Raw genomic sequence first — 72,089 nt, 5'->3', positions numbered from 1 at the left:
TTTATTTACTTTGTTTCGTTTATCTCCTGTCTTTTCTCTGGCAGCTCAAGATGCTATACATGAGAGTCTTTCCTACTGTGATTTCCCACAGCCACAATCCTCCAAGTTGAGGTTGGGCTGAGGGACAGCAACTGCCTCAAAGTCGCCCAACGAGCTCCATGATTAAAATGGGAATTTGAATCTGGGTTCCACACCATTCCCCATTATTGGAGTGAGAAAATTCCCTACATGAATCCCCCATCTGAACTCAAGCTTTCCTTTTGATTGTTTAGGCTTGCCACCGGCTTCACTGCTTTGCTTTCATAGCTGCATCGTTGGTTAAAAACCAACAGGTCCAGCTTTTCCCCATCCTTGTTACTGCCACGAGAGAGCAATCTTCACTGATCGATTTCTGTGGGTGAGGTAGCTTATAAAGGCCAAACTGCTCATTATATGATTGGATCACCCAATATTTTTCCTTTTTAAATGAATAGCTGCAAGGGACTACCAATTGTATCAAATCTGCAGCAGCGGGGGTGATGGTTCAGAACTATCTCCCCATGTAATATCTCTACTAAGAATTTGCTTCTTCCACCTAGGTCCTTTTTCCCAGTAGGGGGGAAAAGTACTTCCCTACGGGTTAATGAGATTAAAAGCATTTTCTCTCTGTGTGTACGATTCTGATCTGGGAAACTGTAACGAAAAATTGGAACATCCTTTCTCCCTTATTCAACTCTGATCCAATTGGCAATCTGCCTGCACTTCATTTTATTAAAAAATGAAAAAAGCCAGACAATCCATTATGTATCCCCATGTAATGTAAAATAATTTGGTCCCCAGTGTGTACCATACCTATTATTAATACAATATCAGACTTCTGAGCCAAAACTAAAGCACAGGATGGAACTATGTCTGTCCTTTTGAAACAACCATAATGATTTGTCTCTCTCTTTCAGGGGGAAGATTTCATTATCGTTGTGGCTTTTTGATGTCTAGGAGAGTGACTGTTCACATAAAACCAACCCAAATAGCTGCACCCCTTTTTACTGATATAGGTGTTGGTCTTAAACCTTAGAAGAGGGTTTTAACCAGGTATTTTCCTGAATATGGTTTTAAATCTTAACCTTGTTTTATTGTAAACCACCCAGAGTCCCCCATGAGGCAGAGTTGGGCGGTGAATAAATTTATAAATAAATAAATATAGCCTACCAGTTATGAGTTCCAGTCTTTTAGTGGCTTTACAACTCCTTTTTTTCCCTTCACCAGACAAAAAGCAAAGGCAGGAAACCTGTTGAATTGTTTATGGGCACCACATAGGCTGGTAAATTTTACTTGCTTGACAGGTCAACAATTGTCTGTATGTGTACTTCATAACCATGGAGTAACAAGTGTGAGTGATACAGCCCTGTGCTGTAATAATAGCTTTGTGTCACACATCCTTTAGCCCAGCCTTCCCAGTTGGGTGTCTATAGAATTCCCAGTCTATGGTGATAGTGAGAGAACATCATTCTGGAGAAGACTGTTACGCTAGTGTGATTGTCCTCTGAGGTTTGGGCTCTTCCTTCTATTTTGTAGGCATATATAGATTCCAGGTTGAACAGACCACTATTACATAAAGCTCCTACTTCCCAACTCCATTGCTAGCATTGCCAGTACTGTGGCTAAGTTCTGTGCTGCTCCAGTTAAGACACACCATCAGACATTGTATCCCTGATTATATTTTTATATGGTTTTATATGGGATGCTGGTTATAGTAATAATAAAGTTAGAAGCATATATAGGAGATGCAGCCCCTTCTGGAAAGCCACACATCTTCTGTTTAAGAGTGGCATGAAAACACAGTACAAACTATTATATAACCTGCTTGGCTTTGTGCTGGAGAGAAAATACCAAGGAAGGTGTGTTTAGTGTGTGACGGAAAGAAAGTTGGAGCCAAAACTACAGACAATTCACACTGGTATAACATGGCCTTCTCTAGATAAGTCATCTACCAAGAAAGATTGAGAGCCATTTTTGGACTTCAGGGCCACTGCAAATCAAGAGGCACTAGTTTGTTCTGGCAAAACTGGATAGGAAGGCAATAATAATAATAATAATAATAGCACTGATGACATTACCTAGCTGTCAATCCTCCTAAAATCAGGTATATTAATTTTCAGTGGGTAAGGTAGGCTGCCTTCAGCAAAGGATCGTTACCTTCTGTCTGAGAATTCTGGGAGCTAGGATCCTAACATATTTAAAAGGTACAAAATTTAGGAAAATTGGTTTTTGCGCCTATAGAAAAATATTTCTGGAATATAATTTAATGTGGAGTCCTTTGGTGCTGAGCTTGGCTGTCTGCTTGCAGGCATTTCATTACCCGACTAGTGCTACCCACCATCAGTGCTGGTGAGTGTGGGGTTTGCTCCCTGTTTGTATACCATAGCTTGCCCTGCCAGTGTTGGTGGGGTGTGGTTTTCTCCTTGGTAGTTCCTTGATTAGGGTATTGTTTTCTGCTTGATTGCTTGTCTGGTGTTAATCCCTGCTTATCTGGGTTTTGACTGCTGGAGAAGATGTTTCCTTCTTAGTTTTTTTTTATTGTCTCTTTTGAACGGTATGTAAATGTTGTTTACCTCTATGTGTCTGTTGATGGCTGCTTTGTCTGAGTGCCAGGCTTCCAGGAATTCTCTGGTGTTTTTGGATTTGGCTTGGTTTAGGATGTTGTTTCCCAATTGAAACTATGGTTGAATCTGTCCATGTGTTGTGAGATTAAGGAGTTTTCACTGTGTCTTCTGACACAGTGTTCATGGATGCACTCAGCTAGTCTTCTCCCTTTATGTCCTCCATAGTAGCTGTTACAGTCCTTACACTGTATGTTGTAGATGACTCCTGTTTTTTCTTCGTGGCTATCGGGGCTTTTGGTTTACTTAAATGTTTTGGAGGGCTTTAGCTGGTTTGTGTCTTCAGCAAGGGATCGTTACCTTGTCGTGGTGCTGGAGCTTGAGCACCTCAATGACGCCATGAGCTAAACCGTGAAGGGCCACCCAAGACGGGAAGGTCGTGACAGAGAGGTCAGACGAAATGCGATCCCTGGGGAAGGTAATGGCAACCCACCCCAGTATTCTTGCCGTGAAAACTAAATGGATCAGCACAACCAGAGATATGTCGGTATACTATCGGAAGATGAGACCCCCAGGTCGGAAGATGGTCAAAATGCTACTGGGGAGGAACAGAGGATGAGTTCAACTAGCCCCAGACGTGATGACACAGCTAGCTCAAAGCCGAAAGGACGGCTAGCGGCCAACGGTGCTGGTGGTGAACGGCAAATCCGATGTTCTAAGGATCAACACACCATTGGAACCTGGAATGTAAGATCTATGAGCCAGGGCAAATTGGATGTGGTTATTGGTGAGATGTCAAGATTAAAGATAGACATTCTGGGCATCAGTGAACTGAAATGGACTGGAATGGGCCACTTCACATCAAATGACCACCAGATCTACTACTGTGGACAAGAGGACCACAGAAGAAATGGAGTAGCCTTCATAATTAATAGAAAAGTGGCGAAAGCAGTCCTTGGATACAATCCAAAAAACGATAGAATGATCTCAATTCAAATTCAGGGCAAGCCATCTAACATCACAGTGATCCAAATATACACCCCAACCACAGATGCTGAAGAAGCTGAAGTAGAGCAGTTCTATGAGGATCAGCAGCACCTACCGGACAACACGCCTAAAAGAGATGTTATTTTCATCAGAGACTGCAATGCTAAGGTGGGCAGTCAGATGACACCTGAAATTTCAGGTAAGCATGGCCTGGGAGAACAAAACGAAGCAGGACATAGGCTGATAGAATTTTGCCAAGACAACTCACTCTGCATAACAAACACTCTCTTCCAACAACCTAAAAGACGGCTTTATACGTGGACTTCACCAGATGGACAACACCAAAATCAGATTGACTACATCCTTTTGCAGCCAAAGGTGGTGGACATCTATACAGTCGGTAAAAACAAGACCTGGAGCTGACTGTAGTTCAGTTCACGAACTTCTTGTTGCACAATTTAGGATCAGACTAAAGAGATTAGGGAAGACCCACAGATCAGCTAGATATGAGCTCACTAATATTCCTAAGGAATATGCAGTGTAGGTGAAGAATCGATTTAAGGGACTGGACTTAGTAGATAGGGTCCCGGAAGAACTCTGGACAGACGTTCGCAACATTGTTCAGGAGGTGGCAACAACATACATCCCAAAGAAAGAGAAAACCAAGAAGGCAAAATGGCTGTCTCCTGAGACACTAGAAGTAGCCCAAGAAAGAAGGAAAGCAAAAGGCAACAGTGATAGGGGGAGATATGCCCAATTAAATGCAAAATTCCAGAGGTTAGCCAGAAGAGATAAGGAATTATTTTTAAACAAGCAATGCGCGGAAGTGGAAGAAGACAATAGAATAGGAAGGACAAGAGACCTCTTCCAGAAAATTAGAAACATCGGAGGTAAATTCCAGGCAAAAATGGGTATGATCAAAAACAAAGATGGCAAGGACCTAACAGAAGAAGAGGAGATCAAGAAGAGGTGGCAAGAATATACAGAAGACCTGTATAGGAAGGATAACAATATCGGAGATAGCTTTGACAGTGTGGTCAGTGACCTAGAGCCAGTCATCCTGAAGAGTGAGGTTGAATGGGCCTTAAGAAGCATTGCTAATAACAAGGCAGCAGGAGACGACGGCATCCCAGCTGAACTGTTCAAAATCTTGCAAGATGATGCTGTCAAGGTAATGCATGCTATATGCCAGCAAATTTGGAAAACACAAGAATGGCCATCAGACTGGAAAAAATCAACTTATATCCCCATACCAAAAAAGGGAAACAGTAAAGAATGTTCAAACTATCGAACAGTGGCACTCATTTCACATGCCAGTAAGGTAATGCTCAAGATCCTGCAAGGTAGACTTCAGCAATTCATGGAGCGAGAATTGCCAGATGTACAAGCTGGGTTTAGAAAGGCAGAGGAACTAGGGACCAAATTGCCAATATCTGCTGGATAATGGAAAAGGCCAGGGAGTTTCAGAAAAACATCTATTTCTGTTTTATTGACTATTCTAAAGCCTTTGACTGTGTGGACCATAACAAATTGTGGCAAGTTCTTAGCGGTATGGGGATACCAAGTCATCTTGTCTGCCTCCTGAGGAATCTGTATAACGACCAAGTAGCAACGGTAAGAACAGACCACAGAACAATGGACTGGTTTAAGATTGGGAAAGGAGTACGGCAGGGCTGTATCCTCTCACCCTACCTATTCAATTTGTACGCAGAACACATCATGCGACATGCCGGGCTTGAGGAAACCAAGGCTGGAGTTAAAATAGCTGGAAGAAACATTAACAATCTCAGATATGCAGATGAGACCACTTTGATGGCTGAAAGTGAAGTGGAACTGAGGAGCCTTATGATGAAGGTGAAAGAAGAAAGTGCAAAAGCTGGCTTGCAGCTAAACCTCAAAAAACCAAGATTATGGCAACCAGCTTGATTGATAACTGGCAAACAGAGAGAGAAAATGTAGAAGCAGTGAAAGACTTTGTATTTCTAGGTGCGAAGATTACTGCAGATGCTGACTGCAGTCAGGAAATCAGAAGACGCTTAATCCTTGGGAGAAGAGCAATGACAAATCTTGATAAAATAGTTAAGAGCAGAGACATCACACTGACAACAAAGGTCCACATAGTTAAAGCAATGGTGTTCCCTGTAGTAACATATGGCTGCGAGAGCTGGACCATAAGGAAGGCTGAGAGAAGGAAGATCGATGCTTTTGAACTGTGGTGTTGGAGGAAAATTCTGAGAGTGCCTTGGACTGCAAGAAGATCAAACCAGTCCATCCTCCAGGAAATACAGCCAGACTGCTGACTTGAGGGAATGATATTAAAGGCAAAACTGAAATACTTTGGCCACATAATGAGAAGACAGGACACCCTGGAGAAGATGCTGATGCTAGGGAGAGTGGAGGGCAAAAGGAAGAGGGGCCGACCAAGGGCAAGGTGGATGGATGATATTCTAGAGGTGACGGACTCGTCCCTGGGGAAGCTGGGGGTGTTGACGACCGACAGGAAGCTCTGGCGTGGGCTGGTCCATGAAGTCATGAAGAGTCGGAAGCGACTAAACGAATAAACAACAAAGGTAGGCTGCAAGAAGAAACAATGAGAAATAGTCCAGCAGATCTTGCCAGTATCTCTAGTCCCAAAGTATGGTCAACATCTACATGAACACGGTTCACCTGTCTTCTCCTCAGTTTTGTTTTCAGCTGCAAAAGAGGTGTGCTCTCAGATCTTCAGTAATGCACATCAATAGCTCCCTGTGTTTATATATCTAGCAAGCTTCCTATCATCTGTTTGGGCAGCTAGCTTAAAAGCACTTAGCCCCATGCTCTAAGTGAACTACTCCATTACCCAGAACACTTCTCCATTGATCATTGATCTCCTGTATCTGCTGCCACAAAGAGCAAAGACGGAGCTCTTGAACTCTTCATGGAAGAATTAAGGCCATAAATGTGAAACAATATACTGATGTTGAAAAAAAAAAAAGCCAAACCGCATGGTTTGGAGAAAGAATGAATGGTGGAATGCTGACGGGCTCAAATCAGAACATATTTTTTTTCTTGAAGCAAATCAGAATTCTGGTTAAAGTTCGCATTTAAACAGTTCTGGAACCCTACCACCCATTCTCCATACATTAGAAGCCTAGTCATTTCAGTAGGAATTTGGGTTTGTAGTATACAAAGAACAAATGTAGGTACATATTCAAAAAGGAACTGCCAACAGGGTTGCAAAGATCAGGCAGCATTGGCAGCCTGGATAGAACACTGCTTTGAATCATTCTCAGGCAGTTTTCACAGACCTCTGCAAATTTATCTAATCTCTTTTTAAAGCCATCTAAGCCGGAATTTATCACCCTAGAAAGTTTGAAAACAGTGAAATCTAGCAATAAATCCCACCAAACATTTACTTTAAGGCAATCTCTCTTCCCTTTGGAAAAGCAAGAGAAACCTAGCTCTGAAATTGCAAAGCTAGATGAAAGATCTGCTATGAAAATTCTGTCAGTTGCTATCCTTCCCTGCCAGTCTTCCTTTGACTGCCCTTCTCAGCCCCTCCAGCTGAGCTTCAACTCTGTAGGCATCAACAGTGCCTTCTGTTTCCAGAGCCAGATTAATCTCTCAGTCTTGCAAGACTCTGCAGGTGCTTCTGGCTTAGAAAGCACTTCATGAGCTTGTCCCAATAAAGTTTAAAGAAGGTTAAAATGCAAACCTGCCTTTTTATCATACAGGTAGTCCTTGACTTATGATGGAAATTTAGACCAGAATTTCCATTGCTAAGTGATGTGGTCGTAAAGCGCAACTGCATCGCTTAGCAACAGCAATCCCTGCAGTTCCGATTGCTGCTGTTAACTGAATCCCATGGTCATTAGGTGAGGCAACTTCCTGCCAGCTTCCCACAAAGTCAGTAGGCAAGCTGGCAGGAGGTTGCTAGTCCCAGGCCAGCAGGTAAGTGGCTGCTGCTGGGTGAGGGAGGAAGCGAGGTGGTGCGCGGGATGCGGGAGAGGTGCAGTGTGGGTTGGGGAGAGTGCACGGGGGTGCGGCACTTGTCAGGGAGGGTGTGCAAGTGGCCAGCAGGGGTGAGCACAGAGGGGCTGCGAGAGGGTGTGCTGGTGGGGAAGATTTACCCCGGTGACTTGTGACCCTCCCTGCCAGTTCCCCATTGACCTTTTGGGGAAGCTGGCAGGGAAGGTTGCAAATGGCGACCACATGAGCGCTGCAACTGGTCATAAGTGCAGACCAGTTGCCAAATGCTCAGATGACAGTCACGTGACCATGGGGGTGCTGGGACGGCCGGAACTCCGAGAACCAGTTGTAACCACCATTTGTTCAGTGCCGTCGTAACTTCAAACAGCCACTGACCCAATGGTCACAGGCCAAGGACTACCTGTACTTCCATAGCCTCTGAATAATTGAAATCTCAGTTCCACAGCACAGTGTGGCAAAAAAGTTATGGCTTTCACATTTCTTTGTAAAAATGGTTTCCTGCATATTCTCTTCCAAGGCATTCTTCCTTACCTCAGAATCCTCCAGACTTCCCATTTACACTTGGAGGCCACAGGAAGATAACATTACAGAAAAGAAGCATCAATGTTTATTTCCACTGTTGACTATTAGATTTTAGTTCCTTTCCATTATTAACAGATCTGAACTAGATCTTGGACCAGCTTCTACCCTACTGAGACTTGTCATAGCATTTTTATTTTATGGATTATTTTATTCCACTCACCCTCTAAGGAGCTCACTGTGGCAGTTCACAGCTCTAGCTTTTATCCCATTTTATCCGTGCATCAGCCTTATGTGACTGACTTGGCTGAGAGAGTAACTGGGCACAATTGAGCTTCATGGTTGAATTAGGATCTTCCTATATCCATGTAATACAAGAAAAGGCCTGGTAGCTTCTGGCTTTAGTATATTCTGAGTCTTGATCAATCTACCTCATTAATGCGCAGGACGGGAGTACTGTATCTCCACCATAGCATCAAGCACAGTAAACAATAATGAGCAAAATTGTTCTAGCATATTTAGTTGAAATTCCTAGTTCACTCACTGATGTCATTTGTGGCATCTCTAGCAAGCCACTTAATCCTGTACCTTATTCCCCACCCTGTAGCATTCAAGCTAAATTTAAAAGCATTACATCTCATGCTCTCTTCTGTCTCCCCATAGATTTGGGAGGATATTAATTAGCATATATAAAAAAGCTTGCAGGACAGGGTTGAATCCCAGATGAAACTAATTAAATGTTACCTGGAAAGGGGCTTTCCCTGCCACTCCTCCAAAGGGTTAAAAATGTAAGGATCTTCTCTCAGCCCAGGGGAAATGCCTTCATTTAAAAGCTTTAGCCACACTTTGTCCATTACCTTGATTGCCTTCAGAATATGCTGTAGGAGGATCAGGCACTTGGAAGGTCTAATCAAAGTTGCTTTCCTTGAAAGACAGGCAATAAGGCTCCAGCTGTCTCTTCCAGCCTGCACCTTTACCTGCATCTCTGATTTCACAGCATTAGTTAAAGCTCCCAGGTTTGCTAGCTTGATGCTTTTCCTCTTGAACAGCCATGCCAAGAGACAGGCATTGAATTGGACTAGACAGGTTACTTCAGAAAGGGTTATCTATACTGGTTCATGTGATTCCAAATGGATTCCCAGGTGAGAGAGCTAGATATTGGGGAAAACACATCCATCCATTTTTCATCTGAACTGTATTCATGGTACATCAGGACTTAGTGGGCTTGCTCTTCCTCTATCACTCACATTCCAATTTGATCAAAAATCCAATACTGATTAAAGTGATAATGTCTAAAACTCATAACATTGAGCCTTCTCCTGTTAATCCCACCTGTCTTGGAAAGACAGGATAAGAACCCGGTTTTAACAATACTCCCAACAGCTCTTCCGCAAAAGCAGCAAAATCAGTTTCTAATCAAATAAAGGCACTATATAAGGATAACAATATAATTGCAAATAATGAAGGAAGCAAATTAGCAGCAAAAGAGCAAAAGCACCAATATAATTAAGAATCAAAGCAACAAAGGGGATATCAACTGCAGCAAAAAAGAGAAAAAGAAGAGACACCTTCATAAAGCTCTGTATGAAAAGACAGAGGCATTGAAGGTCAGATAAGTATGCCGTATTGGAGCCAGATGGACTTCCCAGGAAAAGACATTGCACAGAGGTAGTGTCACATTCCAAAAGGCCCTGTTCCTTACAGACATGACACTAGAGTTCAAAAAGTGAGTTACCACCTGCATCTGGGTTGCTGTGGTTTAAGATGAATTATACTAACAGTGCCAGAGTCATGTTTCATGGATAAAGAAAAAGGAGGAAAAATTGTTTGGTAAACATTTTTACAGCACTTAAAATTGAAAGCATTTTCAACTAAAGCAGTTACATAAAGGAGTTAACACTAAATCTTAATCATAAGCAAAAGTATGTGATTTCAGCCTACTACCTCCATCCACACCCATTTTAAATGTACTAAGAATGTGTGTGATTATTTAACAATTAAGACATAACTAATTTTTACACATCAAGAAGGTTCTGGGCCAGGTTCAAAGTGTTTGGCCTTATATTTTAAAGCCCTAAGTTTCTTGAGAGCTGATTATTGGGACTTCCTTCACTCATATTGCTCACTGAAGAAAAGCTGAAGTGCAACCTTATTCATCTTTGGTGAATGTGAAGCACATCTAGTGACCAGGTAGGAAAACTGCTAACATTTAGTTTTCCCCTATTTAAGCTCCAGATGACTACTGCCGACCTAACTGGGCAAGGAAATTAGTGATCTGTAGTTGGAAGACAATCTGGCTCAGAAGACATATTTTCAAGCCTAGCTTAGGGGTTTTAATACTTTCTTTTTGGTCCAGTCTAAGAGTTATTACAACCATCTGTACATTTTAAATGCTATTTGAAAGCAAAGAGAGTTTAATATCTTGTTTAAATCACCCTGACAACGTGGAGAAGCGAAGTGTTGGTAGGTAGGCAGGTAGAAAGGGGACCCTCAGCTGATTTTGGAATGTTTCTGAATAGGAGCTTCCTGCTGGCTTGTGTTTACCATAGTATGTTACCCCTTGTTGAAAGATTTCAGCATCATGAACAAGGTTTGTGTTCTCTGTCATGGCTCATTCTAGTAAAGAACAGGTCGGTCAATTCTATATTTATAATGAAAACCTGTTGCCTGTAGGTGCTAAAGGTTTGACTTTTGTCCCCATCCCTATTCTTCCTCATTATCCTTTTCTTCCCCACCCCAGTGCATCTGGTGACGATCATTTCTCCCTCAAAAATACAATGAGAGTTTTGCTATAGAGCATCTTAAAGTAATGATTTTTATGCCTGGAATGTCCTACATAGAATGCAGAATCTGGAAGGGCTGCCCCCAAACCGCAAATACTTCAGTAAACAAGAATTCAGGGCAGATGAGAAAGGGATGAATTAATTTCAGATAAGCATGCATCCACAATAGAAGTGGGGGTGGTTGAAAGTATCTCCCTGAACTAGCAATTTCTTCCATATTTCATCCAAAAATGGCAGACTCAATATAGACAAATTTAAATTGACCTCTTGGATTACATGCAATTATTATATAGCATCAGTGAAGGTCCACAAACCATTAAGAGTAATTCCTCTGTCTCCAAAAAAGATGTCAACCATTCTTCTAGCAGGTTTGCCCTTTCTTGACTCGAAAAAGCTGGAATTGAGACCTATTATGCAATTTAAGTTTTAGTTATTGAAATGTTTATTACATTTCTAAACTGCCCAACAACTAGCTATCCCTGGCTAATACAGCAGGAAACCAAAAATACAAAGCAATAAACAATGATTTGTTTGAAAGTGCATCATTAAACCAAGACAAAGACCAGCTGAATGGGGTAAGAAGATACAGGAGGATCCATGAACATTCAGGATTACATGCTAATGATTGTACATGCAGAGCTTGTGGTTGGTTTCCATTCTTTATTGTGGAGGGGGGAGATAGACAGACAGACAGACAGGCAAAGAAATATAGACATCCTTTATCTACAGGACTAAGGAGAGCCCCAGCAGCATGTGACAGATATCACTGTCAAAGCCAGATTTAAATAAATGTTATTACTTAATTTTGCTTATATACCATTTCAGTCATTGCCAACTGTAAGTTGTTTATTTACCCAATATTTATTAACTAAAAAATACGATCAGAACCAACAAATAAGTATCTACAATGCACCAGGAACAATTAAAATTCTTTATCATAAACATTCCAGTACAAGAAGGAACAGCCACATCGCATATCTACTTCCAAAGCCTACTGAAACAGACAAGTTCTGATGGCTTTCCTAAATCCCAGCAGGATTGGGGCCAGTTGGACAAGGGGGTTGCTGTTCCATAGATGGGGGGGGGGGAAACAACTGAGAAAACCTACCTCCTTAGTTCTTGCTGGTGGTATTCTTTGAGGGAAAAGATCCAAAGGGAGCTGCTAATTTTTTATCTTATTGGACAAGCAAAAACAATTGGGAAAAGGTAATTCTGGAGCTAGCCTGATCCTGAACCATGTAGGGTTTTAAAGGTAACAACCAGCACCTTGAACTGCACCCAGAGCCAACTGCTAACCGATGTAGAAGTAGAGGTGTTGTATGGCTGAATTAAATTATGCCCATGAGTACTCAAGCTGCCACATTCTGGACTAGTTGTGGCTTCCAAGTGGTCTTCAAGGGCAATTCCACATAGAGGAGTCTTGCAGTGGTCCAAACAAGAGGTGACTGAGGCAGGAGGACAGTGTATTTCAGTGTAGAGGAATATGGGCATAATCTTGAAGAATGTATTCAAAGGGCAATTACATCAGCTTAGCCCTGAAAGAGAGGAGTGGGTTAGAAAGAAACTCAAGACTGACTTGCCTTGATTCTCTTTGATACAGGAGGGTGGAAGAGAGAAACTCTGCCAGATTTTCAAGATTGTTGTTATACCTGCAGCAATAGAGTTCTATTGAGAAGTCCGTACCTGTCAGCCCTACAAGGTAGACAGACCAGGAAATTAACTTCACAGGATGACTAGAACTATACTTTATTGAGATAAGCTAGAGTAACAGAATCTTGCAAGTTTGCAAGATAAGATGGCTTCTCCAAGTCATTTCTATGGCTCCCTACACTATCTTGGCCTGGCCTACCGAAAAGGGCTGACATATAGTGTCAGCCAGGAATTCTGGGAATTGTAATCTCACACACCTAGAAAGTATCATGTTGGGGAAGGCTGTTTAGAAATATTGCTTGGGTTCACACATCATACTGAGCCAAAGTGTTTGGCTTTGCGTTATCATGTTAAATTAATCTAGCAAATTGTAGTTTTGTCAAAAACTGTGCTTAAACAAACCACAGCTTAGTGTGATGCACGAACCCAATCATAGGTTCCAATCTAGATCTAGGCATTTTAATTACACATGTGAATGGGTTTCTGGTGGATTGGGCATCAACAATTTTAAGGGAAAGAGGGATTCCATTTCAATGTTCTAATAAAAATGCAATAAAGCAGTGTAGGCTAGTCTTATAATCCAGGAAAAACAGGGTGCTCATGTTATTTAATTATTTACAACTTTTATTGGCCACTTCAATCCCAAGGGATTCTAGGTGCTATATATCTAAAATACAGTAACAAGAGTAAAATATAATACAGAACACTAATAATTTAATTAATAATAATAATATAATAACCATTTTGACACTGATCACAGTCCATTCCCAAAGGCCTTCCAAACTTTTATTAGCCTTCTGAAGGTCCTGAGAAGGGAAACCACCCTTCCCTTGTGGGGGGGCAGGCTGTTACAAAGGAGGGGAGTCCCTCAGAAAATGCTCAGTCACATACTGCCCCACTGCACCTTGATATAGGAGGGAACTTTAAAGAGTCACTCCTTGGTTATCCAGATCGGGTGGGGAGAATCTACCTGGGAAAGGCAGTCTAGGTATGGCTTAGTCTCTGAGCCATATAGGGCTTTATAGACAACAACCAGGACCATGAAGTGCACTTGGAAACATACCTATAAATTGTGTTATTTCCACCTCGGTGTGACATGGCAGTACTGTGAATGATCAATAAGCACATGAGACATTGCATTTTGGACCAGCTGAAGCTTCTGGATGGCCTTCAAAGGCAGCCCCATGTACTGCAAATTAGAGTAACCTAGATGGCTAGAATCTCATTTCAGTACTTACTGTTAAAGTGAAATAACCTACAGGGGTTATAAAATAACATGATTAGGCCAAGCCTGCTGAATAATCAGACTTTCAATGTTTGGTCAATAGTCTTGCAGTATCTAATGGTTTATCTTGAAATGCAGAAAAACAGACATCTCGTCCTCCAGATATGCTGTAATGATCTGCCCCAGTCAACATGGCCAAAGGTCTTCTGTGATGGAAGCCTTAAGCAACATCTGGAGGACCACAGGCTTCCCACTTTTGCCCAGTAACATGCATTATTGTCTACCATCTTCACCTAAGACAACCCTGACTTTCAGGCTCCCTTCCCAAAGATTCCCTTCAAAAGATTCCCTTCCTATCCCTTGGGGAATATATGGTTATTCACTCTAGAAAAAAATTAATCTTGGAGATTCTTTCCCATGCCCAATAAATGCATGTGTGAACCACACATACATAAATGCATAAAACTTGTATGCATTTACATGTATAAAACACACACAGCACATACATACAGTACATATACACACACCCTAAAGAAGGGCAAAGTAAGGACAAAACCCCCCCTAACATTGAATTAATAATTACTAATTCAGATTAATTGACTGTAAAATAAGATACCCTATTCTCATATTCCAACCATTCTTTCATATGCACAAACCATTGTGACACAGGAATACACATGTATACCGACATACATACACATACAGTCCTCTCCCTAAGATTTACACACACATATCAGAAGTCAGGATGTAAGTAGTGGCATCCACCAGGATGCAAGGGGGGTTAGATTGAAAGCAGTGTTGCAGTGTTCTGATGTAAGCCCTGTCCCTTTTCTACATGAGTTGCAATGTTGCTTGTCCACCCAAAAGAGTTGGAGCTTGTAATGAGGCACTGCAATTGTGGTGTGACAGTGTGACACCACAATTCTGATGAAAGCAAGATCCTGTGGATGACACTGGTCACAATACATAGTGGTGACATTTGCATGATTGCATCATGGCACAAATGTGTCATTTTGGCATCAATGTAGTGTGCCTCAGATACTGCTGCCCAAAATTCATAGGAAATTGAGGGGAAAAAATTATGGTAAATCAGGAATCTTGGATCTTATTTAGGGATTCATTTCTCTAGTAGTAGAGTTAATACTGAAAATCACATTTAAGTGACCTTCAGCACTCAGCAGTGTATCTCTGCTGATATGAGCAGTCATTCTGTCTTTACTGACAAAGGGGAACAGGGGAAATCTGATGTTTGACAAAGATCCAGGTCTGATGGCATCCAGTGGGGTAATCTTGCTGCTAAGCAGGTAGGAGATACTTTGAAATATCATATATGCTGTCTTGAATTCAGTAAAAGAAAGGAGAGGAAAACAGTAAATTAAAATTGCTGTCATGCTTTGGCATAGCTTTGCACAACTCATGTACTATATTGTGGAGTATAGCATTACCCAAAGCAATAAACAGCACAGTAGTAGTATTCAGCACAACTTTTTACACAGGTTTTCCTTTCACCTTCTCTTGTCACTTCTTTGTTGTAATTATATAAAAATTCCAGATGCAACCCCAACGTTCAAGAAACCAATTGTGTTTTCTTTGCCAAATTAGTTTATTGGATTTCTATGCAAATCCTGCCCTGTGTGATCTTCTGCCTACAGGACAGAATGTAAATTTCAGATGCCAAGCAAGGAGAGCAAACAAAAGCCAACAAAAGCCAAGCTTTCAGTGAGGGGCAGTTAAGACTAAATATATCCCAAAGTCTGTTCCTGGATTTGCCAAAACGCACGCAGCTTTCAAGGTAAAGGTGGCTTGCCCGCCTGTAGGATGCACCAAGCCTTTCAGCATTAATGCAGGATTGTAGAATGCAGCATGGCATGCATCAGAGGCAACCCCAGGACCAGTTCACATGAGTGCAGGCCACAGAGCCCCAATTTGGTGTGCTGTGAGAAGAGGCACAGAATTTAAAGGATGCTCATCCCTTGCCAAATAATGATGCAGGGACCTGCTCTTAGGAGACACCTCATTCCAGTCAACTTGGAGAAGGAAGAGAGTGCTTATTTCTCTTGTGCTGAGATCTACACATGAACATAATGCCCGAACACGACTATTACTAAATCAATCAATACAGTTATAAAAGAAGAATCCATCCTCATTCATGCACCAAAGTTCATTGGGTGACTCTGGGGCAGCCTCTCTCAGCCAACTACTTCACAAGATTGTTATTTTAAGAATACAGAGAGAGAAAAAAATTGTGCACCTTACGAACTTCCTACAATTTTCCAGTGATTTCCCATTGTCTTTACAGTCGGCCAAAGTTCATCCTTTTACATTCTCTTCTGCTGTCTCTCAATGACCTCATCTTATGACCATTGTTCCTCCAACTCTGTAACCACTGTCCATAGCCAAACTGACTGGCTTACTTACCATCTTTCTCTCTTGCCACCTCCTCTATCTAGGCCTCCTTCCCAAAACACCAATATGGTGCCACCTTGTCCTTTTCCTTCAACCCCCTCCTCAAAACTCACCTGTACTAGAAAGCCTTGTTTTACTCCTTATAATCCTCATTTCCTGGCCTAAGTATATTCAGCAGCATTTGTTCATATCCATTTTTCTGTCTGCAACCTTTCCTTTGTCAAAATTTTGGTTGTAAGATTCTTGGGAAAAGAGAAATTATTTTTATTCCATTCTTCTCTTGCTTTTTGCTTATCTATTAACGTTAACAGCACTTTGGCACTAGCAATAAAGCAATAATTTGGCTTTTCTTTTGTTCACTCTTCTTGTTACTTAATTGTGTGAAATAAGTTCATCTGCTATCAACCCCCCTTTTCTCCTCCACCCCCACCTCTGTGCCTTCTGCCAGACCTGTGACTATGCTGAGAACAGCCTCCCCCAAGATTCACTCCCAGCCTACTTTATCAACCTGTTCCTTAAACCTCTCTTTTCACCCAAAACTCAAGAGATAAGTTAACCTGCTGCCTTTCAGATGTTTTACACTTCAGCTTCTACTAAAATGGTCATGGCAAGGGATTGTGGGAGCTGAAGTCCAAAACATTGGGAGCGGACCAAGTATACAGTATCTATTCCTTCCCTAACCCTTTCCCAGTTGTTTATTTGCTGATCCTCTTTCTCTGTTCCTATTTCTGGCCGGGGGTTGGGGTGGGGGTTGTTCTTGGGCAGGGATAATGTTGATTCTGAATGGAAAGTTGGCTGGGCTTAAGTTCTACTTAACTATTTAGAAAAGGTTGTTATCTATCCATCCATCCATGTAACAAGGTAATATTTCTACTTCAAGGCTTTGAAAGCATAAATGTAACCTAGGAAAAGAACATTTCTTATCTATAAATATGTGGAAAGCACAAACATCTGCCAGTGTTCCTTTGTTCTTCAACACCCTATTTGACCCGGGGCTTCATAGGAACAATAGCACTCCAAAAAGGGAGGTCACCAGACTTCTTCTGGGTCAGGATATAGATATTCTTCCTAATGGAGAGAGAGGTTTAGCTTGCTGAGTTAGGGGATGATTTTCAGAGAAGGGGCGAAACTGTCAATGCTGTTTAGCGAGGATAACGGTCAAATTCTTGCATTTCCCAAATTATGAAATGAATGCGCCTGGCTAGGACTGCGAGGCGATTTAGCAAATCAGTTTTTGCAAAGAGGGCTTTTCCAACCGCCTCCATCTAGGCATCTCTCGAAGGGGGGGATGGAGGGTGTTTCTTAGGGCACTTTTCGCATTTCCCGGGGACTCTTCCCCCTTGCACGTGGTTGAGGTCGACCGACAGTCGAGTGGCGCAGCGGTTACGCATCAGCCCCTCGGTTTTCGTCCGACGCCGGCGCGCCTCTGAGGCCCCACGCAGACCTGCATCCACCCGCTTCGCGCTCTCACTCTCCTCCCGAAATGTTTTATTTAACATGCTGTACCGGAAGGAGAAGCCATCTTCCCTCTCTTCAGCCCTGAGCCGCCGCCACCGCTGCCATTCGGGCTGCCGTGCACCCCAGCCCCCGGACCTCGGGGGCGGTGGGAGGAGAGGCGTGGGGAGTCGGCTGGCAACCCCGTGCAGCGGAGGGCGCCCTGGGACGGAAGCCTAGTGCCAGCCGGTGCCGGCTGCATAAAGAGCCGAGGGGAACCGGGGTCCGCATCCCAGACGGCGTCGGAGCTCCCCTCCCTGCGCACACGCACAGCCCGATCCCGGCAGGAGCGGGTGGAACCGGCCGCCTGCCCGGGTAAGGGAAGAGCAGCTCGAGCGCGCGGGGATGCGGCTCCTCCAGGCCCGGCGGCGTGGCTGCGGTTGGGGCTGCAGCAGGGAGCAGAGCTACCGGTAGCGCTGCAGACAAAAGAACCGCCTGCGCCTGCTGCTGCCCAGCCAGCTCCCGAGGGGAGGAGGAGAGAGGGCCCTGCCGCTGGTGCTGCAGGTCCTGAAGCGGAGGAGCCGCCTCCCCGCCGCTCTGGCGGCCGGCAGAAAGAGAAGCTCGCGAAGAAGAGGAGAGGCGCAGCCCGCCGTTGCAGCGCGTCTGCTGAATCCTCCTCCCCCCTCCTCTCCTCCTGCCTGCCTGCCTGCCTGCCTCCCTCCCTCCCCGGATCCTCCGCGTAGTCGATTGCAGGCCCTGAGCGCCGGAAAGCTCTCCCTTGGCTCGCCTCGCTTTACAATGGCCCGAGGAAATCCGGACGCCGGCCCCCCGCGGGGGGTCCAGGAGGGACTTTCCGAGCGCGCCGAATCCTAGCGGAGAACGAACCACCCGCCTAGAAAAGAGGGGAGCGCGTCTTCTGCCCCAGCCTAGCAGTCCTCCCGCAACACCTGAACCTCGCGCCAGGACGACTGCCCAACCCCCCTCCCCGCCATCCGCCCTGATCGCCCACCCCAGCGGGACCTCGAGTTGTAGAATTCCGACCTCTCGATTAACCCTTCGCTGTCCGCGCCCAAAAGACCTTTCTCTCCGTCTTAGCGGGCTGCAACCTCCCCCTCCCCATTTTCTCCTGCCCTTCATCCATCTCTGCCCCCCGCCCCCGACACCTGTAAACGCGCGGCTTGCCTTTCCCCTGCGCGACGAGATGTGGGCTGCGAGTCTTGCTCCTTGCGTCCCCCCGTCTTACACCTGGCGGGCGCCTTCCCTCTCTTCTCCGTCCCCCGATGCTAGGCAGGGGCGCAGCTAGACGGCGGCGTCCCGCACCCCACCTCTCCGAGGTTCTCCCCCATCCCGAAAGGTACACGCTGCCGCCGCCGCCGAAAAAGGTAAATGATGTTCAAGTACCGGATCCGCATGTTTTTCAACGAGCTGAAGCTGCTGGTGTTGATGCGGCGGGGCCGCCCGGAGCCCGAGCCTGGAGCTGGGGGAAGCCGGGGAGCGCTGGGCGGCAGTGGCTGCGGATGGCCGCCCTTCGCCGATTGCTCGGTCCAGCAGGACGATGAAGCGGAGTATTACGGCGGGGGAGGCGCCGAGACGCGGCCCCGGAGCCTGGCCTTGGAGGAGAAGGACCCTCGGCTTCAGCCCCCGGGGCACCAGCCGGGGCACCAGCCCGCCGCGGGTGGGGCCGGAGGAGCTTTGGACTCAGTGTCGCTCAGCAGCAGCTTGGATAGTGGGATGAGGACCCCGCAGTGCCGGATTTGCTTCCAGGGACCCGAGCAGGTCAGTGGGCAGAAGTGTTAGGGAGGGGGGTCTCCTGGGTTTTGAGGAGTGGCTGAGCACCGGGGAAAAGCCCCTTGTGCCTGTGTCAAGTAGGAGCCTGATGGCAGGATGCCAGTCCAGCTGGGTACCAGGGGAGGATGTGCCAGGAGGATGGGCTGGACCGTTGGCCAACTTCATCCCCAATTATGCCTGGTGCCTGCATCTTGGCTGGGACTTCTGTTTGTCATTTGGTCAGTGCATGGTTTCAGATGTCCTGGGTGCCAGAGGGTAGAAATACTGAGGTCAAGGTAATGGCAGGTGTATCAGACATCAGTGCAGCAAGAGCCATAAAGTTATCAAGATGTCAGTGAACTTAGTCACTTAGAAGATGCTGAGATAGAGGGGTTTGGATGCCTCTGTCACCAGCTATGAAGGTGTAGACTGCATCATCTCCTTGTAACTTGGATTCCAGGGTGCCAAGGGTTTGGGATCTATTTCAGGATATGAACTGAATGATAGCTTACGAGACTTGTTTCAGGTTTGTTTTTCTGTTTTTGTTTCCGGAAAACCTCACATGGTGCCATGGGATAAAACTAATGGCAGTGCATGCAAAAGTGATAATAGTTCTTAAGCCCTGAGAAACTACAATGGCTTCCCTCTTTCCTGCCAGCTCTCCAACCCCAAATGTGGGATGGCTTGCATTTTTTTTTCAAGGAACTCAAAAACCTTTTGGGGGAAGCTGTGTTAGATGGCCTCGCCATGGATATGGGGACAGTCCAAGTATCAACCCAGGTCACATAATCTAGGTAGGAAACAGCAGGAGAAGCATGCTATCTCTTGAGATGGCTTTCATTGGCATTTGGGGAAGTGGAAACTGCTCTGAGACCATAAAGAGGGCCTCTGTGTTTGCCAAAGGTGTATTGTGCTATTTAAGGTGCTTGGAAATGCTACATTCCTGAGCTGCCAGGACTGGAATGCCAGCCCCTGAGAGCAAATGTGGTACTCCTTGTGAATTCCTTTTCCTTGCCTGGAGCAGAGCCTTTTATTGTGCCCCTTTGCATATGCTGACTGGGTGTCTTCAGGATTTTCTCATCCCCCAGCCAACTACCTTTAAGAGTGCAGAGTGATAGGGTTTATGTCTAAGACAAAGAAGGAGACTTTGAAGAGTGCCTATGCAGCGACAGCAGTTATAGTGGCTCCCTGCAGTGATGGGAAAGGCTATTCTAAGAAGACTGGGCGGTAATTAGCTGCTGAAAGGAGCCTGGATGGAGAATTTGGGGGTTCCAGTGGATAAAAAGCAGCAGGAGGCTTAAAAGCTGAACCTGGCAAAAGGCCTCTGAGTTGTATGTCAATGGGAAGAAGACCACACCTCCAGGAGTTGTCTGGTTGGCTCAGAGAAATGCCACCTATTGATCCCTGTCGCCACCTCTTGCAGCAAAGCTGTGTTTTCCTGCAAGAATCAGGCTGTTCCAGGCATTCCAGTGATGGTCACCTATGGCTTAAAGCTTTGACATGCACAGAAAAGACAACAGTTTGCAAAAAGATAGACATTGGGTTCCACTGGTTTCCTTCCATCAGAGATACTTGTAGGGTAGGCAATGGGAGCATCATTCTAAAGGGTCTCAGTGTCCTACTTTAAAGGAGGGAGGGTTTGTGAAATTGATACTGCTCGTAACAGTAGGGAGAAACTGAACACAGGCATTGTTTACTTTTGAAATGCACATGCTGGGCTGCTTCATCCGTCCCTTGTGGGGAATCATTTAAATATAGGCAGACTATGGAGTAGATATTAAGAGTGTGTGTTGGAATTCATAATTAATCGTTTTATTACGGATCAGGCAGCCACGGTATTTAATACTAGGCAATTCCCCATCCGTGTGGTCTTGGACAAATGTGCTCTAGTCAGAATATGTTGTTACTGTCCCATTTGGAGTAGTGAGAGCCTTGGTCTGTGGAGTTTGCATTTAGGTGAAAGTGTTTTTTGGAAAAGGGAAAAAGCAAGGAAAGTGGGTTTATGTCCTTTGTTTAATATGCCCCAGCCTGATTCCCACCAGATGTATTGGACTTCAGCAGCTCCCATAATTCCCAGACAGCATGGGTTCAAAGTCACGATGGGTGGGAACTATGAAAGTTGAAATCCAACACATCAAAGGTTATTAGTCTGGCAAAGGTTGTTATATGGCAAGATCACCATGAGTGGGAAGACATCATGTGAAGCAGCCCTGAGAAATGCAAAAGCAGTAGCAGCTGTGGAGATTATACCCTGGAAAAGATGGTCTCTCTGGCAGAAGAAGTGGCAGAGCTGGACAATATTGCACGGTTTTTTCTTGACTAGTTAACCTGAAGCGATTGGATTGGTTAGTCTTGCTCAGTATTATCTACTCTAACTAGTTGTTGAGCGTCAAGTTCTTCAGCAAAGAAGAGTCGTTCCTCTAGTCTTTTGAACTAGAGATACCAGGAATCGATTCCTTTCTCCTGAACTACTGTGGAATGGCCCTTTCCGAAAGGTCAACCCAAGTATGTTAAAGGGTTGCCTGTACTGGGGAGAAAGTGCTGACATCAAGCAGGTGACAGTTCAGTTTGATGATCTGTTCTGCAGGGTGGCAGTTGAGTTGGTCTGATGTAGATGGATGGTTTCCCCTTTGTAGCTGAGACGAAGAGGCAGGGAGAAGCTGGATGTCAGCAAGGCACGCAGGAAATGCTCTTTTCAGATCATGCCCCATGCAAGCATGCTTGCATTACACCAGGATCCGGTCTGAGGAAGGGAGGCTTTGTGCAGACGGCAGCAGTGATTCTAAGGCTGTTTGCATCTTTTCACATATTGAATGAATGGGAAGCTATGAAAGCTCTATGAAAAGCTAGGCGGCTGAGCTGGCGGGATTGTAGGGTGTGGCTGATTTTATGTTTGAGTGACTACACATGTTGGCGTGAAAAACCACCCTGATTTCTTTTTCACAAATTAGAGGGAGGTGAACAAACTAATGTGTTCATGCACTTCTGTGTGCCTGTGGCTCAGATAAAAGCTCCTGATGAACCCATGCAAACCACAGCTGCATTTTGATGTGCTTCAAAGAATGTTGGTAAAACTGTGCTCACACAATGAGGCATACATTTTCCTTTGCATCTCCCTTTCTATGTATTTAGATTTGGGGAATATTTGAGGATTTGCACATCTGTCTTCGGGCTCAGGTGGATGTGCACCATGCTTATATAGGCATGAGTATCATACTGGCATCTCCTCCAATTCATGCTTCTTGGTGTGTTGTGTATTCCTACAACCTAGCAAATGTGTGTGTATATGAAACCAAATTCTCATTTCTAAGTCGTTATGCATTTTCCTGAGACCTAATTTGGAGTTAGAAGAGCATAGACATATTTTGCTTTTTGATGAGGATATGTGTTCACTGTACCTCAAGTTTGTTGTGTGTGTCCACATGTCATGCATGTGATCATATATCCATGTGGCCATGCATATGAATGTAAACTTAATCTTCTGCAAACTGGAGCTCTCCAGATGTACTGACTATAACTCCCATCGCATACTCAGCAGGGCAAAGCCTATGTTGCCTAGGAGACAGTGAGAGCTGCACTCCAACACAACTGGCGGCCCCCCACCTTGGAAGAGCCTGGGGTACATGATATGAGTGAGTTCCCTAACTCTTAATCTGTCTTAGTCTACCTTAATTAACTCTTAATTTGAGGCAGGATTAGCCCTGAGACTTTTTATTCTCCCAAGGTTCAACTGTGCAGCATGTGAAATAATGATATGGGGCAAACATATCAGAGGCTGAAACATATAGGCATCAAGTGGCACCTTCTGCCCCCTCCTACCAAAAATGCTTGTTGATAGAGTCCAGCTGAAGTGGCATCAAATGATAAAACAAGAGCATCCTTGTGTAGCTTCCCATGATTCTAAGAGGACTTGGGCAGAGAACCTCCCTGCGGGATTATGCTGCATAGATCAAATTGATCCAGCTCCTTTTCCCCCCCGTTCATATAGCCTAAGTGCCTTGACTCCTGAAAACACTACTGTGTTCAATTGTGCTTCTGCTGTACATGTATTTGGAGCACATAAAGTACCTTATGTTGCCTCGCGGTAGTGTTTATCTGGCTGGATTCCCTTATGATACTGTTGAGACTTGTTCCCAAATATAAAATAGTGCATGCAACAAACATTGTATCCACCTATTTATAACATGTACACACTCACATACCTACACATGCACATTGTCAGGGAACTACAATTGGCCACAAGCTCCCTGTTGAGTGCACATTTGGTGGCAGACCTGGGTTTGCCTCTGCATAATGTATGCAGTAGCCCTCTGCTTAGCAAAAACGATAAATTGAAGGTTGAAAGGCCTGCTAGAAGCAATAGCAATGCCTGAAATTGATTCAGAAGAGTTGCCTGAAATTTGCTGGCTTCATGGGAGAGCTGAAAGTGGAAGATATTCTTAGAATTATTAAAAAGTCATGTGGAAGTTGAGCACCACCCCAAAAAAACACAGCTTAAAGTTCTTGGGGCATTCACCAGGTGCCTCAGACTGTAGAATAAATGAACAGCATTTGATTTTTAGGCTTTACTTGATGATGATGATGAAGAAGAAGAAGAAGATCATCATCATCATCATCACCACCACCACCATCTATCATTTGGAACAGTTTAGGAAAGATACCATTGTAGTTCAGCTTCATGATACAATACAATGCCAATTTCAACTCTTGGCATGTCTAATTAAAAGGATCAAGTAGCAAATGATGGGAAAGATTGCCTTCCAGCTGAGATTCTGGAAAACTTAATACACTCAAAGGGGACAATGCTGGATTAAACAGTTAGTTTCACTATGTTGACAGCAGCTGTTTCTGTCCTCATCTACAGACAATCCCTGCCGCACCCACTTCCAACGAAAAATCAGTTGTCCCTCTCTCTGCCACCCTCATATCAATGGCTTGTTCTTTTCTTTTTCATAATTTCTCCCCACCTAAATGTAAGTTACTGATAACAGAAATGCTTGATTTCTGCTCTTCTGTTCTTTGCAGAGGCCGAAACTGCAACCCGTGTGTTGCGGTAGACCTGATTCAATCCAGGGATTCACTCATTCCTAGCTATCAATATTGTAAGAGATGCTGGACTACCAGAAGTCAGGGGTAGAGGCAGTGCATATTCCAAAATACCCAATGATACGACATGTCTATTTTTCAAGTGCTTGATTTTTCTGCAGAAAATACTCCATTTCATCAGTTTAACAACAACAACAACAGCAACAGTATTAGGCAGGTCTAGCCATTTCTAAATGTAATTATGCTTTTTGTCGAGTGACTACCCTTAGTAAATATGTGAGATCAACATACTGTATATGTCATCCATCAGAAACTTCCAAAGCACACTGGATGTTTTCCAATGCAGGTTGCCTGGTGCAAATTAGCCTAGTCTCCATAGGAAAATTTCCAATTTGAAACTTTTGAGAAAACCCACATCACAATTACAAATTTCTGGAATTTCTTTCTATCCCACTTTGCATTTTTAGTCTGCTTTCAGTATTCTCACTCAGCATTCCCAGGCATATAAACATTTGAGTGTGCTGAATTATGGCTAAAGATTAAAAACATGAACCTGGGGATCCTGGGGAAGAATTATGGGAGTACAGAATCTTACCACATTATATATCTGTGCACTTCTTCACTTCTCCAAAAAGCCTAAATTGGTTCATACATGATTCCAAATCTGCTTATCTTTTTATGTGCGTATTAGATGGAAGCAGACTTGGGACATAAACGTATACATTTACAGGAGTGAAATCTTATCATTTCTATTCTAGTGCCATAACTGGGCCCTGCTGAGGCCAGAAGGAGAAGATTCCCTGCCCAAATGTATAATAACCAACCAATAACCTCTAGGGAAATACTGTTCCCAGGTCAGAAACTCACGTGCAAATCTTGATTTGGCCATCAAGCTCATTAGAAGACCTTAAGCCAGTGGCTATTTCTTAGCCAGCTGAGTGCAATTTCAGTCAGCTCAAGAGCTGCATCAACTTTGCATGGCATACTATGGGGCGCACTCTGAAAACATCCATTTCCAGTGCTTTCAGGGGTAGCACAAGTGCCTTAAGCCTCTGTAAAGTTTATGACGTGTATATTGCTTTTAAACGTACACCCCAATGCCCCCCAAAATGAAAGGACAGACATTCTTGGCTTTACTTACCTTGGAGAGCTCTGGGGATGCTGAAGGAATGCTGGTAGGTTACACGTGGTCTGCAGGCCACAGTGTTATCTTAGCTTAATATATTTGGGTAGGAGCAGATCTGTGTACACCAGGCTGAGCTCCTTATTTATTTATTGCTTATTTAAAATGCTTTTATCTCACTTTTGGCCACGAGCCCTCTCACCCCAACATTAGTATAGGATCAACAGAGACGACAATAAAACAGCAACTTGAAGGAGAGCATAATAGCCAACAGAATGAGATAAAACCAGCCAAATTTCAAATAATAAAAACAATAACACAGAATGTTAATCCATAAGTCATGATCTGCAAACCACAATAGTTGGAATTGTACAATAGTACCAAGCCAAAATCCAACAAACCACATTATGGCTTCATACAATGTGTGAAGCCCATCTGTTTGAATCAAACATTCAAGCGCATTCAGACTATAAAGGCAACAAAGGATGGACCAACCAGGCTTCCCTAGGGAGGGAATAATCTAGATGGCACCACTGAAATGGACTTCTGAAAGTCCATTCAGAAGAAGGTGATCTTCAGGGATTGCAGCTGCAAATAATCTGAAGTAATAGCAATCAACCAACTTTGCCCAACCTGGTGCCTTCCTAATGTGTGGTAACCAAGGAGCAGAACTATTCAATTTTGCTTCCTGACTCATCAGACCTACAGTACATACACCAGCAACTCTAGCTGAGCATTAGAGAGCAAGATTTCCCATTAAAAGGCACCTTCAGCTGTTTCCTCTATAATGTTAAAAGGGCCAAATGTCTCTGTGGAATGAAAACTAAGCTGAGAGGAAGGGCTCCTAGGGTTCTCTTATCTCAGTCAGGCCAGCTAGGATGATACTTCGTATTCTTGGTTTTCAGAAACATATTTTCAGGACTTAGCAGGGTCGGCTCCTTTGTGGAAGTTGTGATGGTGCAAAGAGAATCAACATTTCTCAGTGACATCAAATGATTTAGGTTCACTGGCAACAAGTGTGCCAAGCAGCATTGTCTGGACTGTGAATTGCAGGAGTTACAGTCCCTCACACTTTGAAGGCATGGGATTGGGAAAAAGCTGATCTACTTGAACAATTGATTTATAAAATGCCTATCCTACTTTTTCATCACTAAAATCAAACTCAGAGCCCTTCTAGTGGTAATTAGGAAATGCAATCAACTTCCATAAGATGCAGCAATGAGGTCAATTAACTAAGATGACTTCTTAGTTGACTTGTTTGGTTTGGTAGGGATTAGGCATATTCCATACATGTACATTGCATCATGATTAATAACCCCATGATTAAATGGACCTTGCTCATGCAAGAAGTGTGCATGTATCCCAGTTTACAAAGGAGAGCCCTCTCTTTCAGAGTCTGTTTGACTCAGATCTGATTTAAGAATAAGAACCATTAGAAGGGAGTATGGAGCAGCCTAGCATTGCCTTTCCATAGTCAGCACCTCGACAGCTCCTTCTCAGAGTCTTCCCACAATGGTGAGGTGTACATTGGATTTTTATTTAAACCAGTTTCCCAATCTTGGCAACTCCCTCCCTTCCTTCCTATCCTGCTTTTCATTCAGGAGCTCAGAGTGGTCCAAAGTCACCCTGAACTTGTAACTCTCCACTCAGAGTCCAACAGTTTAATCATTACACTACATCGGCTTTCTTCCAGATTTGTGGGCCTCAGCTCCCAGAATTCCCAACCAGCATGGTCATTGTTGAGTCTTCTGAGAGTTGAAGCCCATGCATCTGAAAGTTACCAAGATTGGGAAACACTGATTTAAACTATACTTTGTAAATTGGCATCTGCAGATGTATATTAGCATAGGGATGCCATATGTAAACTTGTATCCTCTTTTATCTTCTTTGCTGTTGCACCTCTTAGTTTTCACACAGAGGCCCCATGTCTTTGTATACCAGGATCAGTAGAAGAAAGGCTTCCTCCATATGCACTATTTGAAAGCACTAGCTGGCTGCCATTAGGTACAGAATAGCGCATGAGTGACCTGGCTCTGATTTAGGAATGCGGTTCTTTAATTTTTAACTAAGGAGTTGTAAGCCTTTGTCCAATCTGCTCTGGCCATACTCCTGGTTCCCATGGCTGACCAAATGCAGACCCCAAGAGAGGTCTTCTTCAAAGGTTGTTGGTTAGCAATAAGCCCATGGATTTTGCACATGAAGCAGATGGATCACAGCTGATTTTCCCTCTCCATAAAGGTTCTTGGGAGGAACAAGTGGGAGTGTCTCCATTGGGACAAAACATATGGTTCAAAATTTTAATGAATTTCAGAAGAAAATTATCTTGGGCTTTGCTGATTGACTAGCTGGTTGGCCTTTTGTCAGAATCATTTCAGCATTTCCACCAGAAGCATTTGAAATGGAAATTGCTGGTAAAGGTGATACTGGTTCACAGCCAGATAGTGAAGCTCAGGTTTCTTGATACATAAATATATGGTTGCTTTATCCTTTCAGAACATATAAAAAGTATTTTTATGCTGTCCAACATACTTTCCATCCTCCTGATTGATGAATCTTCATTCCTGCTTCTGAACTGTGGTTGTTACTGTTATTTTGGAGCATGATAGTCCCAACAAGATACCTAAACTGGCCTTTGTCGCTGTTGGAGCCTCTGATCTGGGCCCCTCTTGTTTCAGGTGGCCTAGCCATGTGCCCAGTGAGAGGCCTTTCCTTGAGCTCACTGGACTGTATTTGCTGTCAGTGCCAGAGGCTTTCGAGAGAATGGAGTCTACTGAAGGAAGAGTCATTGGAGAGGCACTGAAATGTCACTTTAATTGCAGGGCTGGCTTATCCTACTGGCTGCTCTGGCAATGGTTGAGACATTTCCAGGCTCACGCAGAGCTGTCCCTGTTGAAGGCTTGGTTAACCAACTGGTAAGGACTAAATCAGTCAAGCTTTAGACCCAGTATACATTCTTTGTGCCAGGATTCAATCTAGAAAAGAAGGGAATGCCTCTGAGCATATGCAAAATGCCTCCTAACCAAAACTTCCTTTTTTGGTGTGGTGGGTGAAGTTGCCTGATGGCAGAGAAGTGGAACTAAACCAGCTGATAAACAGGAGCTCATCAGAGCATATAGGTTCCTTGGCTAACTCACAGGAGGAGTTGTTCCCCTTGTAGTACTTTCAGACAGCCCTGCACTAAGAGCTATCTCCAGAGCAAGTGGATCCAAATGTCTCTGCTGAAACTTACCGAATCAGCTCCTTTCCATGGTCATGAACAGACCCAAGACCTCAAATTCCTCCTGTCTAGAAAATGGTTCCAACGTTCCACCTCTCTTGATCCAGCTGTGCCACCCGCTTTAATGTCACAGGGGAGAGGCAGGAAGATGAATCTGCCCTTGCCATTGGTTCAGCTGATCTCAGGGCGGGTTCAGGACAGCCAAAATGAGCCAGGAAGGAGGAGTAGGACAAAAGCTTGGATCTAGTAAAGGGGGTGGCATTGGCTTGAAAAGCCACAGGGACATTGTAGTGGAATGCTGAAAAGGGGGAACAAAAAGAGAATAAAGGCGGGGTATGTTAGGAGGCATACAGAGAACACAGTATAGGAGAATGGTTGAAGCAAAGCTGCAGAAGCAAGGAAAAAATAAAAGAGGGATAGAAAATCTTTTGTCTGTCAAGAATTGAATTTCCAGGGAGAGGGAAATCTCTGGGGGCATAAATCAGGAAATCAGTGATGTGTGAATCTGAAGCCTAAAGTGGGTGAAGCCAGAACTGGCAGTAGCTCATTCATTCATTCTCTTTCCTCCTCCTCCTCCTCCATCTTCATCATCTTCATCTTTCTGTTTCTCTCCTCCTTTATTCTCTTTTCCCCTTTTAGTGCTTCAGTCCTTTGCAAATTATGATGTGGATTGTAAGATCTCGTGTCTCCTATCATTGACATGCAGTTTTCATTGCAACATTTAATGACTTTATTTATTTGTCAAACACTATGAAAGAATTCCTCTTTTCCAGCTATTGTGATCCTGCTTAACCTGTTCTGGAATCTTGTAGTGTTGGGTAACTAAGTTAAGGCTGCCTAGAAACATATTGTCACCAAGGCCATGATTATGTCAATGTCAATATTAATTTCTCACCTTTCTAAAGTATTTCTCCTACCAAGGAATTTTCTAATTACACTAATTGTTATATCCTGCTTTTCTCACAAGGCCAAAATCAGTAAAAGATCAAACATGGAAATCTTTTTCTGAAACCAATCCAATTAGTAGCTCCAAAACATATTGAACTGCTGCCGCTGCCACTTCGTGGAATTAATGGGTATATAACCTTTCTGCATTCCAAGGTAACTGTGTTTTGAAAGATGTGCCATGTGAACTTCGCTGCATTTTTTCACCTATAAATTAATTACAACATCTGTTCGGATAGTTGAGTTGAGCTTGGGCACTTTGATTTTACTTTCCATGAGCCACCTATAGGTGACTTTGGGATCAATTGTGTCGTGTAAGTAGATCATAATGTATGTTATTTATTTCTTTACTGTCTTCTTGCCAAAAAAGGTGCAAAAGAAAAATAAATTCTCAGGGAGCGTTGTAACCCAGTTGGTTGCTCCACAGACAAGTGAAGCTAAGACATTTGGGTTTTCAGTTACTTAGGCAAATGGCATATCCTGTCCATGTGTTTTGTTTCCATTGTGATTCCAGCTGACTCTGGATTTGGTCACATAGAACAAGACTATAGGGGCAGAGAAACAATATGACTACAGGCACTGAGTGACAGCTTGCTTTACTACCATTTAGCATGTATTTCGTGCCAAACAGCTTGCTAGGAACTATACCGAACACTGAAGTGACAGCTCTTTGCTGCAGGGGCTGACTATTGTGAAGTTGTATGTGCACCACTACTCAAATCCTCGGTAAGGTATATCAGGCCCTGCTGTTGCGTGGTCTGAAACAGTGGCCTGATTCTGAAGTTTTCAGCGTACTCTTGTTGTTCTTGCTGATTCTAAAGCTGTCGCGGTGTGATTATTGCTGAAAAATACACAAGAAGGAAAATATTCAGCATCAGGCTAATCTTCCATCCATTATACCACAATGTTACGACTCAAGAGTATTATAACGTAAAGAAGACAATAGGTGCAGCACTGCAGAAGAAGAAGAAAAAGAAGATGACGATGATGATGATTAGACTGCTGATTTCTGTGTTGTGGATGCTTTCTCACCTCACTTGCATGGAATTTCATTTCTGCATTCTGCATGCAATTCCTTGCCACCTGTGGCTGCCAAGCAAGTGCTGAAATGCAGGGCTGCATTATTGCTGTACTGCAGTGGTCACCAAAATCTATTTAATACAGGTAGTCCTCAGATTATGACCATTTGTTCAGCGACTGTTCAAACTTGCGACAGCGCTGAACAAGGGGCACTTATGACTGGTCCTTGGAGTTCCAGTTGTCACAGCATCCCCATGGTCACATGATCATGGTCCAGGCACTTAGCACCCAGCTCGCAATTATGACATCACAGCGAGCTGTGGTCACATGATCATGATTTCCGATGTTTCCTGCCAGCTTCCCACAAGCAAAGTCAATAGGGCAGCCAGAAGGAAGTTGGAAGTTGTGATCACATGAGGTCCTCGCTTAATGACCTGCGCAGTCCTAGTTTAACAACAGCAACTGGAACTGCCGGAATTGCCATTGCTAAGCGACATGGTCACTTGACGTTGTGCTTTATGACCGTGTAGCTTAGCAACAGAGTTCCCGGTCTCACTTTCCGTCATAACCTGAGGACTGTATGGTGGAAGGCTAGGTTGCAGTCAAGATCTGTGGCTTGGCACACATACTAAGGAGGACCAAAATTAGTGAGAACATGCCTGTGTGCAGCTGCCAGACATGCATATACAATGCTGACAGCTGGACATTGAACATGATTTTTCTTCATGTGGTTATTTATTGACAGAATATATAACTGTGGTTTGAGGCCAACCACACTACTTTTTTTTTTACTAGCAGCTGTGTCTCACAATAACATGAGAACAAAATCAGTACAATATGAACAGCAATAAGAAAGAGATTGATTTGGAATTTGTTGGTAGATCTCTAGCTGATTTGCACTGGATTGGTTGGGTTTTTGGTAACTAACTCTCTAAGCAGTAGCAACATGGAAGCAGTTTTTCCTCCTAAATATGGATGTTGGGGAGGAAAAAGAATGCTTGTGGGAAAGCTAGGAGTAGTACTTTTCAAAAGAATATATTACTTGATTCACAGTTTTGGGCTAAGTTTGTATATAGAGTCATGTGCCCTGTTTCTTAGCTCTAGTGCAAATATATTTCATGAAATTGTAGATGGGGAGTCTCAGGGTTCTACTAAAAGGTAAAGTAGTTCCTGCAAGCCTCCAATCTGCCCACCTTCAGTTTAGCGGGCAGATTTTTGAACCAATATTGGAAAATGCACGGAGTGAAAGCTCCACTTAGTCACCCATTTTGCTACAGAAGTTTATCATTGTCATCGTCATCACCATGGCAGTGTTTATTCTGGTTGTACGGTGTACCATTTAAGCTCATATTGGAGAACTGAGAGAATGGCGCATCCTGAAAATTCCTGTTTTTAAAATTCCTAAATCTCTAGGCAGAATGAATGTTACTGTTTGCTTGCCGGTAAAATTAATCAGTTGACTGTCTTGGCATGTATGTGTGCCTGTGAAATTTCAGAAACCAAAGGAGGAACAGAGCAGGGTTTTCAGTGATCAGGCTATAGGACTTGCAGACCATTGCTAATGCTTTGGCTCTTCACTGCTGTGTGAGAGAGCAAGGAAAACAGGTGTACACAACATTGTGCCTCTGAATCCCTACGTAAGGACTTGACCTCCCCCACCCCCACCCTTTCGACATCCATAAGGAAAACAGCAAACTGTCTTGCCCTGAGTCCGACTCTGGCCCATCTCAACTGGTATTACCGAAACTGACTGCTATGGGAGTTAAACCTTTCCCAGTCCTCTGGAGAAGCCTCAGGTGAACCCAGGATCTTCTGCATCCAAAACAGCTGCTGGATCAGCAAGCAATGTCTGATTCTCAACTGCAACCCGCTGAGCGTGTGAGCTGCGCCACTAACTACAGGAGGGCCAAAGCACGATAGCAAAAGTCTTGCTGAGGTAGTTGTTGTGGATCCTAGTGGGCTACCCACGGTTTTGTGGACTGGATCCTTAGTGTTCTCTTCAGGTAGAAGAGGAGAACTCAGTCTGATTGGCCTGGAGGTGGGCAGGCAGTACGCAGCAGCACGGCTTGCAGGAGGCAAATTTGTGGGGCCAATGGATTCTCCTGTGGCTGCTCCTCACTAGCAGATAGGCAAGCAAATGACAACAAATTGACTTGCTTGCTTTTCCTTCTTGAAATAACCCCAACCCCTGGCATTGGCAAGCAGGCTCAGGCAGCATCCTTGTAAACAATCCTGCTGTTCACTTGCCTGCTTTCTCCCTCTGTTTAGGGTGAGGAGAGTGCAGTTCTTTCAGCCAAGAACTAAGAGAATCTGGGATCCTCCATATCAACTGATATGAACCCTCAGAATCTGGCCCATTCGCTTTGCCAATAATTAAAGCAGTGCTTTTGGCTCAATGGCTGAGGTTCTGATTCAAGGACTGTCTCTAGCTTGCAAGTTCCCACCGTCCCACCTGGTAGTGGACAGCAGGGTTCCAGCCTCCTCCTACTTTCTGGATTGAAAACCACCCATACAGGTTTCAGAGGGAGAGCCAGAGCTATGGTCACTGGTTTTGGGGTGGGGGTGGGGGTAGCTAAAAGGGCTTTCGGGTTACTACCAGTTCAAAGCATTGAACTCACTCTGTGGCCTTCAAGGAGCCTCTGCAATCTCATCCCACCTTCAGACTTAGGGGGAGAAGAATACTGGACTATTTGGAAGGACTTTTGAAACTGACAAGGGTCTTATTTTACCTTAAGCCAAACCAGGGCCTGTGCCAAGCCTTGGCATGGATTATAGAGCATGGTCGAGACAAGGGCCATCCTCTGGGGTTTTCTTCTGCCTTTGAAATCTGCTGTTCTGGCCCAAGAAGTGACATTCCATGTGAGGAGAGGATTTCACCACACATGTCAGCATCCTCACAGCAAACATGGCATCTGTGATGGTGTCTCAGTATTAAATTGACCTCAGCACATTTTTCTGCTTTATTTTTATCTGACTTGGTGTTCCCGAGTTTGTCAGCTAAAGTCCTCTGTTGAACATAGAAGACCCTGGGTATGCCTTAGATTAATCCCCCAAGCATAATGTTTCCCAGCCTTGGCAAATTTAAGATGTGTGGACTTGGAAGACCACACATCTTAAAGTTGCCAAGGTTGAGAAACACTGCCCTAGAATCTAGGTACGGTAACAGGACAGAATCTGAACTAAGCAGGGTAACAAGTATATGCCATCCTGTGAGGCCATGACATATTTCCAGTGGTGGCTTCCACATCCCTTCAATTTTCAGCAGCCCTGCGGTTCTTTCAGTAAATGTATTCTTAGTGGTATGGGGATACCAAGTCATCTTGTCTGCCTCCTGAAGAATCTGTATAACGACCAAGTAGCAACAGTAAGAACAGACCAGGGAACAACGGACTGGTTTAAGATTGGGAAAGGAGTACGGCAGGGCTGTATCCTCTCACCCTACCTATTCAACTTGTACGCAGAACACATCATGCGACATGCTGGGCTTGAGGAATCTAAGGCTGGAGTTAAAATCGCTGGAAGAAACATTAACAATCTCAGATATGCAGATGATACCACTATGATGGCTGAAAGCGAAGAGGAACTGATGAAGGTGAAAGAAGGAAGTGCAAAAGCTGGCTTGCAGCTAAACCTGAAAAAAACCAAGATGATGGCAACCAGCTTGATTGATAACTGGCAAATAGAGGGAGAAAATGTAGAAGCAGTGAAAGACTTTGTATTTCTAGGTGCGAAGATTACTGCAGATGCTGACTGCAGTCAGGAAATCAGAAGACGCTTAATCCTTGGGAGAAGAGCAATGACAAATCTCGATAAAATAGTTAAGAGCAGAGACATCACACTGGCAACAAAGGTCCACATAGTTAAAGCAATGGTGTTCCCCGTAGTAACATATGGCTGCGAGAGCTGGACCATGAGGAAGGCTGAGAGAAGGAAGATAGATGCTTTTGAACTGTGGTGTTGGAGGGAAATTCTGAGAGTGCCTTGGACTGCAAGAAGATCAAACCAGTCCATCCTCCAGGAAATAAAGCCAGACTGCTCACTTGAGGGAATGATATTAAAGGCCAAACTGAAATACTTTGGCCACATAATGAGAAGACAGAACACCCTGGAGAAGATGCTGATGCTAGGGAGAGAGGAGGGCAAAAGGAAGAGGGGCCGACCAAGGGCAAGGTGGATGGATGATATTCTAGAGGTGACGGACTCGTCCCTGGGGGAGCTGGGGGTGTTGACCGACAGGAAGCTCTGGCGTGGGCTGGTCCATGAAGTCACGAAGAGTCGGAAGCAACTAAACGAATAAACAACAACAATGTGTGTTCATTTGTGACAGAGTGGCAGAGCCCACACATGTGAATGAGGGTGAACAAGGCAGCAGCAAAAGGAATTAGCTAGCCATGAAATTGCCGATTACAATATCCCTCCATGCCGATAGAACACTCCTGGCATCGATTGGCAGATGGATCCTGGGCACATCTTGCTGGTGAGAAGTATCGTCCACTGGCATACATGCTTCATAGGAGGGGGGGAGGGGTTTTGAGCTTCCACCTCTCTTGTGGGCCTGTGTTGGGGGGAGGTAAATTCCAGTTGGCATTTAGCAGGCAGAGGAGGCTAATGGCCCATCTCTGCCTGTGAGCACAGAGAAGCTGAAACTAAAGGGGAGTGTGGAAGACTGGTGGAAATTGGTACTAACAGCAATTGGAGTAATTTCCCCTGTAGTGTAAAATGGATCCCATTATACCACCAGAGCCTGTGTCATATACAGCTAGACAAAGTGGTTGTCATCACATAGTCATCCTACAGCTTAAAATTGGCTCAGTGAACAATTGATGTGAATCGACATATAGGTATAACTGCATCCAAGGCATCCTTTTCCTTCTACCCATCGGCAGCTACTGATGATGTTTGAGAGAACCAAGACATATTTCCATGGAGGGGTTAAAAATAATGAATGAAGAAATCTTTTTAGTGAAAACCATCTTCTTTCCCAGTGAAGATCTGGATAGGCTGCTGGGAGTCAAGATGCTCTTCGTTTCTCCATCTAGGTATGTGGCTTGGTCGTGAGTGGACAGCAGTGGCCAGGAGTGGCTCATGGCCTTTTTTGTGGAACTGGAAAATAAGCCCACTGCAGGTGGCTGAACTTGGCTTGCCTATTTTAAACCTACAATCTGTGTGGAAAGTGAGAGCGAGAAGCAGAAGTGCCAGTTTGGCTTGTAGAACTGGAATAAACTTTGGCAGCCAAACCTGATATTTCATTCGGCTAGCAATAACTGCCAGTGTGCTTCTTTCTTGTAGAATACCTGCTGCTCAGCCTGTATATTGCAAAAAAACACCCTAAGTTCTAATTCTCTCTTTCCTCAGAAGAAAACTAGGCTACAAACTGTCTTGAATTCTCCTCATTGCTTAGGAGATGTGGGGAGAACCCAAAACATTATTACCCAATTTTTTTTTTGGCCTGCATACATTTCTTTTGTAACTATATGCAAATAACCCTATGTAGGTAAAGATACATCCATGTTCACATGTTTTTGAGCCTTATTGTACAGAAATGTTTAGCGAAATGTTTAAACGTTTAGGATAGATCTTTAATTTTACCCCAGTTAAATAAAATTATCACCAAACTGAACATATGAAAGGAGGGGTTAGAGTTCAAATATATCCTATGTGCAGTGCTTTACCAGCAGCATGTTAAGGGTGAAGAGCCAGTTTGGTGTAGTGCTTAAGGCACCGGGCTAGAAACGGGGAGACCGTGAATTCTAGCCCTGCCTTAGATATAAAGCCAGCTGGGCAACCTTGGGCCAGTCACTCTCTCTCAGCCCTAGGAAGCAGGCAATGGCAAACCATTTCTGAAAAACCTTGCCAAGAAAACTGCAGGGACTTGTCCAGGCAGTCTCTGAGAATCGGACATGATTGAACAGATAAAAAAAGAAACTCAGCAGCACATGCTAACCTTCCATCCTCGAGAGCAGCTCTCATAGGGCTACCAGATTTGGGTTGCCTTATGTGGCCTATGACTGTAATAAAGATTTGATTTGGGTTGCCAAAATCTAGATAACCATTCAAGTTTTCTCTGTCTCCTTGCTGCCATTTAATGGCCATCTGGAGTTTTGCTTGTAGAGGATGCAGTACCAGGAAGAAGTTTAACCTCCCCGCTTCCCTGCTTTCTACATGGAGGCATTTTGTGCGCATAGAAGTTCAGCACCTGAGATGGAGCCCAGGGCTTCAGAACAGATTTTCATCCTCTGAACGGAAAACCCCCCCTCTACATACGTACTTCTAATAGAAACACTGCCTTACGTGAACACTGTCAGCACCATCAGCACAAGTGAAATGTATGAAGCTGAGACACAAGTTAATCATCTTAGTAACAGTCTGTGCCTTGGGCTGGCTGGCTGGCTGGCTGGCTGGCTGGCTGGCTAGGAATTTTGGGGTTTGCAGTCCTGACACATCTACAAGGTGCCAGGTGGGAAAGGCTCTCTTTGATGTTTCCTTGGGGAAGCAAAGTGTGAAAAACAAATAGGGGCAAACTTAAGTTTACAAACATACTTTCATTAGGAAGCCACAGAGATATCTGCAGCTGCTTGTCAAGTATATTTTTAGGAACAGACTGGAGTTTGCTGCTGAGTAATGTGTGAAAAGGCTCTACGTCTCTAGGATTTCTATCAGAGGCTTTAATTATTTGAGTGGTAAGAGAAGGGAGGAGATGCCGAGAGGCTGTGGGTTTTTTGTCAGGCGCATTCTGCAACCAACCCTGACATGAGCTGAATCATTATGAAAATTGCACTGTAACATTTGACTTTCCCATTTAATTAAATTTGATTTTATTAGATGCAGATTGCCCTCGGCCTCAAAAGAAGTAGTAAGACTTATTTGGATGACAATAGCTGTATTCATGTGTTCAGCTAGATAGTGATGGTTAGAGGTAGGAAGAAGGCATTATGCCCCTCTCATGGCTGGCCCTATTGTTGGGTAGAGTGAAGCTGGGTAGCAGGCAGTAAGAAGTGGGAACAACCTGTTGGAAGGGAGAATTGTGTATGGGCCATGTTGCCCTTCACTTTAGGCTATTCCTAGTTATACTGAGATTCAGCTATAATTCTGATCAGTTTCTGTAAGGTCAATATAGTGCTACTACTATATTGCCAGTATAGAGCCAGTCTGGTCTAGTGGTTAAGGTTCTGGGCTAGAAACCAGGAGTCTGTGAGTTCTAGTCCTGCCTTAGGCATGAAAGCTGGCTGGGTGACCTTGGGCCAGTCCCTCTCTCTCAGCCCAACTCGGTGCAATGTAGACTAGCCTCCTCGTGGTGCACCCCAGGCAACGTGAATTGTCACGGCGAGATAGTCGACACATCTGGCTGCTGGACCTCACAAGGATTTCCCAGCAAGAAAAAAGCATGAACACCAAACTGCTATGCCATACGATTAAAAAAAAAAAAAGTACTACCTTGCCTTCAAACTTTCTGATCAACTCTGATCTGTGCATTCAAGAATGTGCATGGTTGAGCTTCTGCATAATCTAGCACCTTCCATATTCCAAGTTCCAAGCCAGACACATAACATGTATTGGGGTTTATGCAGCATCCTTGAATGCCTGACCCCCTTATGTCATGGACAGAAGGAACAGGGCTAATGGTTGGCCAGTTGCTGTGACACAGGAGTGACTTACTGATTGCTTTCTTTGAGTTCATTCTGAACAATTGTGAAGTAGGAGAGCATGATCCTTTAGTGTGTTCTGGTGGTAACCAAACAATAGGTCAAGAATAAATACATGACTTGACAAAAACAATTATTTATTTATGAAATTTATATGGATGCCCAACTCACATAAGTGTGACTCGGGGGAGCATACATCTGTAAAAACCAAAAATTCAATGACAGTTAAAAGTACAACAACAACAATTAAGAGACTATCAAGAACTCTCAGCATCCACTACACTTCACAAGCCAGGATCTCCTGTCATCCTGGCCCCAACACCAAGTTTTTAACGCCTTTCTAAAAGGCCACAAGGTCAGGGACACCTGTCTGTTGGAGGGTGGGGAGTGGTAATTCCAGGGGGCAGGAGCCACAGTGGAAAACTCACACCTCTACCTTATCAGAGTGTGCGGAATGGGCAGAAAATCAGAGAAAACAGTCCCACAAATAACCAGTCCTGTGCCGTGTAGACCTTCAGAGGTGTCAGCCCTCCAAGCTACATCTGCTCAGGAAACAGATACCATGAGAAATACTAGAACTTTATTGATTTAGGCTATAATAACAGAATCTTGAAATCATAACAGTTTTCTTTTCCCTCCCTCTTATACCAAAGAGTGATAAGATGAGGGCAATCTTGAGGTCTTTTCCCCATGCCTTCCGGTTTTTCCAAGCTAAATTCATGTTTACCTAACAGTTGCCGCCTGCATATTTTCTTCAAGGCCATCTCTGTACGCCTCACAATAGGCAATAACCAGCATCTTCAATTTCATCTGGAAGCCAGCTGGGAGCCAGTGCAGCTCATGAAGCAGTGATATTACACGGCGTACTGAGGTTGAGTATGACTGCTTTTCCAAGCTGGTTCCTTCCAGATGTGTTCACTCCCATGACTCTCTGCTATCCAGCTGGGAAGGCAGCAAGCTGAAGGCACCAAGCCGCAGGTTTGGTACTGAGTGGATTCAGGACAAAGGCAGCCTTGTTTGCAGGGGGCTGAGGAGCTGAAGCCCAATTTATGTTTGCAAATTGTTATAAATTTATAAATTTGTGTTTGGTTCATACTTCCCACATAAGGCAGATCAAGTTGACAACTTTCCCAAGACTGCTTAGACTGGTTCCACTGCAACATTTTCTTTTTTCCTAGAAAGGATGAAATCTGTGTGTTTTGTCCCACTTGGTTATAGCATTTTATTTGTAAAACATGTATACTGTGTATTGCTCTTTTTGTAGACTTTTGAAGCTACCTACAGTTTAGGGACACGGTGGTGCTGCGGGTTAAACCGCTGAGCTGCTGAGCTTGCCGATCAGAAGGTCGGTGGTTCGAATCCGCGTGACGGGGTGAGCTCCCGTTGCTAGTCCCAGCTCCTCCCAACCTAGCAGTTCGAAAACATGCAAATGTGTGTAGATTAATAGGTACCACTCCAGCAGGCAGGTAACGGCGTTCCGTGTAATCATGCCGGCCACATGACCACGGAATTGTCTACGGACAAATGCCAGCTCTTCGGCTTTGAAATGGAGATGAGCACCGCCCCCTAGAGTCGGACACGACTGGACTTAATGTCAAGGGAAACCTTTACCTTTACCTACAGTTTAAAAGTAAAAGAGGGTGAGAATCATGATAAAGCATTATGATCCTGATATAATTCATTGGAACGGATAAGTGACAAAGAATGAAAATAAAGCCAGTGTCAGTTACGCCAGGGGTGCTACTTTGGGTCTTCCTGAAAGCCTGTTTCTCAACCTTGGCAACTTTAAGGTGTGTGGACTGGCTGGCTGGTGAATTCTGGGAGTTGAAGTCCACACATCTTAAGGCTGCCAAGGTTGAGAAACACTGGCCTAAGGGTTGTAACTAACTGGCTAAAGTTCAGAGGCAAACTAGTGCATTCAGCTTTCTTTAGAAATAAAAGTTAACAGGAAAGCGCTATTATGGAGAAAGCGTTGAGTGCCAGTGTGGTATGAAGGTTAGTGTATTGGAAGAGACCAAGGAAATTCAAGGCCAAGTCCATTCTCAGCTGTAGAAGCTCATGAAGCAGCTTTGAGCCAGATCCTCTCTTTCCACTCAACACATTTCACAGAGTGGCTGCTGCAGGGATAAAATCGGAGGAAGGAGGTCTGTGGATGCCATTTTGAGCTGCTAGATGAAAGGTGGGACAATAATCAAAGAACAATTAGAGGCAAACAACAAATAGGAGCACACCTGATCATGCTTAATATACAAGGAGAAATAAGAGAAAAAGCAAAGTTATGTGGGACCAAACCAGAAACTCATCTAGTCTAGCATCCTGTTGCTAACCAAATGCCAGCAGACACTACAAACAGGACATGATCCTGCTGCCCATGTTCTGCAACCACTGGCTCTGAGAAGTTTTTAGCCCTCAAAATGTGTAACCATCATGCTAATAGCCGTCAATAGAGTTATCCTTCATGAATGTACAGAAGGAGGCATTCTTGAGGCCTCCAGAACCCAGGCTGGAAACGTGCATTACAATATGTGTACTAAGCTGTATGAAGCCGCATCACTTTGCAGAGTGGCCAACTCCAGAGCCCGGTTAACCAAGCACTTGTTTTAATGAACGGCAGTGGCTCTGTTACAATACCTGAAAGTGGAGTGCAACTTTGCTTGGCAGAATGGCTTCAAAAGGGCACCTCATTGAAGGTACATTCAAAGCCAAGGGCCCTTTTGAGGCTTCGCAAAGGTCTAACATCATGGCATTGTGTGCGTAATGAGAAGCCAGAGTTAGTTCTGGCTTCGTAGTGTTGGTAGACAAGTTGCAGTATATTCTTGTGCTGTTATGATGTATGATTGCACATGGAATTCATATTCTATCTGGGAACCAATTAGACTTCACCTGTGCTATGACTACACATACAGCAATTGCTTTTCTGACCTGAAGCTTTTAACTCCTTGCCCGGTTGACAAATGGAAATAAATACCCCCTTTCTCTTTCCATATTTTGCTCCCCTTTACCCTTTATCCTGTCCCTCATCTTCCTATTTATCTGAAGCCGAACAGAAGCCTAGACTTTCACAAATCCCACAGAGGGAGTTAGTAATTCAGTTAGTCATTGAGTTATTCAAAAATGCTTTCCTTTCCAATAGTTTGTGGCTCTGAAGGGGGAGTTTTTTTCCCCCCTTCAGAGCAAGTAAGACACGATTCTAATTTTAATTGTAATTCTTCTGCTTCATTTCTGTTATCCGTTATTATTGTGGACAACATTAATAAACGATGAGTTTGTGTACGTGTGTGGGATCATTTGTGTGTTACCTGTGTGGTAAAGGCATATCTGTGAAGCTGTCCCCAATAAAATCTCTGGCTCCTACCTCTTTAAATTCTGAAGTCCAATAACTCTTGTTGTATCCTGTTTGTTCATGTTAGGAGATATTTTTTAGCAGGATGCCGGAACGGAATGCAGTATGGACAGAGGTCCATCGCACGTGTTCTTCCTTCAGAGTAAAAGTGTCTAGTGGCTTAAGTAAATAAGTGTGTGTGTGTGTGTGTGTGTGTGTGTGTGTCATTTTTGCTTTACAAATGGATGACTCCAGTCAATGGCTTCTAGTCTTTTTTACTTGGTCCCCTTTTTGTTGCTACACTCAGAGTAATGGGATTCAGAAGGTGATCGTTCGTATCTGAAACATGATGAGAGAACTGTTGGTGACCCCTTTGCTCCTGTCCTCCATTTGACAGGAACCCACAGCAATTTCCTTTCTGAGGCTTATATCCATAAAGCATCATTAATACTTCCTGCAAGCAGGTCTGAAATATTGATGCTAATTGCTCTTCTGGTTCGCCTAGCAGCACATTAAGCAGGTAGAACTAACAAGCCACTTAAAAAAAACAATGAAACAGGGCTAATGGACAGCCAGCCTAGAGACATGCCTTATTGCCCAGAATCCCCTTGGTGGGCTTTGAGGGGATCGTTTGTTTAGATTGGTCCTGGGCGTGCTTGGGATGATGGGAGGTATTATCCAAGGCCTGGGAGGAACCGGGTATAGGTCAGGAATGGGGAATGGTGGCTTTCCAGATGGCACCAGATGCCAACTCCCATCATCCCCAACTAGCCTGGATCATTATTGGGGATGCTGGGACTAGGAGTCCAGCAGCAGGACCACAGAGTCTGTTCCTCTGCTGTAAGCAGTAAAGGAGGCCCTGCTTTAATGTGACCCTTCCAACTGTCTTTTCTTGCAGGGGGAGCTGCTCAGCCCCTGTCGCTGTGATGGTTCCGTCCGCTGCACCCACCAGCCTTGCTTGATTCGCTGGATCAGTGAGAGGGGCTCCTGGAGCTGTGAGCTGTGCTATTTCAAGTACCAGGTCTTAGCCATTAGCACAAAGAATCCGCTGCAGGTAAGCCCTGCCTGGCGACCAGTGTTAGGGACAGGCCAGTGGTTGGAGGGAGAGATGGGGGAATCAAGAGCAGAGGATGGTAGGCAAAGTACCTCTGGCCCGGGTGCCTTACACACCCATTCTCTCTCTCCCTCTCCCTCTCCCTCTCCCTCTCCCTCTCTCTCTCACACACACAGTTACCATCACATCCAGCTATTACTCCATCTGTTCCCCTCTGAGATATGGGGCAAGATGAGAAGGTACCCCAGAAATGTCTGTGTTATTGGATGTACATCTCCCTTCCTTCTTGCCTTTCCCATTCCCCCACCTATACACTACCCTTAGCAGCCCCAAACCCTGCTGGAGTCACTGCCCGGAGGGAGCAGGTTCAGCTTTGGAGCTGTCATTCACTCCAAATGTATCAGCAGCGGCAGTCGGGGGAGACCTCCACCAGGAGTCTCTCCCCGGAAGGGATCTTGGCAGATCAAGAGGGATCTGCCTGTGCTTCTGGGCTCTCATCAGCAAGTGCAACAGACTCTGGCAGGCAACATTCAGGCCGGAGAAATCTCATATGTAGCCTTTATTTTTTGTCGTGATATAGCAAAACCCTCTCCATCAATTCTGGGTACAGTCTTCTCTGCATGGCCTCCCATCTGGTGAATTCCAGCTCCATGTAAGGGGTGAATGGAGAGGGAAAAACTGTACCAAGCGACAGGCAAAAGTGTTGTGTTGTAGTGACTCCCCGGTGACAAAAGAAATGAATTGGTCCTGAGTCATGCACAGGCAGACAGTTTGCTTGGCAACATCAATCCTTGTCCTTAACTCCAGGGACAAGCTGTTCAGAGGGAAGCTGCTTCCTGCCTCCCTACCCTGCTCCTTTCTCAAGGAAGGGACTGTAAGAGTTTTAAAAAATAATATATATGCAAAGAATATAGGAGTTGCAGCAGTGGGCTCCAGTGCTGAAAGTTGACTAGGGGAGACCAAGCCACAACCTACCATGCAAATATGTATGTACTGATCTAATTTAGGCAGTTTGTGTGGCTGCCCAACTCACCACAGCAACTCTGAACAACTAACAGCACATAAGAACATGAAAAGATAAACAATGACAACAATACCTGCAACCCCAGATCCATAACACTTAAACCTAGTTGTGTAATACCCACAACAACAAAAGCTACAACATCGCATGGGCACAGGCTAACCTCCCAAAGGATCAGAGGATCCAAATACACCCTTTGGTATGGATAACAGCAAAGCTTGTGGCTTCCTGATCAGCTTTATGCACAAGCATGCTCTCACTTTTGTGCAAAGAAACACCACCCTCAAATTCTAGAATTAATGATTTTGACATTTGCAGGGGGTTCAGTATGACGGGGAGGGATAAAGAGTTGGTGGCGCTCAAGATGTGGCTGAATGTCTTTGTAGCCCCAGTAATGGATGCTTCAGCAATCTCTGGAGCAGTGTTTCTCAACCTTGGCACTTGAAGATGTGTGGACTTCAACTCCCAGAAGCCCCCAGGCAGCATTGCTGGCTGGGGAATTCTGGGAGTTGAAGTCCACACATATCTTCAAGTGGCCAAGGTTGAGAAACACTGCTCTGGAGGGCCTCGGCCTCTCCCACATTACAACAAAGAGAAGAAACCCAAAGAGAGCTTGCAATTAGAATGAGAAAGAAAGTAGCATTAGAATTACTCTGCTAACTTGCACAGCCTCTGTGGTGAATGGGCATCTTCAGATTCGGTCTCTCTCAGTCCTACAGGGTAGGGATGCCCATCGAATCCACAAGAGTAACCAGCCAGGATTAACCCTTTTGGCTTGTTTTCTCCCTACAGTGGCAGGCAATTTCCCTGACGGTGATTGAAAAGGTGCAAATTGCAGCCATCATCCTGGGTTCCCTCTTCCTCATTGCTAGCATCTCCTGGCTGATTTGGTCATCCCTCAGCCCCTCGGCCAAGTGGCAGCGGCAGGACCTGCTCTTCCAGATCTGCTACGGGATGTATGGTTTTATGGACATTGTCTGCATAGGTGAGAGCTTCCTTTTCCCCAGCCCCCTCTTGGTGCTTGGAAAATGACTGGACAAGGTTACTGCTCCCAGTGGCACAAGCAGAGGATGCTACAGGCAGAGAGGTGCGATTTCTCACGTCCTCTGATGGTCCTGTGAAACTCAAAGCAAAGGAATATGAGAGCGGATTTCAGCAGATTTGTACCGTAGTTATTAGAGAAGTCCAGGTTTCCTGGAATGTCTCCTAGGAACAGTCTTAAGTGTATAGAGCAGTGTTTCTCAACCGTGGGAACTTTAAGATGTGTGGACTTCAACTCCCAGAATTCCCCAGCCAGCCATGGGAATTGAAGTCCACACGTTTTAAAGTTCCCACAGTTGAGAAACACTGGTATAGAGGCATGCTGGATGAAATTAGGATGGGCAGTGTGTGCTTCAGAGTGAGAAAGTACTCCTTGACAGACCTGTTTTTACTGCGGTCTGCTTGAGCTTGAGATTGCAACAATTTGCTGCTGTGCATGATCGTGTTTTTGTTTTTGTCCTCTCTTTTGCATTTTTAAATAACTTTGAAGGTTATGAGTTCTTTGCATGTTTGCATTTTATGCAACCATCCCATATTCTGAACTCAGCACCTTGAAAACCACTATACAGTGTTCTGTTCCTCCTCCAGACCATGCCAATGCAGCTGGTTCTGGTTCTGGTTCAGAGGGTTAACTTTCAGAAGATCTCTAATTCATCTCCAGAACATATACATATATCTATATCTCAATCACAAGCCCTTAATATATAGATAACTACATCTGGATAATTCTAGAAGAGACAGGGACTGAACCAATGAACCGATTTTCATCGGTTAGTTCCAAGATCCTCTCCCCTTCTTAAAAATAAAGCAAAATATACCAATGTGCATTCTTTCATAATTTAGATACAATGCAGAATTCAGCTGTTTTTCATACAGAATTTTCACAGTGCCTAAACTCAGTCCTAAGATTCAAATTTGCTAAACAGGGCCAGCCCTCCAACATGTGAAGAGAGGATATAAATTGGTGATTCTTTGGGGGCATTTGCAGCCTAAAATAAGGGATTTAAAACACCGAGCTTCCTTACTATGTCCAAAGCCACTGCCTTTTATTTTAGGATTAAGTAATATATACTTCTGAGGTTGCTTTTGCTTTTTCTAGGATCAAGGTCAGCTTTGTCAGAATAAGAAGCGTCTTTTAGTTTCACAAACACATTCCCGACTTCCAGAGAAAGCTGGAGGAACTTGGATGCTTAGAAGAAAGAAACACAAAGACACTTAATTTTTTAAAAATATAGAAAAATTACCCAGCTAGGTGGCAGCACCTAGCCAATCTTAGCAGATCTCAGAAAACTGAATGGTGTTGGACCTGGGTAGGGCTTGGACGGGAGACCACCAGGAAACCTCCAAGCTATAGGCTAAATTGTAAAATTAAAAACAATCCCGAAAGAAGGCAATGGCAAACCACTACCATACTGTTGCCAAAGAAACTGCATGGATGCATCTATGAATTCACCAGAGTTGAGCTCGAGCTGGAGACTTTATCGTTTATAGGAACATTTAAGAAGTACATTTAACAGTCGTTAAAGGAGCCCAGCATTTTTCAGGCTTCTGGGTGGGCCTGAAAAAAAAAAGATGCTGTTACTTTAAGAACCCAGAGGACTCTTAAAGCAGTGGCGTATTTTATTTTTTAGGTTCAGTGATCGCCTGCAAAAGATTCGGCTCTTTCAAAGTGTAGCAGAGGAGAGCTGTGCTTGTGAGAGATCAGAAGCACTTCTTCTTGTGACGCATGCACATTCCTAATATTAATATGTATGATGCTACATCATGCAACTGAGTCATAGGCTTAGAATTTGCAAAATATTTCTGTTGAGGCCTTCAGAGCTGAACACATGGCCCATCGCTGGAGAAAGGAGAAACCGTCTGTCATCTAGGCTGGCATGTCATCGTTTAGTTTACAAATCACCCCGCCCTTCTCTGCTGCCCACTCTCATCCATGGCACAACCTTCTGGTTCCATCTTCCCCCTCACTTCTGCTTTACCCTTATGTGCCAAATAGTCCATCATGACAGGCGTAAGTGCGCCAATCACCTCCCTTGAAATCCCTGGCAGATAGAAATGCTACAATTCTCACTCTAGTACTTTCAAGCAGGCAAAATGCATAGCGTTGTGGTGGGGGAAGAGTCTTGAATATTTCAAGACCGCATGGGCAGGGCGACCAGATCAGGGCTGTAAGAATCCAGACCACAGCTGGATGGCAGCAAAAAGTTACACAAAACTCTCTTGGACACCATGTAACCGTCAGCTAGAGTTTTGCCACCCTGATCTGGTAGCCCTGGATGGGCTGGGGAGGAATTGGGAATCATGGTTCCTGGAATGATCATGTGACCTTACAATATCATGTGGCCACATGGTCATTCCAGAAAGTGATAGAGAAGGGAAGTGCCTTTCTTCAAGTGCCTGGCGCTCCAGCATGTTCACTGGGCTTCTTAAATATTAAAGCTGTAACAGAAGTTCCTGTCAACTCTTAATTTTAATTATTATTATTATTATTATTATTATTATTATTATTATTATTATTATTTATTTCAATCCTTCTGCAGTGTGTTTTTTTCCTTCTGAAGCAAGCAAACATTAGTGTGCAAAACTCCCAGGTTTATTTTCAGAGACATGTATGATAGATTCTTTTTTACCATTACTAAATATGGTGGCAACAAAACAATCTGGGTATAAAAGGGAAGAAAAAAACACTTCCAATTTTTGAGGACAGGGGAAATGCTGGACTCTTGCTTAGTCTCTTTGTCCTTCCCTAGCACCCAGTTGAGTAGTAGAAAATAAAATGATAGGGGGTTGGAAAACACAGACAATTGGGAGATCGGCTCGGGGTGGAGGAGAGTTTAGCATTTCCATGCATGTAATGCATGCACCTTTTTTGCTGTCTCTGTAGAGAGCAGCATTACTTTTATTCCACAGATGAAGTGGGTACAAATGAAACTGTGGAATAAAAAAAAAACCTGAATGCACCGCATTTATTTATTTGTGTTTAGAGGCCATCATGTCCCATTTGTGTCTCTAAACACAAAGAAATGAATGTGGTGCATTCAGGATTTTTAAAAAGTTCTTGATGAGTCTTGCCACATTATTATTAATAGTAGCATTACAGTAAACCCTCAATTTGACAACCTAACAGGGTAGAAGGGGTATCCATTAAAGCAAAATGCCCATTAAATCCAAATAAGAATTTAGACAAGAGTACTCTCTGGTAATTTGTGCATTTTAAAGATGTGTAAAATGGCATTTGAGACATGCAAGAAAGCATGGGTATAAAATTTGGTGTTTTGCATCCAAAATCTTCTAAACCAAGATCTATTAAACTGAAGGCTTACTTTATCATCATTATTGACATTGTCAGTAATTCAGCCAAAGTCCTTTAATTATTTAAATTATAATTTAACGTACAAATATTTGTAATCAATAATACATACTTTTAAGAGTCATTAATTTCTATGGAAAGAATACCCCCCCAGATATTTCCATAGAAATGAGTGACTTTTAAAAGTATTTATTATTGATTACAAATATTATTTAACTGCATTAATTGGCTGCTTGAAGAATTGTATTAACTTTAAGAAGTAGATTCCTCAAAAGAGTGCCTTCTTTTTCTCAGGCAAGCCTAAAAGTTGAAAAAAGTTGAGCTGCTTTAATGGATGACAAAAAGGTGCTTCCCTTTTCTGAAGTCTGAATCATTTTTGTTTTTTTATTATTATCATTATTAATTTTTCTAGATATAATTAAGACGCGTAATGGAGAATATAAGGCCAATTTTTGAAGCATACACAGTCCTAATAATTTGCCCTCAATGCACCCTGTGCGGTAGTTGCTGGTGGGTTTCTCGGCAGATGACTGGATGTTTTACCTTTAGCGCGACACACCCTCGATTAGAGAGAACCCCGTTTTGAATTGGAAGCTGGTGACTTTCACTAAAGAGGCTGAGCCAGGTTTATGGCACTGACGGATGAGCTCTGGCGAGATGGGCAGGATAACAGGCAGACCCTTGTGAGAAGGAGCCATGGGCTATCACTGGGAAATAAATGAATGACTTCTGTTTCCCATTGATGCAACTGTGGCCAGTGTCGCATGGTAATGACCCACCGTGGGGGATGGCAGAGTGCTCAGATGATTGCCATTGCGTGTTGTCCCTCTGAACACAGAAAAACACAAAAGTCAATTTCACTTGTTGAATTATATTACATGCTGTCTCGTCTAGTGACTGAATCTTGGAAAAGTTCTGATTAAACATTCTGATTATTCCATTTATTTATATAAAGAGAGTTGAGTGGGGCTTTCTGTACTCTTAGCACAGTATTTAAAAGCAAACGTGCATAGGGTTATACTGTTCAGCGAGTCTTTAATTACAGATAGTTCAGCAAATCTGCATTTCTCATCAATATTTAAACTTGAAGAATTAATTTTATACCAATTCCCTATGCATGCAAAATAGATGTTTGTAATTGAAAACTGTAAATGTTCATTATTTTTTCCATAATTTGTGCTAATAATCATAGAGTAGGTGAGTCCATCTAAGGCTTGGTGGCAGTTCCTCTAAAGCAGAGGTTTTGTAACAGAACAATTATCAGTTATCTCTTCACCGTCATTAGAACTTATAACAAGTAGAATTATTGTATTATGCCAGTGTTGATGTCAGATACTTGGATGATTTTTTAACGTTCAATTTCTTCCTATTCTATATTATGGACTATGTTTGGCTTACAAGATGTTTTTAAATCCACAATTATTTATTTACATATTTTACAGCCTTCATATGCTGCCCCAATTATCACATTTTGTTATGCATTTTTAAACAGCACACAAAATACAACAAACAACAACAAAAACCCTAAATACAAAATAATACAAAAACAAAACTAAATAGAATGTAACTAGTGATAAATAACAAACAAAACAGAGAAAAGGAAAAATTATAAACAATCTAAGCATATCACCTATACATCAAGTATTAAACAATATATTAGATTTCAAGTTTAAAAGAGAATAAGACTATTATTGTAAAATATCATGAAATCAGTGTCAAAGGGAAACATATGTCATTTTTTTATTAGTAGAAAAAAATTTTTTGATAGATTACTCTTAATGTCTGGAATAATAATAATAAAATAATACAAATAATATTTTTCCAATTTCTCAAAATAATTGTCTTAGCAATTCCCCATGCCCAGTGTAGCCAACGTTTCTCAAAAACAGTCAAGTTCCACTTTTGTGGAACATAATCCAAAATAACATTAACATCTTTAACAGTAAAAGATTTCCCCATAAATCGACTTAACATGTATTAAAATATTGTTCCAAAAAGATCCCAACTCACAAGACCGTGTGATAGAAGTCAGTGACCTCTTCCATTAAATTAAGTATTCATGAGCCTCAATATCAACCATCCAATCTACAACCCAACAGTCCCAGAAATGAAAGGCCCCTTTTACTATATATTGACCCAAGTAATTGCCAAGGCCTTAATGGAAATAAATCAGAAGTTTCCAATGATATCCACAAAGGACGATAGTCTACTAAATTTCCATTCCACATAATTTTGGCTGATATGATAAAATCTCAGTGATACTTTTGAAATCACCAGCATCAAAATATAATCTCAATTTAGTCAGGAAATCCTCAGTAGTCTGTTTTGCCATAAAAATGTCCTCAATCATTTGTCTATCTGAAGAAAATACTTGGATGAGTTTTTATGTTCAGTTTCTTCCTGTTCTATATTAAAGAGTAGGTGTAGTTTAAAAGATTCTTAATATTTTATCCTTACAGAAGTCCGGAAAAATGGGTAAGGCTGAGTAAAAATAGTAACTGGCTGAAGGCTAACTCAGTTTTTCTGGTTGAGCAAGAGATTTAAATCTGGCTGTAGAGACATGAAGATTCCCCCCTAAAAAGATCAGGTGGGGAGAAGGTTAGTTTGTGTTTGTTTTCTGGAAAAAAATGGGGGGAAAGCTCCCACACCTATTACGAATATTTTCTTTTAGAATAATGAATGAAATCTACATTCCACACTTTTGCTGCCCACAAGTTACATCTAGGACTTTGCAACCAGAAGACTTTGTTTGCCCAGGATCATTAAAATTTTATGCTAAGGACATGCAATCCTTGCAAGATACTCCAGGGTTGGGGATGGAGTTAGGCGCTGCAGTTTTCAGAAGAGAAAAACAAGAATTGACTACCATTTTACTCTGGGTGCATGCATGTTCACTGTTGTGCAGGTCAGTGGGACACAGTGGGGCCTGCAGCAGCCCACCTCCTCAGAAGAACAGATCTTAAAGTTGGAAGGAACTCTGCTTCCTGTCCCTGTAAAACAACAGAGAAGGTCAAGGAGCTGAAAGAAAACATACATTTCTTTACTGAACGATTGGAATACTGAATTCATCAAACCAAATTGTATTGTAGCTACAGTAATATATTTTTAGATGAGAAGCCAAGTTAGTCTGTTGCAACAACAACAAAGCACTTGCAGCACTTCAGTGTTCCATTATCCATGTACAGGTAGTCCTCATTTAGGCTCCACAATTGGGATCAGCAACTCGATCATTAAGTGAAGTAGTCGCTAAGTGAAACATCACAATTGTACAATCTTACTGCAGCTTTCCTTTGCTTTATAGACACGCGAAGGTCATAAATGCAAGGATTAGTCGCAAAGTTACTTCTTCATCACTGTCGTAACGTCGAATGTTCAATGTACAGGACAGTCACCAAACAAGGATTCCCTGTAGTTCATTAAGTGGATTGTAATCCATAAAAGTTTATGTGATCATAAATGTGGTAGTCTTTAAGGAAATAAAATTAAGTGCTGCAGGTGACTTACACGGATACATTCATGCAGCTTTCCTGGCATGTTACAGATGTAATTTGCAATTGCCTTCTTCTGCAGTTTTTTTTTTTTCAATTTCCCAATCCAGCCTATAGTCTTTAAGGTGCCTCAGACCTCTTTGTATTGTATTTTCCTGGCCAATGTTAATAGTAATAGAATTCTTATTTATTAGAAGCTTTGTGACAAAATCAATCAGTATTCACACTTTTAAATTAATCGATCCTTATATTCTTAAACTGGAGATGCCAAAGAATAGGATTTTAGGAGCATACCAAATTATGCATAATGTAATTTATATTCAAAAAGTAGCAAGGAGATTTTAAATCTATAAGGAGTACTGAAGAAAAATACTTCAATTTTTCCAAATTTCTGTATTATTTTTCTTGGCTTCAGAATGTATGAAAATCTTTAGATCTCTCATATCCTGAAACAGAGCTTTGTTCCTCTGTGAAAACTGAATGTACACAAGTGAGTAGCAGAAGATAAATGATCAGAGAGATATGGGTGTTTTGTGGCAGAGTGATAAATGTGGGTAAAGATGGAGATGGAAATAGAAAGAAGGGCTACCCAAGTGCATTCAACACATCAGCCTGTCAGCCCTGAGCTTTATTTCATTTATTCATTCATCTAAGTAGGTAGTGCCAGAATAGCCACTTCCAGCACTTTACAGGAAGGGTGGGGGGACCAGGGCAAGTTCTTGCTCTGAAGAGCTTACAGTCTGAAGTCCAGTAGAGAGAATGGAGAGATGGCAATTAAAAAAAAAAGAACATGTGCTCATGCTTTGCTACAGGTTCAGCTGGAAATAAAGCAAAGGAATAAGGGGAAAGGATAGCTTAGCATATACCGTGAACCCAGTCAGTTTCGGCTTATTCATCGCCCCATGGTCAAGCCAAACGTGGCTTCATACAGTATGTGTATCTAGTCAGTGTGAGAGATGGCCTGCAGGAGCTAAGAAGGGCTGAAATATTTAGAGAAATTCTCTATCCTGCATGGCAACTGACTGAACATGCAAGATGGGTGAGCTTGATTGATTGATTGATTGATTGATTGATTATTGCATTTGTACCCTGCCTTTCCTCAAGGCCTTCAAGGCAGTGCACATCCTTCATTTAATTGTTACAATAACACTGTGGGATGGACTGGCCTGAGAAGTAACAATATAGCCAAAGCCACCCACTCCCTGGTCCTGGCCCCACTTTTGAAGCTATTAAATGAAACTATGGGGCCTTGGTGAATCTAATTTCCAAGCCTGTAAATAATTTTTTCTGCTGGTTGCTGACTCTCTTGCGAATCAGGCAATGTCTTGTGCTCTAAGCACAGCCGTTTTTCCCCTTTGCCCACACAAGGATCACAGTTGTCCCTCGTCTCTTTCCACAGGTCTGATCACTCACGAAGGCTCCTCGGTGTATCGAATATTCAAGCGCTGGCAGGCAGTGAATCAGCAGTGGAAGGTGCTGAATTATGACAAAGCCAAGGACCTGGGGGAACCCATTGGCGGGAGCACAAAGCCGGGGGGGCGGAATTCACGGACGAATCCCTCCTCAGGGAGTGAGAGGACCTCCCAGCGGGGCCAGCGGGTTAGGACTATTTTGAACCATCACTGTGGTTATACAATTCTGCACATTCTCAGTCACCTGCGGCCTAATGAACATCGTGGGGGCTCCGGTTCCAGCCGTGAAGTTGTCATGAGGGTGACGACCGTATAATAACAGCCTAGGGAGCTTTTGTCAAGAGGGAGAGGCCCTGCAGATCCGATGGAAGGAAGACACCGATGCCCTCGCTTCCACACACAGGCTCTGTTCTGAGCCCCTACGGGGTTGGCCACACGCTGAATACTGTCCGATGAAGGAGGCACCCGGTTCTGTGGCATTGCTACAGACTGCACCCAGTCCTTCCTTGTAAGGGAGGAGTGCCTCAATTTGGTTTCCTCTTCCTGATCTCCCATCAATGTGAATTATTTTCCTTTTCATCCAGGCCTGTGATGAAAGGAGAGACATCCCATCCTGCCCCAGCCCAGCCCTCCTGACGCCACCTCCCTGGCTTCTCTTGTTATGATTAAACTCTTTGGAAGTTGGGTGGGCTTTTATTTATTTTATTTTATTTATTTAAAAATGGCCCTTGCTGGGTCCCTTTCTGGACAAGTCTTGGCGCCAACCAATCCAGAAATTTGGAAACATTTTTACCTCATCTTTCAAAGGAAATCCTGCCAGAAGAACCATGCCTTTCCACCCTCATCCTGTTGCTCTCTTTCTCTCTGACCAGGAGATGCCAACCAGAGAGGTTCTGAACTTTGACCAACCCCTCCCAAAAAATAAATTTAAAAAATGGTGCAATAAACATGTTTCTTAAAGCAAAATGGCATCTTGCAATAAGATTGCTGCACATTTCATCTTTAATTTACTGCATGAAAATCTGTTTCTCCTCTTCTCCCTTCCCTCCCTTTCGTTTCTCTCCAATTATTGAAGGATAAAGGATTGTTTATATACAAATAGGTGTCTTCCATTTGCATTGTGCACTTTCCTTTTTAAAGTTCTGTTCCAGAGAGGTGGACGTGTGTGTGATAGGTCATGGGGGGAGGGGAAGTATACACTTGGGGGAGTCACACAGGGAGGTGGGTGGGGCCTTTTCTGAGAAGAAAGAGCTTAAGTCTCTATCATCTAGGACTAAGCTATTTTGAACTAAATGGGATTTGTTTCTGAGTGGACATTTATAGGATTGCTCTATACAATCCATTCATGCAACAATTATGGTAATTGTTTCTTTCATTTAAGAACTTGACCTCAGCTGTAGCCTGATCCTATGCTTGTTGACTTGGAAATAAGTGTTACTTTAAGTTCAGTGGCAATTTACTGTGATGAATTGGCAGAGGATTGGGACATTAAGTGTCACTGGTATCTCTTTCTTGCCTTAGCTGAATATATTACAATTGAGTTTTTCTAAATTTGAAAGGATACATTGTGACATTTTGATACTTTCAAGCATTTTTCAGTAGTTGGGGTTTCTTTCCCCCAAATTCTTCCCCAAAAGGATGTTTCTATTCTATGGGTTTATTGTGTGAATGTGGAATTCACACCTGAACTTGGCCATCTAGAAATCTTTAGTCTGATTTTTAAAGAAGACTTTCCTAGTCCTCTGGTTATAGAGATAATATCTGTGACCTTAATATGGATTTCAAAGCAAGGATCTTTAATTGCCCTGGTAGGCAAGAGGGCAGGATCTGGTTTGTCAAGAGACACTTCCAAAATGCATTGTCTTTGAAAACTGTATTTTCAAATTCATAATAGACTTATCAGCCTGAAACTAGATCTACTGTATGATGTAAGAAATATTAGAAGAGAAATGAGAGAAAATTATATACTTGAATTTTAGGCAAAAGAAATACAAGAGAATACAGTTGTAAGCAGAAGGTGCATCATGTAAAAATTACAGACAACTATAGTAATGTTTATAGAAACCACAATATATTTGTTGATATATAGACAGGATACATATAATCAACCCAACTCAATCCACTGCAGGTTGAAGGCCTCTTCATTGAAGGTTATGAAGCATGATCTTTAATCTATGACCTGGCCCAATTTGGGCTGGTAGATAGATATTTTTCAACTTTTTAGTCCAGGGCTGAGAAAGAGTGATTGGCCCCAAATCACCCAGCCAGGTTCCATGCCTAAGGAAGGACTAGAACCTGGGTCTCCCTGCCGCTAGTCCAGCATGTTAACGCTACGCTATATTGGACAGGTATAGATGATGTAGATATAAGTATAGATGAACTCAATTTAACTCTTACTAGAGTTTTCAACTATCATTTAAATAGGTACGTATGCCAGGCAAAATTACCAGCAATTTAAAATTCTAATTTTCAGTTTCACCTAATTATATACTAGTTCAATTAGTTAATACAATCCCTTATAAATGTCTATATAGCAGGGTAGTCTGTCAATTAGAAGGAAAGGAAGTTTTACAGTGATGAAACCCACAGCAGGGAAAGTGAGCAAAATAAACTGAGCTAGAAATTAAGAAAAGACAGTCACAACATAGCCACCAATACAGATCTCTGCAGAGTGGAAATGAGTAGTTATTATTATCGCTACTATTTTTCCCTCCTAATACTGTAATGTACCGGTAAATGCAAATCCTGTTCATAGAAGAGCTGAGTCTATATAGCCTCAGGCAGGAGTTTCCAGAGAGTGGATGCTTTATAAAAATGTAGAGCAAGCTTCACATTCAACACTATGATATCTAGCAAAACCAATTTTAAATAGTTTAAGGATTTAAAAAGTGTTCCCTTGGGCTCAGGCCCCAGTGGGGCTAATATTAATGCCTGTCCTGGAAACCCCTCTAACCAATCTGTGCTAATCCAAATCTGGAGGTGAAAGCTGCTATGTTATTGCCATGTCACAATGCCTTGATACAGCATCATCCAGGAAGGAAAGCACCAGCTCCATTGGACCACCAGATATGAACATGGAAGGTGGATGGTGGAAGACTCCCAAGAGTCTTCTCAACTTACCTTTGTGTTTCTACTCCATCCAAAGTCCCCATTCTTCACTACTGATTAAATATAACAAAGTTTACACTGCTGGCTATAATTGTCCAATAATATCTTGGTCCTCATCTCTCTTCTGCCAGCAGTATTCAGTGAGTAAAATGCTCACTGTGTTAAGTTGCTAGTCCAGAGCCATAAAGAAGCAGCAATTCTCTCACCTTTCCTCCAGGTAGCTTAGATAGCACCCTCTCTTCCCATTTTTCCTACTCTCTCAGGTTGAAGGTTGACTTAAACATGGCTCTCCCAGTCCGTAATCACTGCCGCCAACTGCCTGTCTAATAGTGTCACACTCAGCCTGCTGCCCTAATGCAACCTCTGAGTGTGCTGCTCACCTATCTGACGATGCATCTCATGATGTGGAACTGGAAAGAGGGACCAGGTTGATGAGACAATATTACAGCTGTGACTTTATTGCACGGCCTTCTTGCTGCTAGTATTATGTCCCTGTTAAAGGGTCCCTGGGATAGGCGAGGTGCCCTTATTCCTCATTGGCAATAATTGGCAAGCTCCCTTTGAAGCTAAGCATTCTGGATGCTGCTGTTCTTGCACAGTGACCATCAGGACAGAGGGGGTAGCAGGGGCCGGAGAACTAAGAAAGGAGTGCTCTGTGAAGAAGTATTGTCCTTGCACAAGAGGGCTCCTACACAGTGCAAATGGCTGAAGGATGTGAGGCGCCAAGGAGGTTTGGGTGGGGAGGAGGGGCAGTGGCGGCTGATCAGAGCTTTCACTTGGCTCAGAGGGGAAGGTCAATATTCCCACTAGGAACCAAACTGACAGCCTGGAAATGCTGAAACAGTATTCGAAGGAGAGGAAAGTCAGAGCAGAAGGGCAGGAAAGGCCCAGCCTGGTGTTTCTCTTTACATACCAGCTGCCTGGTGTGAGCCTCGCTGGTTTACAGTATTTTGAAGGGAGAGGCAAGTGTTACCATAGGACACTGCTTCTGAGAGATGGGTGTGAAGGGATACCGCCATCCATGCACAAGTGAGAACCTCCTGTTAGGGATGTTTCCAGTAGTTTGGCATAACTCCCTGAACTTCTTTATTACTTTGCCCAGTTCATAACATTCAGCTCAGTTATGACTCGGGCAAGATCTGATGCAAAAAGTTACATGGATTTCAGAATGGAGAGCTCCTTCAAAGCCCTATGTACTGTGGCCTGCACAAAACATTTTTAACATTGCACATTCTCTGTGTCTTCTTTCTAGATATGTGGGGTCAATGTGGGGAATCAGATTTCCAGGTGACTTTTAGTCAGTGGCAGGAAAAACAAGCATGCGTGTCCACCAAATGGCTTTCTGCAGCTTTGGCTCACAGTTGCTGAAAATCAGGGGCACAGTGGCTTGCTTGGGTGGGAAAGGAAATACAACAAAATTACAACAAAAGTAAGCCTTAAGGCTAGCTATTTTTCCTCCAATAAATACATACACTCATTCCCCAAATACAAGGAAAAAAGTCAGTCTTGGGCCTATCCAGACAGTGACAAAACCGTACCTACTTGGAAACACTACCTCTTCTTGGTTTTCACCCCCCCCCCCAATTAAGAATGAATCCCAGTCTTATGCCATGAGGAGATGGTAGGGCAGATTGAACAAAAGTACACTTGGAGGCAATTGGAGAAGACCCATACTTACACCTTCAATACACATTTCCTAACCATATGAGGTCAAAGGTAACTGTTTGAAAACCCACAAGTTCCCTTCCCCAAACACTCAGAATAAACCAAAGGGATTAGGAAACAAGCTGCCAAAGGAAATGCGCCCATCCCTAATGTATATGCCACAGGATTTGGCAAAGGATTGCCACTGAAAACCCAGTTAGAATTGAATGGGGACAGCAGATAGTCATGGTGCCTAATTGTGTGTCTGTATACACAATGTCCTCTAGAGGTAGCTGTGATAGTTGAGAATCATGGGAGTTAATGTTCAGCATATCCAGACAGCCAAGATATGGTGAACAAGAATATCTAAATATGGAAGTTTTTAAAATATCTGGCTTTTTCTACCTTACCTTAAACCATTAAGTATGAGCCAGTTTGGTCTAGTGGTTAAGGCAACAGGCTAGCAACCAGGAGACTGTGAATTCTAGTCCCATCTTAGGCATGAAAGCCAGCTGGGTTGACCTTGGGCCAGTCACTCTCTCTCAGCCCAACCCACCTCACAGGTTTGTTGTGGGGAAATAGGAGGAGGAAGGAGTATTTGGTATGTTCTCCACCTTGAGTTATTTATAAAAATAATAAAGATGGGATAGTAAATAAATAAATAAGTATGAACTATACAGGTATGAGTAATAAGCTAGAAATACATATGGGCAAGTTGCTGTGTGAATTTGATAGAAGAAAAACAGGTTGTAAATTTAATAATAAATAAGGCTAGATTTATGCAGTAACCTAGGAATTGCCAAGGCACCTATAGCCCTCTCCAAAATGTCACCCACATCTTGCACAAATTAGAACTTTCTATTAAAAAGAATTTAAAAGTTGGGTAAAATGTTGAGACCATCAAATTCTGTGCCATTTGGGCAATTGTGGAGTAAAAAAATCTTAGGAAATCTCAGATGAGTGCCAAAATCTCATATGATTCCATGAGATTTTGTCATTCTTGCACAAAATCTTCTGTGATCTAGTTTTGGGACAATCGGAACTGCAAAATTGGTGAAACCTCAAAAGTTCACCTTGGTTGGTTGGTTGGTTGGTTGGTTGATTGATGTTGCTTATTGTAGACTGGAACTTGGAGTCTGAGAAGCTGTGGCAGCCATGTATAGCCTCAAAGAACTATGAAAGCACATTAGGAGTCCCTGTTGCAATGAAATTTAACAGCCTCCAAAGTAAAGGGCAATAGCAAAGGAGCCTACTGATACAGCAGAAAGGAGAGGTCACACAACCATTGAACCATAAGTTCCTTTATCCAGTTGCTTTCCGTATTCTGCAGACAAACAGCTGATTAGCAAATGAAGGGTGCTTCAAAGCATATTCTTTGCCATTATTCCCCTGTTCATGTGAACTTGACAACTTTCCTTATTCCTGACCTCTCTCTCTCTCTCTTTTCCAACTTTGGTTTATAATTTGCTGCATGTAATTGGGTTCACAAGTTGGCAATGTATGTCATAGTGAAATGGTTCCTGGCCATATAGTACATTAGCAAGTGGAATAGCCTAGACAGAGAAAATTCCTGGGAAATGTTTGGGTAAGCAAGAGGCAAGGGCTGAATTGTTGACTGGTTCAGTCTGGAAAGCCTAAATTTTTGTTTTTGTATTAGTCTCATACATCATGGGACTATGGCATTTTGCATGCCTTTTAATATCTAAGACCAAATGTTGGTTTATTTTCCCCATTGCCCCCTGCCTCAAACTTGAATTTTTATTTATATTATTGTAAATCTTTTAAAAATTAGACAAACTGAGCTCAGGCTTTAAAAACTGTATATGTAAAAATATAGGAAATTGCTCTGAGATATTCAAAGCTTTTTTTTTTTGTAAAAATGTCTTTGTACATTGTTTATGAAAAAGGGTAAGGCTCTGTCCATGGTCCTGAAACTCCAGCCAACTTTATAGGAGGAAAGAGGCTGCAAAGCTCCTGAGCAAAATTCAAATATTTCTCCATGAATGATTATCTCACTGGGGATGATAATTGAGTGGAGAGATGCATCCTTAACCATTCAGATTATAGTACTAGTGTTTTAAATGCTGGTATTGTGTGGGGTGGCCTAGGTACCAACTGTGATCGGTTGTATTTAGATGAGAGCCTCCAAGCAGCTGATCCTGGAATTTCACTGTTGACGAAGCCAGGTGTTCTTTGAATCCATTCACCTAATGCTTTTTAGCATGCCTAAATAGGAATATTGAACAAAAGAAGTATGAATTGCAATGAATAGAGAGATATCTACTGGAGTGGTGGGATGTATTGAAAGAATTACATGCAAAAGAGTGCGACCTAGCTCAGTAAATGCATTGTGAAATCCTTCTTTATTTGAAGCATTTCACCTTTGTAAATCCTCTGGTTTGCTGTTTGGATTTTTACATAGATGGGACTCTTACTGATTTCTGGAGGTTGTGAATTATGTCCCGGATACCGTAAAATTGCACATGCACACTTCCAATTGGAGGCATAAACTGGACAGTGGATTGAACAAGGCAAGTACCAATAGGATTCCTGCAATCCTGAGTGTGCATGCTTGAAAGTTAACTCTGTAGGACTTGCTTCATAGGAAGTACAGTATGTTTAGGACTAGTAATGTGAAATACGACATTGTTTCTATCCTATAAATCTAATAGATAAACTCTGCAAAATGCAGTTTATTTTTTCTGTGCTCCTCTCCCCAGTATATACTGCTAATAACTGAAAACACTAGAGGAGTAAACTTGGTGAGGAGATCTGCATTTCTCACTTTACATAGGTCATTTTAATTGCCCTTGATATGCCAGCTCCCCATATCATGAGAAAAATTATGCAGTGCCGAGCAACAATCCCGAAAGGCCCTGTTAGCATGTGCATATATACAGATGTGCACATTTCACAGTTCTCCCCTGTCAACTGCATTGTTTCCACATCTGTTCCCTGGCCATGTGACTAAACTTAGCATGTGTTCAGATGCATGTGTCTTAAGGCTCCTTTTAATGCTGGCAGTAGCATATCTTGGCAAATGTACTCTGTGACTCATTCTTATATCAGTTTCTTAAAAGGGGAATGACATCATTTAATTAATACCCATAGACAAACAAATTAAGATGTTCCAATGATTTATTTGGAGTTCATTTACACAAATTCTAATGGGAAATAGAATAATCTCAATGAGTATTACCTGCTGGTGTTTACAATGAGAAGCAGTCATTTGCTTACAGAAAGGCTAAAGAGTTGGCAATAAAGCACTACTCCTGCTGGGTAGACTGGCACCTGCTAAAGATCCTGACAGTAAAATAAGATGAAGGAAATTGTGTTTATCAATTCTGGCAGGAATGTGACACTAGGGAAATACCAGGTTGGGTGGCTATACTTGAGAAAGCTCTGCTGCTGATAAAAAAGAAGAGACGTGGTGAAGCTGATGGAAACAGAGATTGCGTGTCTCATTCAAGACAACAACACCATCATCCATTGGTTCAAAAGCATGACTGAGTTTCTCAATATCCACATACAGTACATCACGGAGAAGAGAGTGTGTAAAGAGATGGAGGGTACAGCTCATGCTATTTGCAGTGAAAGGATGTCTAAGGATCAAGATGAAAAGAAACCTTTCCATTGGTCTGTGTCCACATTTTGAATATGCCTGTGGGTTGCAGTGAGACTGAGTAGATTCAAGTTAAATGAAGAGCTTCTCTCTAGACTCAACTGAAGTTGCCAAAACTAACTTTAAAAATACAGGTAAATAGAAGAGCCACCCCCCCCCCATAAAAAACCTTTTTCCATAAAGTTTTCGACCCTTGTTAGGGTGATAGTCTAATTTTTTTTCTTCTTCAGACATTCAACTGAACAGTAAAGTGAGCTGCAGCGGCAAGTATAAACATTGGCAAAAGTAGTTGTATGGGCAAGAATCTCTTTCTAAGAATGAGCAGTCTGTAACTCATGGAGATATATGTGGCCCCCAAGCTTCTTTTCTGCAACCCCCAGAACCTCAAGGATTGTGACAAAAAATGGAAAATCAGAGGGGCAACATTTTGGGGGTATGCAAGCTAGAAGGCTTGTTATGTAGCAGAAACATAATAAACTTTATGATTTTCAGCAAACATCAAATCCTCCTCCTCCTCCTCCTCCTCCTCCTCCTTCTCCGACTTTAAGATCCAAACAGACAGACATCTTCTTCATAACATGCCTGATATAACAGTTACTGAAAAGAAGGAAGTCCAGTTCATTGATGCTGATATACTAGGTGATGCTAGGATTGAGGAAAAACAACTGGAAAAAATTATGAAATACCAGGACTTGCAGATCAAAATTGAACACCTATTGAAAAAGAAATCCATTGTTATACCAATTTTGATTGGAGCCCTTGGAGCAATACCTAAAGGACTCCCTCAATATCTGGAAATATTGAATTTATTGGACCTGAACACTCTAATTTGACAAAAAACACCCTGCTTGGAACTGCCAATATTCTTAGATGCTACCTTAATAGTTAGGACTTGAATTAATAAGTTTCTGCCAGTCTTAGACTATGAATCTAACTGTAGATTTAATAACAACAACAACAACAACAACAATAGAAGGCTTACTAAGTTACTTTATATCACTCAGATCAAGCAGGAACACGTACTGTATTTGTGGAGAAGGGATCTCTGAGCTTCTTTGCAACATACTCATCTGAAAAACTCTGAAGAGCAAGCAGAAAAATGCCAAGTAAAGTCATAATAAAGGCTCCAATGCCCCCGCCCCACAATGCTTTGAACAGAATGCGTTTGATAAATTGATGAACCACTACTTTCCTTTTTTAAAGGGGCATTGCGACTTCACTGTCTATCTTCCTTGTTAAGTAAGGTAGGTAAGAGTAAATCCTCCTTCATGTGGAGGTCAGCTCCTGGGGACCTGAGGAACATGTCCATGTCCATTTGTTTGTTTTACGTCAGTGTGGAAATGATTTGTCATTAGCTTCTTCTGGAGTATTTTTTTTTTATTTTCATTTTAGCCTGGAGTCCTGGGATTCACCAGTAGTCTCCCACCTAAATACTAACCAAGACTGACTATGCTTAGCTTCCAACCTAGACAAAGTCAGACAGATATTGCCACCTGCTGAGACATACACAATTTTAAACAGAACACTTCCCACCTCCCCTCTCCCACTTGGCCATCATAGAAAACCATTTGCTTAAGTTTATTAATAATCTGTGTAAAAGATGTAAAATCTATTGTAAACACTGAGAATTCATTGAGATTATGGTTGATTACAAAATGTACAAGAAGATGCAAAAGATACAAAACAAACCCAATCAAAATTTTAAAATTGGTCAAGAAACAGAATGGGAATACATGACAATGCAAGCAAAGTGAAGCCTTTAAAGCAAGTGGTGCTTCAAACGATATGCATCTATTTCTTCATAACACAAATGGGATTAATGTCGATAACTATAAAATATTTGCTGCATAACAAACTTCCTTTCTAAAGCACATAGTTTATTTTTTCTGGAGGTCAGGGGAAGGAAGTAGCAGAACAACAGTCATTGTTTTCATTTTTCCTAAGAGGAAAATAGAGACAATATAATCAAAGTCAAGATTTTTTTAAAAAAATTATTACATTTATTATGGCCACCACTCCCATAGACTCTGGGCAGCTCACAATATTGTTAAAAACATGAAACAAAATGGAACAGCCTGGACTAAAACAACCATAGCAATAAAAAACATGAGAGAGGCTCCACAGAGATACTAACCCCAGGCCTGGGAACAGATTAGCTGGTGTTTCTTTCTAAATGGAAGATTAAAATTGATTTGTTAAATGCTTGTAATTTCCTAAAAATCTCTCCTGTTGATTGATCCAAATCACAATTTCGAAGAACAAATGTTTTGTTGACGTTTTCCAATAACCCTTAAAGGCCTGCAGAAGGAATGAGCACTATCCTGTTGCCTTCCAATTTTCTTTATTCTTTTAGTTTTTTTTTTAAATCCTTCCAATGCAAGCAGTCAAATCCTTGCATCATAGACTTGGAAGGGTCCATTCACACCTTTAGGCCAACCTCCTACTCGGTGCAGCAAATCAAGAATCCAGATTTTTCTCATCCTTGGGGAAGTTCCTGGGGTTCTAGGACTGTCACCTACATTTGATATACTTCCCTTGGGGTTTGTTGCTTTTTACCATTTGTTAACTTGTTCTGCCTCCTGAATACAGTCATTGCCTTCCACTTGACATTCAGCCAAGCTTTTATTCTGCTATGAAGACCAAATCCAAGAGAACAGTCTTTCTATCACCTGCTCCAAATTAGGTTAGCAAGCCCACCCTTCCCAGGCACTGGCCCTGTTTTCATGGAAATATTGGTTAAGGATTAATGGGGAAAAGTCCAGAGAATCCCCCAAAGCATTGGAATCAGGCCTATTGCAAGGAGGTTAGAGGTATCTCAGTTTTACTTAAACTATACCAGGCAGTAAAGGGAAATGATCAGAGTAGCTTTTGGACCCGCACTGGAAGAAACAGGCTGAGCCTTAAGGAAAATCCTGAGCTGAACTCCAAGGTTACCTTCACAACTAATGAGGTTTGTTGCACAAAGATGGAAAAATACTGAAATACCCAAAACAGAGGAATGGATTGTAAAGATGGAATTTGTGGAAGTGGCAAAATTGACCTGTTTGATCAGAGATAAGACAAGTACTTTTTTTGAAGACTGGAAATGTCCTATGGACTTTTTGCTGAAAATGCAAAAAAAAATGAACTGGTGATTTATGGATTTGCTGATTAAAAAGCATTGATTATGGGAACAAGAGAATAATGATGTAATTTTAATGAGGGAGGAGAGAGGACAAGTTTGTTTGTAAGTGCTGTAAAGGAGATTGGAAGCACTTCTTTATATATTTTTTCTTTTCTTTTTTTCCTATTAGCTTTTCTTTTCACACTTTTCTTACTTTTCCATTTCACATTACTATTTCTTCTTTTTCTTTTCTTTAATCTTACTTTATCTTATTTCATGAATATCTTTTATCCCTGAATTTTTTAAAGTAAATTTATTTAAAAAACAAAAACTAATGAGGTTTGTGAGCAGCCAGTTCCCAGCAACCTTGCCCTGCCCAGCCACAGCTTGCATAAATAATAATAAATAATAAATAAGCTTGCATAAAGTCAGTTTACTGAGAAAATTTGCAGCCTACCACTACATCCTCTTGGGATGGTTGCTGGGCTGAAGATGTGGGTAAGTGCCTACTCCACATCAATGCCCCATGGCCATAGCCACTTCAGGGTTTCATCCTGCCTCGTGACAAAAACATGCCTCCTACCCCTTAGCACTAAGCTGCAGACTATTGAGCAGAGAAATGGATGGCAGCAGATAGATGGAAAGAAATCAGCTACATGCAACTTGAAAATACCTGAAGTGAAAATCTATACAAATACTAAACATAAGGGTCAAGGTTGCCATACATCAGAACGAAGGCATCTGCTTCAGGTGGCATGCCAAATGTTGGAGCCAGTGTTTTTGTTTTGTTTTGTTTTTTAAGTACTGGGACGGGGTGGAAGAGTGGCTTTGGGGCTTCACTTTTCCCAAAAGTGTCTTGGCTGAACATGAACTTTAGAACATCTGCAAGCCTCAAGCTCTCTGTGACTCTCTCTCCCCGTTTGTTTGTTTCATCAAATTTCTAGGCATCCAACTCCAGAACGACTGGAAATACAGTACTTTGGGAAATAGGAAATGTTCTTGGCTGTGACTAGTATTAACCAGTGGCTGGCAAAGCAAGGAAGATCTCTTTCATAATGCACTGCTTATATAAAGCAGAAAAAGATCATACATAGACTATCTTGTACAAAAATAATAATTATATTTGAAGATATATGTTCCTTGTATGTTCTCTTTTAAAATATTGTAATAAAGTACAAATTTAAAACTGCGGGAAGAAAGGCTTAGATGGTATGGACACGTACGCGGCAAAGAAGACTCGGTGGCGAGGACAGCCATGCGTCTGGACCCTGGTGGCCAGCGACCCTGTGGTAGACCCAAGAAACGGTGGATGGATCACATTAAGGAGGACATGGAATGCATGAACGTCACCCCTGAAGATGCCTTGGATCAAGTCAAATGGAGACGGATACGCCAACAAGCGGACCCTGCCATTGTTGTTTATTCGTTTAGTCGCTTCCGACTCTTCGTGACTTCATGGACCAGCCCACGCCAGAGCTTCCTGTCGGTCGTCAACACCCCCAGCTCCCCCAGGGACGAGTCCGTCACCTCTAGAATATCATCCATCCATCTTGCCCTTGGTCGGCCCCTCTTCCTTTTGCCTTCCACTCTCCCTAGCATCAGCATCTTCTCCAGGGTGTCCTGTCTTCTCATTATGTGGCCAAAGTATTTCAGTTTTGCCTTTAATATCATTCCCTCAAGTGAGCAGTCTGGCTTTATTTCCTGGAGGATGGACTGGTTGGATCTTCTTGCAGTCCAAGGCACTCTCAGAATTTTCCTCCAACACCACAGTTCAAAAGCATCGATCTTCCTTCGCTCAGCCTTCCTTATGGTCCAGCTCTCGCAGCCATATGTTACTACAGGGAACACCATTGCTTTAACTATGCGGGCCTTTGTTGTCAGTGTGATGTCTCTGCTCTTAACTATTTTATCGAGATTTGTCATTGCTCTTCTCCCAAGGATTAAGCGTCTTCTGATTTCCTGACTGCAGTCAGCATCTGCAGTAATCTTTGCACCTAGGAATACAAAGTCTTTCACTGCTTCTACATTTTCTCCCTCTATTTGCCAGTTATCAATCAAGCTGGTTGCCATAATCTTGGTTTTTTTGAGGTTTAGCTGCAAACCAGCTTTTGCACTTTCTTCTTTCACCTTCATCATAAGGCTCCTCAGTTCATCTTCGCTTTCAGCCATCAAAGTGGTATCATCTGCATATCTGAGATTGTTAATGTTTCTTCCAGAGATTTTAACTCCAGCCTTGGATTCCTCAAGGCCAGCTTGTCGCATGATGTGTTCTGCATACAAGTTGAATAGGTAGGGTGAGAGTATACAGCCCTGCCGTACTCCTTTCCCAATCTTAAACCAGTCTGTTGTTCCGTGGTCTGTTCTTACTGTTGCTACTTGGTCGTTATACAGATTCTTCAGGAGGCATACAAGATGACTTGGTATCCCCATACCGCTAAGAACTTGCCACAATTTGTTATGGTCCACACAGTCAAAGGCTTTAGAATAGTCAATAGGACCCTGCCATACCACGGGAATAATGCTAGGAAGAAGTTCCCTTTAAATGTAAGTTTTGCTAATGATTAATAATATTTATAGTTGCTCCTATGTCAATAGATCTCAGGGTGGAATACAATCTATAAAAGCAATAAAGCAATCAAATCATGGATAAAATACATAAAATACTTGAGGCTGGCTGATGCATATACTGTACATCTTATTATGCAGCTTCCAGCTCTTTGAAGAACCTTCAGCATTTCCATTCCAATAAATCTTATGGATATTTTTTTGAGATGGAGGAAAGTATGACCCAGAGGAAATGGTTTTGATTACATCAGATTTGGGAATTTTGTCTGAACTGCATTTTTCCCATGACTTCCATGTAGGGGCTTGTTGTTCACCTCCAGGGATATGTGTAACAGTCACACCCGGTAAGGAGTGGCAGTAATAAAGGTGGAGGTTGCCCAGGGCACACCAAGATAGGACAGCTGCCAGGCATATGCCAGAACTATTCACATGGTGCCAACACCATCTGTGTAGCTATGACTCTTTATGACACAGGAAACTGTTTTGGAGAGCCCACCACTTTAATTGAATGAGCACCCCAGGTTAGCCCTGACCTTGCCCCATTTCTTTAGAGCTGCCGGTGGCCCCTGCCAAATCCCAGGATTAACAGCTCTTAGGACCTCAGAGGCAAGCTGTAGTGGCATTCACACTAAGAGGAGTCAGCAAGAAGTGGACTGTCACCATAACACCTTTCCTCAAGAAGTGGATTGTGTCCTGACTAAGCAAGAACCACGCCAAGACGAGGAAGAAGTCTCTAGTGTTTTATTACTGCTACATTAGACAGAAAATCCTACCAAACTGAAGAAGCGTGGGAAAACCCAGACAGATAAACCCCAAAAGTCAAGGCGGGTCTGTTCTGTGTCTCTTTGAATGACAGCTCAAAGTCTCTAAACTACGCATGCGTTTTTGCCCCTGGATAGTGGCTCCCTCCTGTTCACCTTCAGTACTCATGACAATTGTCACCATAACACCTACAGCGGAAAAGTCACAACCCTTGACACGTTGGCTAGATCCATGATGCCAAAGATTGTCTTGGAGGAATGTTTGGAGAACTCCTTCCTCATTTCACCTCCTTCTTCATGAAAACACACATTGGCAAAAGCTTTCCCCTTCCTTCCTTCCTTCCTTCCTTCCTTCCTTCCTTCCTTCCTTCCTTCCTTCCTTCCTTCCTTCCTTCCTTCCTTCCTTCCTTCCTTCCTTCCTTCCTTCCTTCCTTCCTTCCCATAATTTGGCATCACCACCTTCTCTACTAGCTCCACCAACATCATGGAAGCCTTCTGAAGACACCACAGCCTGGAAACCTCTGCTGAAACAGAAACATAAAATGCCTGTGACCCTATAAGATGAAAAGTCCAGTGCCACCTAGAGGCAGAGCTATGCATAACAGTTCACACATAAATGCACCACAGTAGGCAAAGCTGAAAAAATGATCCTTTTCTATACATCCTCATCTTTAAATCCTGGAGACCTTAATACAGTTCCTGTGGCTGCTAATATACACATGAACAGCACCCTCAATGCCTACAAATGAGTCTTCAGGAAGTTTTGGACTACAGCTTCTGCAATGCCTTGTCAGCAGTTGTGCCAGTTGGTGCTGATGGGAACTGAAGCACAGTCGTTCGTATTTCCTTCCCCTTCCTGCCCCAAATTTTATCTAGAGTCTTTTAACTTGATGTGATGAGTTCAGATGGTGCAAAGAAAAATGCCAAGCTTCAGCATCCTCATTATTTCCAAGAATACCTCTGGGCCTCATGTCCTCCTAGACATTCTGAGGTAGGTAATTACAACTGAGCATTGATTAGGAAGGGTGTCCATCTGCCAAGGGATGGCAGAAATCTTCAACACTTTGCATGTTACTTGACCACCAGGAGGCAGTGTCTGACTGGGTTCGTCCTTACTGGGACTCATCAGGTGCGTGCAACCATTCTAGTTGTTAGGAAGATTCTTCAGCATTTTGCTTTCTGATAAATATTGGGTGCCCAGCCACACCCTCCATAGCAGCCACATTGGCCAAACTCTCCCCTCGTTTTGCAATTGTGCCCACTGTCCAAAGTTTCTATAATGGGATTATACGGGAGAGCTTACTGTCTTTTCAGTTAACACTAGGTCAGTAGCTTTTGGACTAGTTGCTCCATGACAATAAAGAATCCTGAGTTTTCTTACACTATTGCCTGCTTGAACTGGATTCTCAACTTCTCTATTAACAAGATGGTGACCACAATGGTGTGGCCAGGCATAACCCCAAATTTACCAGAAGGCAAATTGATCAGGTTGGTCCAAGCCCTCCCCTCTCCTCCAGCTAAACACTGTGACATCTCTTTTTCCTCTGAGAAGGGGGGCACCCTCCCTTCACTCCCCAAATCACAGGCAGCAGGCCACTCATTTATTTTATGTCTATGATACTCGATGGCCTTCTTATCAATAAGGATGATTGCTGAGGCTGGGGCTGTCCTTTTCAGCACACCATTAAAAATGAATTTTTCAAGAAACTAATCAGCTGGAGAATGAGCCTTGCTAGTACCAACGATAATATCTGTGAGCTTGTTGATGTCTACAGGCATTCATTTGTCTGCCTCCGGCTGCATTTTATTTCACCCAGCAAATGGAAATTTCTGGAGGAAGAAATAATTTTCATCAAAGAAATTCTTCCCCCACTAAACTATGGGAGATCCTAAATATGGATTTCCTGCATATTTAGTTTGACCTTGGAAGAGTCTTTAGAGCAGGTCTCGTCTATGTGGTTACCTCTGAGGAAGCCTTCAGGTGACAACAACAAAGCTTCCATTCAGGTAAATATATTCTGAATTTTCTTCAAATGAGGTCCTGTGGTTTTCGTACGAAGGAGTTTAGAAAAGTACATGTCAAGCCAGGTTTATATGAATTTATGGCGTATATCTGATCTTGCGCATCTAGGGATTTTGCTCAGGAAGCTTGGGAAGCAGAGATTTGTTCTTTGACACTGATGGAGTACCTCACAATCCACACGCGTCACTGATTGTGTTGCTGTTCGATTAGTCATAATTTGGTGACGGATGGCTGCATGTGCAAACTGCCTCCGCTGGAAAATGTGGCATTTGATGTAACGTGGGCAAATATGGGCATGCTGGTACGTCTGGTGCTGCTAAACCTTTGCAGGCTAGTCACATATAATGCTTTCTCCTAGTTTTGCCACCATTAAGGGGGTTCCTGCTCAGTTTCACAGTTTGTAAACTGGGATTTTATATAGTTGCTTTTTTATCTGGGATGTACTTAAATATAGCAAGCACAGCACAAGAACTATTTTTTCCCCTACAAAAACCACCCTGTGAGGTAGATTGGGCTGAGAAGACTCCAATAAAAAACAGGCCCAATTTCAATTGCACCGTTGTGGTCCTGACTTCTTTTTGAGGAGGACCCTGCTGCACTGGCTGTCTGATGTTTGCTGGCTGGACCCCAGTTGTTTGAACCAGAGCACTGATGGTAGCGGGAATGACGGAGACATTCAAGAGCAACAGAGAATTCAGTGGCAAAATCAGGGTGATGGGAAATATGAATATTTATCTTAATGGTACTTCTATTCACTGTGGTTGTAGGTGGCCCGTTCACTAAAACAGCAGCTTCTCAGTGACATATCCAAGCTCTGGACTGGCTCAATGTGACCATCTGACTTTCCTGAAGAATGTTCCAGTTGAGCTTTACATAGGCCACATGTTCTTTTTGAGCTTCACTGTGTTTTTTTGCTTTGATTATTATTTGGTCCTTACTTGCTGCTCCTCAGTTCTGCTCCTAATATGGCTCTGCCTTTACCCCCGTCTTTCCCCCCCCCCCTCTTTTTCTCTCATGATCACATTATCTTTCTTTCCAGCACTTTGGAATTCCTTCCGCCAATCGGTTTGTTTCTCACTGTCTTCCTCACTGACATCTTTCAAGGAAGTCCTGAAGACCTATTTTAACACTTTAGCTTTTCCTCTGTAGTAAAAGCCATGTCTTAATTGCTCTCATTACTGTCTTTGCTTTTTTTCTGATGATTATTTATACACTATTTTATTTATTTATGAGATTTGCTCCCACCTCAATCCTTAAAGGACCATAGGCAGTTTGCAGACACTAGTACTAAATAAGACAAGCATAGTAACTACTACAGAATCACAGAAAAATACAAAGTAACTTTAAATTATTAAAGCTAATACTGGCACCAAAGACTCTGGTCAATCTTCAAAGACCTGCTAGAAGAACCCGGTTTTTCCAGCTTCTGGAAGGCCCTGGGGGTGGGTGGTCCTCCAGGCTATTCCACAGGAGAGGAATTCCCACTGAGGGCTCCCACCGTGAGGACCCCTTCCATAATGGGCTGTGAGAATAACCCTGGGAGACCGAAGGTAGAGCCTCAGCTAGAGCAACAGTTGGATAAGAGACATCTCAGCCCACAGCAGGAATGGGGGTGGAGAAGGCATCTCAGAAGGGACCCTCCCTAGTTCCCTGGAAAGTAAAGGGATTGATGTCAGCCCTTCAAGGTAGTCCAGACAGGGAACCAAACCATGAATACTAACGCGACCTTTATTGTAAGGTTACAGTAACAGAATCGTGCAAGTCTGAAAGCCCATCTCCCCTCCTTTACTTGTACTTTCCAGAGAACTAGGGAGGGCGAATCATAATTACTTTATGAATGATACTGGGCCCCAATTATTATTCTTGTTAGATTTTTATCCTGCCTTTTATATATTTTGGTCAACTCAAGGCGGCAAACATACCTAATAGTCCTGCCTCCTCTTTTCCCCCACAGCAACAACCCTGTGAGTTGGGCCAGGCTGAGAGAGAGGGACTGGCCCAAAGTCCCCCAGCTGGCTTTCATGTCTGAGGTGGAACTAGAATTTTAGGGAATTTTATGGGAATTTTATTAGTCTTCGGCAGGAAGTTATCTGGCTTATTTTAAAATCCAAACCAGAAAGAGATACTTCTGAGTATGTAAACATTTTACTTGCAGCTGAAAATCCTAAAATTATGGTGGCAACAGCCGGATTTTTAACTATGGCTATAAAAACAAGGTTTTTAGTAACAAATCAATGAGTTGGGGTTTTAAGGGTATTATGTAATATTTATTAGCTATCTTATTTATTAAACTGTTTTATCT

General features: G+C 42.9%; 1 protein-coding gene across 1 annotated transcript; it reads left to right on the top strand.

The window, feature by feature from the left end:
* The first annotated feature begins 18,917 nt into the window (after positions 1-18,917).
* MARCHF9 (membrane associated ring-CH-type finger 9) lies at positions 18,918-54,004 on the top strand. The gene is made up of 4 exons (XM_063293800.1): positions 18,918-19,328; positions 42,534-42,689; positions 44,503-44,695; positions 52,949-54,004. The coding sequence occupies exons 1-4, from the start codon at positions 18,939-18,941 to the stop codon at positions 53,275-53,277; spliced, it is 1,068 nt and encodes a 355-aa protein (XP_063149870.1). The 5' UTR covers positions 18,918-18,938; the 3' UTR covers positions 53,278-54,004.
* The last annotated feature ends 18,085 nt before the right edge of the window (positions 54,005-72,089 follow it).

The sequence above is a fragment of the Candoia aspera genome, chromosome 2, assembly GCF_035149785.1.
Source record: "Candoia aspera isolate rCanAsp1 chromosome 2, rCanAsp1.hap2, whole genome shotgun sequence".
Taxonomy (NCBI): domain Eukaryota; kingdom Metazoa; phylum Chordata; class Lepidosauria; order Squamata; family Boidae; genus Candoia; species Candoia aspera.
Note: the sequence above shows the minus strand (reverse complement) of the source record. Positions and strands in the feature narration are given on the sequence as shown.

Bases quoted from the DNA above. Each gene is read 5' to 3' on its own strand.
- MARCHF9 (XM_063293800.1), top strand. From the start codon at position 18,939: ATGATGTTCAAGTACCGGATCCGCATGTTTTTCAACGAGCTGAAGCTG. The intron at 19,329-42,533 runs GTCAGTGGGCAG...CTTTTCTTGCAG, and splicing joins GCTTCCAGGGACCCGAGCAG to GGGGAGCTGCTCAGCCCCTG. The intron at 44,696-52,948 runs GTGAGAGCTTCC...CTCTTTCCACAG, and splicing joins TATGGACATTGTCTGCATAG to GTCTGATCACTCACGAAGGC.